Below are 72,089 nucleotides of genomic sequence, written 5' to 3' on the forward strand. Positions count from 1 at the left end.
ATGTATCATCAGTAAATAGTTTTGATGCTTAAAAAAGAGAAAAGAATGCAATATCTGCTAGAAAAGAAGTACATCAAAGAGTTGTCAGAATAAAAAGGGGTGAAAGGAGTATAACCTGATCAACATATATTTAGAAATAGGTTCCAAAAATGCTCCAATTGTACTAAGTAAAATTTTAACTTGACTTCGTGAGATCAAAAAGAGAGAGAGAGAGACACACATCAAATCCAGTCTGCACCTTTCGCCTGAGATAAAATATTTCCCAAAGTTCACTTTTGAAATACTTTCTTAATTCTACTCCTGCCCTCAACACCTTCTGCATATTTTTATTCTTTTTGGTCTTACTGAAGCCACACAGTTTTCTTCAAGAGGACACAACTCAGAACACAAAGAGAAACCATGAAATCTCCTCCCAGGGTTGGCCTAAACTCTCCTCCTTTACTAAGGAGATGTTATTTCCAAATCTGGGAGGCAAGGGTAAATCAATTTCAGGGCTGGCTCAGTCCTGGCCTCTCCTGGGCACAGCAGAAGTGATAATAAACTATGTTGAATCACAGTGGTTTTATGATGAAGATGATTAGTCATAGAAGATCGGCTTGACCATCAGCTCCATTTTGTAATACTGCAAAATAGGCTGGATATTCAATGGGCCAATCCTAAACTTCTGAGCCTCCTTGTCAGTATAGACTTCCCTGATGGCTCAGTGGTGAAGAATCCACCGGCAATGCAGCAGCCACAGGAGACCCGGGTTCCATCCCTGGGTCAGGAATATCCCCTGGAGCAGGAAATGGCAACCCACTCTAGCATTCTTGCCCGGGAGGAGACAGAGGAGCCTGGTGGGCTCTAGTCCATGGGGTCGCTAAAGAACTGACATGACTTAGCGACTAAACAGCAACTGTGTAGACGAGTACACTGCCTAGCACTCCTAGGAGGTTCTTTACTCCATTTTCAGGGACCATCAGGGCTGTCTGGGAAGGGTGGCTCAGCTAATGTCCACAGTGAAAGTGAAGTCGCTCAGTCGTGTCCAACTCTTTGCGACCCCATGGACTGTAGCCTACCAGGCTCCTCAGTCCATGGAATTTTCCAGGCAAGAGTACTGGAGTGGGTTGCCATTTCCTTCTCCAGGGGATCTTCCCAACCCAGGGATGGAACCCAGGTCTCCCGCACTGCAGGCAGACGCTTTACTGTCTGAGCCACCAGGGAAGCCAGTAGACATGTCCAAATTTCTAAAGCAAAAAGTAAAGGAAGAATCTTTTATTCCACTTTTTTTCTTTCTCAGACAGGCCTCCAATCACAGGCTCTGGGACCATTTAGCTTTTGCAGGCACAAACTTTCCTGCAGCACCAAGCCCAGGCAGGACCAGCTTCCTCACCACAGATGCTCCCTGAATTCCATCCTCATCCACATCACCAAAGGGCACGAGGGATGTGGCTGCCTGACCTAGCCCCTTGATTGATTACACACAGTGTTTTCATTTCAGACTTCCCTGCTCCACCCTCCTTCACACACCAACAGAAGCATGGCTTTCTCTGCCTTTCCTCTCTTTTATAGAAACTGATAGTTCATGGTCAGAAGCTCAGAATACATCAGTGTGGAGCAAAACACATTAGATTTTGAAAAGTGTGAACTATTTGAACAATTAAATAGCTTAAAAGACAAGCCTTCAAATGTCCTCAGAAGAGATGTGTAAGCACAATTTTCTCCTAAAATGCAAACCCAGAGAACTAAATATGGGCTGGAAAGCATTTTGTTTTTAATGAACTTTTCTAAAAATCCTCTCAATAAGAGTGATCTTTCACTGACCCCTTGTCAACTGGAAGAAACAATTATTTTGGTCATCAAAAGAGTCATTTTTACCAATGAACTGTCATTATCAATCAATCTAAGGTTCTCTGCATATCCCTGCACTAAATACAAAAATGAACAGGAGTATAAATCTGTAAGTGAATAAATTTTCTGCACACCAATCCCCGCAGGCCATGTGTTTATAAGTCAACAGCTTAAAATGAAAACATCTGATGAAGGTAATACACCTGTTAAAGGAGCATAAAATTCCAAACCCAAAGGTAAAATATAAAGATTATAAAGCCTCTTAAAGGAGCCATCAAAGCAAACTATTAAATGAATACATCTGCTCTGTGCTAGAGTCTAGTTTATAAGTGCCACTCAAAATAAAAGAGATTTAGGACAAACATTTCATGAAAGAATGTGAAAGCAGTGAAGGGATCATCTTTTGAGGATGATGAGAGAAAATGGAATGGATTCTGTTAAAAAGAAGAATTGACCTAAACTCAGTCCCAGGCTCAAATGAAAGGCTTTATGAGTCTAGCTTTCACTGGAAGAGGTGAGACATGAGAGGACAGAGACAGATCGTTTTTATGTCCTACTTTATACTTTGATTTTAGTCAAAGAGTTAGTTGCTCAGTCGTGTTCAACTCTTTGTGACCGCATGGACTGTAGCCCCCGAGGCTCCTTTGTCCATGGCATTCTCCAGGCAAGAATACTGGAGTGGGTAGCCATTCCCTTCTCCAGGGGATCTTCCTGACCCAGAGATCAAATCTGTGTCTCCTACATTGCAAGCAGATTCTTTACTATCTGAGTCACCAGGGAAGCCCACTATGATTTCAGTCTACAGGCAAAAAAGAAAAAAAAATCAGTTAAATGCTTAAAGTTACCTGTCATAAAACATGGTACTTAAGAAAAATACTAAAATATATATACATATATTTACAGTCAAGGAAATTAAGGTAGTGTCTATACAGCTTTAAACCCAACATGTTACCAAAGAAGTATAAAAACAGAGGAGTACTAGTTGGTCAAGACTGTGTGTCTACAGGACCCTCTATGATTTGCTTGTAGCCATACTGTATTTTCTGGGTTCTCTGCCTTTCCAAATGCAGTTTCTCAGTGTCCCATCTCTATAATATTGGTGTTCCCTATAAACTCTGTTCTTAGCCCACTCTGCTTGCTCTTCTCACTCTTCCTTAGAGGATGTAATTGCCTTTTAAGGTTTCAGCTATCATCACTACAATAATGATTCCCATATCCATGTCTCCAGCCCACAGTGCCCGCTCTCACCCTCTGAGTCAACTGGCTACCAACAACCGATGTTCTGAAAGTCCAGAGAAACTGTATGTAAACTGTATCTTCACATACTTCCTCCAACCCAGCTGCTTCTCTGTCTATACTTTTTGTATCACTGGGAAAGTAGTAGCAAGATCCACCCAAACTAGAAAGAGTCATCGCTTTTCATTCCTCATGACTCCAAACCCAGCTCTTATTTTCCATTTCACTCCCAGTGGGCTAGTTCAGGCCCTCATCAACCTCACCCCAGCGATCTTTCTACGACACAACTCTGGACACACCCACCTTGTTGTACCTCATTTCAGGGCCTCCCTGTTGATCAAAAAGGAGCTCTTGAAAATGGTGGGGAGGTCTTCTCTGAATTGGCCTTGACCATGCCTCCAGCCTGACTTCTTATCAATCCCTGCTGCCGCTGCTAAGTTGCTTCAGTCATGTCTGACTCTGTGCGACCCCATGGATGGCAGCCCACCAGGCTCCCCCGTCCCTGGGATTCTCCAGGCAAGAACACTGGAGTGGGTTGCCATTTCCTTTTCCAATGCATGAAAGTAAAAAGTGAAAGTGAAGTCGCTCAGTCGTGCCCGACTCTTACCTGCTCCCAATCTCCAAAAGAATATTCTTTCTCATGCCTTTGTTCAAGCACTACCCAAAGTCCCTTTCTGGGCCTTCTTCCATTTCTCACATCTCTAAAAATCAGTTAAGATGTCAGCTTGGCCGAGAGATCTTGCTGACACCTTGAGGCTAGGTTAGGTCCTTCTGCTCAGGACTCCTGGCCTGGTATACTCATCTGGTACAGCATCTGGCATATTATAATCATTGGTTTATATACTTGTTTCTCCCAGTAGACAATGAGCTCACTGATGACAAAGGGACTCTGACCCATCTCTGTATCCACCACACACAAACAATTATTCAAGATCTCTCACAAAAATGCATATACACCCATAGCCTACACACAGATATTTTAAAGATACTATCATTATGTCAGAAAAATAAGAATTTCATATGTTTACTTCTCATCGCTTTAGAAAAGGTTTATGGTTTCTTTCGTGGTGTTTGTTTTGTTTTGCAGTTAGAGAAGAGAGTAATTCGACCTGGTTCACCTTTTCTTGAATTAAATTTGGACATGAGCTTTGCCAAAATATCTAATAGCAATAAAAATAAATGATATTTCTTGCTTTGCACTTACCATGTTGAAACACTTTCCGAGGTGCTGTAGATGTCTAAACTAATTTATCCTTCCTGTAGCCTTAGGCAGTCTGGGGTCTAGGTATTACTATTCTCCTCATCTACACACAGGAAAAATAAAGAATTGGGAATAGCTCATCCAAAATCACACCAATCAGAAGGGATGGAATTTGAGGCAGCCCAGAATCTTCAACTGTGTGCTACACTGCCCTCAGTCAAAATGCAGTTCACAATGATTGATTTCTACATCATGGAAATAAATGGTGCTATGCCTCAAAAATGTTCACAGACATAACAGCTTATATGGAAATGGACACCAACTAATCAGAATATATTCTAGAGGGCCCTGCTATAACAATTAATCCTTTGGTTCCTGGATCATGAGGCAACCAAGGGATTATAAGAACCGAAGCCAAGGTAACAGGGAGCTGGCCATTCAGAGGGCTTAGGCAGCAACTATTTACCCACGAGCACATCACTGTCTTGACAACTGACACTGCCATAACATCAGCTGGATATCAACCCTGATCTGATTCATCAGAAGAAAGGTAACAGGAAAAAGTGGCCCATTCTCGAGTTTCACAGTTCACCCTTCTGGCCTGGTATACTCATCTGCTACAGCACCTAGCATATAAGGATACATAGCTGTCCTTGTAAGCAGCCACCACTGAGTAGAATTTCCTTAATGGGGAAAATCCACAATTTCTGGTGGGCAGAAGAACAGAGGGAGCAAAATTATTCTGGGCTTCTAAGTTCTTCGTCTTCTTTTTTTTGTATCTCCAGGCCCTAGAAGAATGTTTGGCACAAAACAGACACTCAATAAGTATTGTTAAATAAGTGAATAAGTAACTCACCAAAACTGGATTAAAGGTTAGGTCACATGGGGAGGGACACGGAGCACCAACCTATAAAGGATGCTAAAGCACTGCTGGGGACAAAGTGAGACAGAGGGCAGCCCTGGATGTGGTAGAAGGAAAGCTTTGATAAGGTGCTAGAGACGGATGAATGAAACTCCCTATCCTGTGTTTGCGTCATAATAGACGCTCCTTAAAACACCATCTAAGGATGGGGGGCCAGGGAACCACAGACACGGTGTACAGGTGAATGGCACATGCAAGTTGGAGCCAGAGCTGAACTGCTTGGAGCAATAGGCTGAGGCTGATGCTGCCTCGAGGGCCTCCCACTCGCTCTGTCACTGTACCAGAAGCGGTCTTGTTCCCTTCACAGTAACAAAGAGGGAACATTTTTGGATGTCAGTGACCAAGGCAGAAGCAGGCACTGTACTGGGGGGCGGGGGCGGGGGCAAGTGTGGCGTTCATGGGAACGTGCAGAGAGGACTTTTGAATTGCTTGACCCTCAGTAGGAAGACTGAAGTGGCCCCAAGGTTGAAATCATCCTGGAAATGTCAACATTTTAAGTCTGTGTTCAAAGCTTTCTGCCTTCTGTTGCCAAGTATGCAACAATGACAATAACAAGAATAATAACTAGACTAACACCTGTCATCTTTCATTGAGCACTCATTGTGCCCTAGGCTAAGTCTGTCTAAGCCTCTTTTCATTAAATCTTTTTAACAACCCAATAAGGAAGGTACTATTATTATTTCATTTTATAGCTGAATGTTAACAGGGCCTGAACTCACAAAGGAAATCCTCAAAACATGGCTGTTTTCCAACATCTCCTAAAGCTCTGAGATCCCACTGTTTGTCCCTCCAGGGTATCCCACTGAACTTGGTTATATGTTTGCACCCAGGACAAGATTCAGATGATGTCATCCAAATTTTGATCCAAACACTCTGTTTTATTTACTTTTAAGTCCCCAACAAGATTTGAAATTTCTTTTCACTCAAACATAAAGATCATTTACACTGTTTCACTTCACTTCAATCAGAGCAAAATCCTTCTCAGCCACATGAGCGGCTGTGAATTTAAAAAAAAAAAAAATTATTGAAGTATGGTTGATTTACAATGTTGTGTAAACTTCTACTATACTGCAAAGTGACTCAGTTATAAACACATATACATTTTTGAAATATATTCTTTTCCATTATGTTTTATCCCAGGATGTTGAATGTAGTTACCTATGCTATGCAATAGGACCTTGCTGTTTACCCATTGTATATGTAATAGTTTGCACCTATTAAGAGTGGCTGTGAATTTGATTTTTGGCATGGCAGCCGTCATGCAGCTGCGACCATTGTGCCCTTCTGTGGACACTCGGGGCAGCATATAAATAATAAATCATAGAGTTCCTTATGTTTGCTTTGCCCCCTCCAAGACACCAATCATATCGCAGGGAGGAACGCCTTCTCAATGCTGACATTTAGTTGCGACGCTGAAGGACTATTTCTCTAGCTAGGACTTCAATGCGGTTCTCTAATATCTTAAAGATCAACCTTAGCAACAACAACGACAAAGGCATAGAATTTTATCAGTACAAGGTGTAAGGAAAGAAAGGTTTTGAAATATGAACAACCATCACCATTGATTTTTTTTAAAACTGAAAGAGCACGTACCACTCAAGCTATAGGGACAAAAATAAATTGCTACTGAGGGGCCATCCACGTGGGAACCAGGAGGACCCTCTGAGGTCCAGGGGAAATTTTTGTTTCTTCCCCACGCCCCAGACTCTCAAGGGGACAAACTCTCATGGGAAAGTGATCCTGGAAGGAATGGGTTAATACAAGCGGCACGAGTGCCCTCTGTGATGCCTTAAATAATTGTCACATGGCCCCTATAATCTGTCCCTGCTGTCAGCACTGGGTTAGTCATAATAATATCAGATAAGAGCTGTTCAAAGTGACACACTAACCAACATGAGAGCCACATGACTTTCTGGCGTGGCTACTGCCCTTCAGCTGAACTTTGGCTTAGAACGAAAGACTCCCAGAGGTGGCCCTGCACATGCTGCCCGCTGCCCAGAGTGTCAGATGGCATTTTCCGTTGCTAGGGCCTGTGTTACTTCCCGGGCCATGAGGGGCAGCCGGGGCTCAGTTACAGGGAGTCGCTGGCTCACCCCACCCCTGGGGCCAGGGAAAGGGAACTGCGTGTGGCTGGGCAGCCGCTCCTGCCTCCAGAGCCTGGGCTGGGACTCCCTGTCCCCGCCACACTTGATTAGTTTTGCAAATGTGTGTGTCGCACGTTGTGCCAAGCAATGCAGCGGGGAAACTCGGACCCCCAAAGGGAGTTTGTCCTGGGAGAGGTGGAGAAGGAATGCGGCTCTTGGCTAAGAGGATGCCAAGGCAAGGGCAGGAAAGGAAGGCAGGGAAAAAAAAGGAAAGTGGTCACCTCTGGGTGCAAGGTTATTACAGACTGACTGGTTTATTCATGCTTTTTGGCTGCTACTCTCTCCCCTTCCTTTGGTTTTTTGTTTTTTTTTTTTTTTTTTTTGCTTCTAGTATGTTTTAGATTTTTAATTTGTAAAGTCAAGTGATTTTTCTTTTTTCCAAGGAGAATAAAGAAAGCAAAGAATACTGGAAAAGAGGAAGAAAGGAAGGTGACCCATTCATTCCCTGATTCATTCACAAAGCATAGAGCAGAAAGGAAGGGAGAAAGGAGGTCATCTGACGTTGGACTTGAGAACATTTATTGGCTGTGTGCCTCTGGCATACTTACCTAACATCTCTTTCTAAGTGTTGTTATCCTTAGCAGCAAAATGAAATAATAATACCTAATTTATCCTATGGTTGTAAGGGTAAAAAGAGGTGATCCATGCTAAGTGGCTTATATGTGGTAGGTGCTAGATAAACAGTAGCTACTGGAAAGGCACAGAAGCAGTGGGCATCTTTGGAGTCAGAGATACCCAGGCCCATATTTTGGTTCCACCACTTACTAGCATGTGAAATCAGTGAGTGATTTTACCTCTACAAGCCTCAGTCTTCTTATCTATAAAATGGGATTACTCAACAGGCAGAGTTACTGAAAGAAATTATGGAAGTCATGTTTAGCACTCAGCACAAAGCCAGGTCCATAGAGGGTATTCGGCACACAGTGTGGTGGTGGTGATGGATAGGTAGCGGGCAGAGAGAGAGCAAATTCAGCCACTGATTCACCAAATGGAAATCTAAGAAGTACAAGCAAAGGAAAAATTATAGAAAGGTGTAGGGGATATGTGACAAAAAAATCAAGGGTAAAAATCAATAAAGATTGAAAGGTTTCTAAAAGGACACAAGTACATGAAGAAACAGAGAAAGTCCCGAATGGGATTAATCCTACTTCTTTAGCTGGAAATTACCTAGCTTACGCTGCTTCTGCCTTCAGGGAGGTAATGTTATTCTTCCCATTTTATAGACTGAAGGTCAGAGAAATGTAATGACTTTTCTAGGGTCACATAGCTAGTAAGTAGCATAAGTGGGCCTAACCTGGAGATAGAGCCCCAACTATGCTCTTTTAGAAAAGACAGGTGGGTAAGGAAATGCATAGCAAAGATTCCATGTAAGCAGAGAATGCTAGGCTTCCCTGGTGGTTCAGATAGAAAAGAATACAATGCAGGAAATACACCTGCAACGCAGGAAACCCAGGTTCAATCTCTGGGCGGGGAAGATCCCCTGGAGGAGGAAATGGCAACCCACTCCAATAATTTTGCTTGAAGAATTCTACGGAAAGAGAAGCCTGGCGAGCTACAGTCCATGGGGTCACAAAGAGTCCGGACACAACTTAGCGACTAAACCACCAGAAGAGAAACATGAGCAACTAAAGAAAAAGTAATAAATGGTATTGGGCAAAAGTTCCTGTTTACATCAAGGGAGATGGAATAGAAAATAGGTGTTTTTTGTTTTTTTTTTTTAAATAACAGTGTTTTGACAAGATGAAAAATTAAAAATGAGACATAAAAACTATATTTAATAGAAATACAACTTATTAGAGATAAATCAAGGAAGCTAGAAATTCCTTGGAAGTAGAAAGAATTCCAGTGGAAAGAAGGAAAGCTATACCCCTCCTGCTACTGTACCCACATCTGATTATTCAGCATGCTACATGTACTAAGATTGCCTGACAAAAGCCACAGTGATTTGCCCTGAAAAAAGGAAAGCCAACACATGGAGTCTAGGAATCCTCATCTTGCTGCTCCTAGACTGTTAACACCGGGTGCTTCTGGAAGAAAGAGCAACTTGTATTGACCAGGTGGGCACAGTCCTCCTTACAAGTGGTAGGTCTAAGGGAATAAAAATCAGAAGACCTACTCCCAGCCCCTGCAAAAAAAAAAAGGTGGGGGGGGGGGGGTGTGAAGCCCAGCAGAAAGGAATGCAGCTGCCTGGAGTCTCTCCCCAATTATTCTGAGGCCAAAATGTCTGAAAGCTACGAGTCCTTTTTTTAAGTGGGGGCCATTCTCTTTCCAGAAGCCAGGGGGTGCACTAGAGCAGAAAACAGCCACAGATGATAAAGTCTGCCTCTTGCTTTTGCCACTCGAGTCAGGCAGACTTGGGCCTGTCCCTGAAGCTCACCACTTCCATTTTTCTTCCCTTATATGTGAAAAGAAATTTTCAGGGTTGTTTCAAGGATTAAATGAGATAGAACAGATACATGTGGCACACTATACGTTATTACTACTATAACTTTTCCTTTGCTTCCAGGAGCATGTGTTTGCAACTTCCCCACCACACAAAAGGATGGCCTGTGGAGTGGACTAACTCATCTGCTAACCCCACACTGGCTGGGGGCTTATGAAGCTTAAGTAAGAGAAACTAATATAAAAATGGATAACACAGAATGGGAGAGAAAGAAACACAATCCAATACTAAGGAGAACAGTTTACTGACCCAGTATACTCTGAGGCACTAGAAAGCATTTTATTCCAGAGAACTTTTTGGCTATCATCTGAAGTTCAGGAGTGCCAGCCTTCCCTATGCCATGTGCATAAATCATTGCCACCCATTTAATAATAATCATAAGAGCTTACTCTTATAGGGCTTTAGTTCACGAGGCACTTTCACTTACATTTCTTAATCATTCACATAAGGCTAGGGACTGGCAGCTGCTGACCACTCATTTGCCAAGGGTGGGAAAAGCAAGTGTTTCTTTAGTTATGTAAAGGTAAGCAGCAATTCCTTCTGGGAAAGATGTAATATATCCTGTGTGATCTAACAAGACACCTTCCAATATCCCTTTCTGTGTAGACCTATCCACTGGAGAGAGGTGAACAAATTGTGGTGGGGATAAGGAGACTCCTGAGTAAAGAAACTGGACGGTCTCATTTAATGTTTGTTATTGGAATTTCATTATTAGCATGAGGCAGTCTCAATTCAGGTCCCAGAGAGAACCCACAGGAAGGTGACATGGGGAAGAATGGATCTGGTGGAGACTGGAAATCCACCCAGAGCCTCTGCTACTGTGTCTTGGAATAATGCTCTGAGGAACACTAACCTAGAATGTGCTGAAAGAACCTGGCAAGCTGGAGCCCAAGCAGGGGACATCACTGGGTCTGCATGGAGATTTACAGCAGCAAAGCCCCCTTCAGAGCAGTGGACCAGCCTTCACTGAGCAGTGCAGGACCACCATTCAACAGCAACACTGTGGTAGCAACAAATAGCAACAGAAGTACCAGTGCTAACAGAAAGCATGGCATCCACTTGTCCCGATACCCTGACATTTAAAGAATTAAAGAAAAAAAAAAAAGGCTGGATCCTCTAAACTAAATAGAACCCTTAGATCTCTGGAACAATTAGGATTGTGATAATGAGACAATGGAGAGACTTCAGGAAGGCAATTTCAACTTCCTGCAACAATGGCACCTGAGATGCTCTGTTGATTAATAACAAGAAGAAACATAACTAGGTAGCCACCCTAGTGAAGCCCACCTTCTCGGTTATGTTTACAGCAAATATTGGTTGAGCAGTAACTCTGGGCCAGACACTATAATATAGGCAGGAAAGTTTGTCTTAGTCTCAATTTATAGATGAAGAAACTGAGGCTCATTTAGCTTAAGTGGCTTTCTAGACCCCAGGTCTAGGAAATGAAGGAGTCAGTTTTCCCTTTTCGTAGCAGATAATTCTAGGTAAATAAGAAACAACGTGTCTCCTCTGGGACAGAGGTGGAATATCCCATCAGACACTGTGGAACTGTCTCTGCAGGTGAGGCTGCATCATTTTCACAAAGGTTCCTTGTCTTTTCCACTCCCCTGCATGTACTTGGGCAGAAACCAAACTCGAGGTTCTGCTCACATGCTTGCGGTTTGGCTCCCAGCTAGGGATCACATTCTCTGCTTCACGGGCAAAGCCAAGGATTCTTCTTGCAAAATACTACCGGTGTCCTGGTACCACCTCCTGAAAGGGCTGTCTACAGTACCCATGTGCCTGGGAGGTGGGGTGAGCAGGCTCAAGCCCTGGCAGCCAGCACATCCAGCAAGAAAAAATTACACATCCTCTTTCCCCCAGTAAGTTTCCTAAGGGTCATAGATTTGACCATTGATAAAGACAACACACATTCAAGAAATCCCTCAGGTGAAATTAAAGAGAAACAACACTGCTAATTTCTAATACACCAGTTTGGGCCACTTTCTTCCTGCTTATACATTTGGCAGAGGAAGAGCAGAAAATCATGTATTTCTGGCTCACAGGTCATTTTCCTAGCTGTAGCATCATAACGAAAATGTTAGTAGAGTCCAATTTTTATATGAGAGCCACTTATGATACAACTCAAATGGGTGCCATTTACACAGAATACAGTGTTGAATGGTGCCCCCAGAGGTGTGTAATATGATTGTTTCTACAAAGTACTTTCCTTATGCCAGATACCAACGTGATTTACACGTAGCATCTCATTTTAATATAACGACAAACCATGTGGTAGGCAATAGCATTTGCTTTGTAGACCAGGAAACAAATGAGTATTGGAAGTTTAAATGATTTGCTCATGGTAACATAACTAGGAAGTTTCAGAAGCAGAATTCAGCTTCAGGACTACCTGAGTCTAAAGCTCGTGTTGTTAATCATTTCACTATCCTAGCTGACGCTGTAGTACCACATTTACACGTGGACCTTTAAGAAAGAATTACAAAGGTGGTTAGTATCTAAATGTTAACCTTGTATATAAGCAGACTTCTATATTTTCAACATGACAGATGGATTAAATTTTCTCATACTTTTAGCACGTAAGAAGTTTTTATTAGTACGTTTTTTTTTAATTTAGTGAGTATTAAGTATTGCCTATTCATTCACACTCACATCCAGAAAAAAAAAAAATTAACTGATTCCATTTAAAATAAGCCAGTATCATCACAAAGCCTTTAGATGTAACTGATCTATCAGTATGATTTCGAGAGCTAATAACCAAAGCTAGACCATACCGAGTACCCACTATGTATTAGGTTCAGTTCTAAGCCATTTCCATAGCACGTCTCATCCCCAAGACATCCCTATAATGTAAGTACTACCGTTAGGCCTACTTTACACAGATATTTGAAGGAAGCAGAATATAAACTGAGCGGTTGGGCTCTGGGTTTTACTCTATTGGTGCAAAGAACTGAAGGATAGAGATTATAAGACATGGAAAGCAGCAGATGGAACCAAGAAGGGTAATCACATAAAAACAAGAAATCAGATCCCAGAACAGGGTAAAGTACTGACTCCTGCACGTTCTAGACATCAAAAGCATAGACTTCTAGATAATGCCCAAGAGTGAAGAGGCACTTTCTATGCAAAATCACTGAAACCAGAGACCAACAGGCGTACCATGAGGGTAGCAGCCACGGAGAAAAACCACAAGTTTCATAATCTACAGAATGACATAACTCTTCCAATAATATCTCTTTTGCATTAGAAAAGAGGAGAAAAGGCAGGAAAAACTACAAGATTGCAAAATGCCCAGTTAGCATCCACTGATTTACCCCACTTTCCCTTCCTCTATGGTAGCTTTACAAGTCAAATTCATCTTTCGTTTATTTGGGTAATCTTTCTCTCACCAACATAGGGAGCTCAAGCAATGTATGATGATGCGTGCAAAAGTGCTGTTGATCCCATTCTGAACTATGAAATGGAGTCCAAAAGTTCCACCATTTCTGCCCAAAGTTAAAGACTGGCACTAAGCCAGAGGTAGAGGTCATAAATGGTTCTCAGTTCCCAGCTCACAACTGTTTTCTTTTGACTGAAACAAACACACAAAAAGTTAACCCACATGTAAATTCTACTGACTCTCTTCATCGTTTCCCCTATTAAACTGAATTTCTGTCGGTCCTCAATAGGTGTACTTCTTCCAGAAAGGGGAGAGGATGCTGCCAACTGTCTAATCATTGAGCATAAATCCACTTGTGGGGTGCTCATTATCCCATTTTGTACCGTGCAGGTCTGAACTGGTTAATATATTTCCACCAGAGACAGAAATGATCCCTCTGTCTCTCTCCCCATGAGGAAGAAGAGAGCCATATGTGGTAGTATTTTCTGCCTCATCATCACAGCCCATTCAATGATACAATTTCTCATTATTTAGGATCAGTCCCTTTTCACAGCATCCCAAAGGGACATGCCTCAACAAACATCCTGTTCATCTCAACAGAACTCAGCAAAATCAGAAAAACAACATATGCAAGCACAGGTGGGTTTGGTGGTAGGTCCAGAGAACTTGTCTAGTGCTGAGACCCATGGGAGGCTTGGAGTGGCCAAAATGGATCCTATGAGGTCTAGAGTAGAGGCTCCAGAGAATTTAAAAAAAAAACAAAACTGAACTAAGTAGAGGAGTTGCCCAGAGAAAATCAGCAAAAAAAAAAAAAAAAGGTTTCTGCTAAATATAGTTTCTAGTCCTTGCCATGGGTTTAATTTTAGCACCTTTGAGTATCCTGAGTAAGAATTGTTGCAGAGAAAGTCTGAGGAACCATGGAAAGTCCCTGTTTGGAAGGGAGAGGCACCAAGTGACACTTTGTTATTTAAAAGGAAAAATGCACATCTTTTCCTGGTCCAGCAACTTTCCAGGTCATTCATTTATTCATTCTTTCATTAAATTATTGCACACTTAGTACCTGTCATACATTATGCTAGGCAGTCACTGGAGGATACAATGACAAATAAGAGATGCCTTTGAGGAGCTTACATTAGAGTCAGAAAAAGAGACTCTGAAAGACTGATGAAAACGCATCATGGTAAGGAAGCAGAGAAGAGAAAAAGGGTGACAAGGAAGGCCTCCTTGAAGATGTGATGTAAAGCGAAATGTGAACCATGAAGGCAAGAACAAGAGGTGAAGAAGTACACTCAGAGAGTGGTAATGGCATGACCCCTTTCATTAGGTAGGAACACACACACACACACCGCAAAAGCCAGAGGAGTGAGGAGAGACAGTGACTGAACCTTCCTTCCAGCCCTCTAGGACATTACTTCCATGTTGAAGAAGAGCTGTGAGGAGACAGTGTGTCTGCTGCCCAGCAAAGGTCGGGCCTGGGCAGCTGGAAGGCATCCCCTGTGGCTGCCCCGCTGGGTGCCCCCTTGGAGTCAGGGAGAAGCCTTCACAGCTGCTCCTGTTCAGAGGCTCATCTAGGCTATTTTGGGCTGGACGGGGTCCATGGTGATGACTGCCTGACCAGGGCAGCTCACTCAGTGTTAACGCTTTTTAACATTCTGTTTTCCTTGTCATTTAGCTCTGAACCATACAATTACTCAAATAAGGAGAAAAAAAGGAAGAAGAACATGAGTACATCTTATTTTTAGTATTCAAATCAATGGTGGTGATGTCCTCTGCATTTCAATAGGAATTTTGCATATCAAAATCCCCCAAAATAAAACATAGTAAACATATTAAAATCCATAATGACATTTTTCCTGTGCTGTTTCAAAATGTTTGTTTGTTTTGAAATACCAAAATGGCTCAGCCCAAATTAAAGACTAATTCATCGACAGATGGGCAAAAATAATGTATAAATGCAATGAGCATCCTCACCTTATTGCCCCCTAGGTCAAAGAATAATTTAAAAAATAACAACAATTACAAAACATCAACACACTCTTCTAAAGAATTCAGAGAACATTTCAAAGATTATCATGGTCACAGGATTCTACAGTGTTAGGAACGCTCAGAGATTTTGCGGGTATTTGTGTGAACATTCTCTGGGAAATGAATTTCTAGCCCATTTGATTATTAAAGAGGGTAAACATTAGAGGGTAGCTCACTAAGAAATGCCACAAACCTAGGAGTTAGAGACAGCCTCACTTCAATGCTGACAACAGCTACCATTTAATCAACTATGTGCAGATAATAATGCTGAGAACTTTACATACAATACCATTATTTAACCCTCACCATTACTCTAGAGAAGTAGGTATGATCTAAGTTTTACCTATGAGAACACCGAGGCTAAGGAACACAAAACTTTTAAGAGAGAAAACATAATAAGAACCTTCAAAATCTGATTTTTTTTAAAAGCATGTTACCTCTTAACAAGGAAAAAAATCATTCTCATTAATTTAAGCTATCTCTTCTCATATTCCCATTGCTTAAAAGTGGTCAGAATCTGTATATAATTAACTGTATAGATTTTAAAATATATTTTAATCCTTTTACATCCCTGAAATCTTCTGTGGAACCCTGAGTTTTCAGGCATTCCCTCACTGGTCTAAATTTCTAAAGTATAATCAGCAATTTACCAGAACCTATAAAAACTTGTGGGTCTCTCTCTTCCATCAATTAATTTACCAAATATGTATTAAGGGCCTTCTCTTGCCTATGACTCACAGAGATGAAAGAATACCATTCCTGCCTTCAGAAACTCAAGAGACATGTAATAAACAGTTGCAGCAATGTAACGAATTCCATCTTGTAACAGAGAACTATAGAAGGTACTACATGGAACATAGCAGAGAAAGTGCCAACTCTTCCATTAACTCGAGGATACTTCCAGAAGGAGGTGATATTTCATTTAAGTCTTAAAAGCTGAGTTGGAATTTCTCAGGTGATCTCAACAGGCAATTGTCAGAGGAGAGCGGGCAGGTTGAAGCACATTCTAGATTTCCATTTGAGAATATGCTATGGTTCCCGCTGTCATGTTAAAAACAAATAAAAAACAACTAATTTTCACTGACTCTACATGCTTGTGATAATATAAAATGAATAGTTAACTATATGGTCAGTAGTAACAGAAAGCATGAAACCAGATGACATCAACAAAATTAATCCATGAGATGTTTTAATCTCACTAGTTCAAGTGTCTATGTGTGTGTTTTTGTTCCTGGTTTTGCTTTTTGTTTTGTATTTAGTTCATGAAACTAAATACATGAACTATATACATGTCTTGTATTGTAGGCATTCTGACAAACTAGACCTGGGCCTCACAAAGAAATCACCCTATAAAATCCAGTTCTAATTTGCCAGGATCCTTCTTGATGGCTTTCTGCTCAAAGCCCAGCATAAGATTACTCCGCTCCACACTCCAGAACACAACTCAGCTCCACAGGAAATAGATGTTACATCTGTAAAGCCCAGATGTAAAGTAGTGTCTCCAAACTGTAGGTTAAAATGTAACTTTGTTTAGAATGCTTTATGAAATTAATGTTTGTTATACAGGGACTTTGGTAAACATAGAACTCTGAATCACTGAAAATAATTTTGTAATGCCTTATATCTAAAATGGATTAACCAATCAATACAACTTTGCAAGAGAGAAAGTAAAAATAACTTGTAGATTAGAATGTGCTATCCATCAGACTAGATCAGACAGGCCACTGATATAAACAAAGAATTTCAGGATTTTCTTCTAAATGGAAATAATGGCCCTTGAACCTCATTCCCGAAGGGACAAACTCCACACAGAAAATATTTAAACTCCATTTCACATATACCCATTTTAGAAAGGAGAATGGCTCTGGGGAAGGATTTCCAAGTCACAGGGCACTGGAGTTGCTTTTTGGGGGCAGGAATTATGATGTAAGACCATTCTAGCTTTATGGGGCCATGGACAGTCCTAGGGCACAGTGGGCTTTGTACCCATTGATTCTTCCAGGTATTATTTCCCTGGATACATGTTGGCCATTATCACTAAAAAATAACTCCCTGCATGAACCAAAGCCACCACACTGACCACTGCTACAATTACATTATGAAGAATTTTTTCTACAATCCCTTTCCATCGTCTCCTGCTTACCTGTTCTACTAAGAATGATTTTAACTGGACTTGGAGATTTGTTTCAGAGGATGGCCAGAGCTCTTTGTCCTCTGTACTTAAAGCTAGGCAAAGAGTTTAGCTCAACCAGCTACCCAGGAATACCATAGAATATGAGCAGACACAATCTTTCTACTGCAGAAGATGATGGATTGCCAAAAAGTAAAAGCAAATGAAGAGGAAGAAAAGACGACAAAGGAGGAGAAGGGGGAAGGACGAGGTAGGGGAGGAGAGGAAGGAGGCGAAGGAAGAAAGAAGGAAGAGGAGGAGGTGGGCAGGAAGAGAAGGGAGTGGGAGGAGGAAGAGCCAGAGAGAGGAAGGAGGGGGGAGAGGGAGGGGGAGGAAGATGAAGCGGAAAAGGAGAAACGAGAAGGAACAGAGGAAGGCGCAGAAGTACAGCCTCATAGATTTTTGACCTTAATGAAACAGTTTCCAAATTTCACCTCTTGTCCTACTGATCCAAGTGTTTTCTAAAACGGAACCATCAAAGGCACAGTTCTCCTTGGGATAAACAAGGAACTGATGAGCAGCGAGGCAGAAAAGTAATTGAATTCACTGAAGAACAGCTGAAAATGTCCCTCTAAGAAAGGAACCCATATCCATTTTTAGATTTTGATTGTCTCTAAATGATTTCCAATTTCTTATCACTCTGCCCAGTCAGATTTCACAGAATCGGTAGATTTTGCTATTAATAATCTCAGAACTTTTTTCCTCTGGCCCCCAATCTAAATGTAGTACATTAAGATCATCGCAAATAAGTTTAGGACAAAAAATCTCAGTCCTCTGAAACACCCACATTACTGTTATTTGTTTAAAATGCACTTCCACACTTACTGAATCTGTGCAGTTCTGTTTTCACCATATCCCATTGTGCTCATCCACTTAGTATTAGTAAATTGGTCCCTTTGGGAATCTAAACTTAGGCGCACGTAACACTACATCTTGGAATTCATAATTCTTTCATAATCACTTCCCATTTGGCATCTGTGAACTCACAAAGGCAGATTTCCTCAGTGAAGAACTGTTCAGAGTCTGATATTTACATAAACAATTTCTGTTTGGAGTGTAAGTTTCTTTCATGCACCAATAATCTCTCCATCTATGTAGGTCTCTAAATTTCATGTTAAATAAATTTTAGCACTGCAGAAATACTTCAAGCAATCTTCACCACTTTTTTCAACATGAAAAGTCATGTAGACAATCTAAACAGGAAATAAAATAAATATAAGCACATTTTGAATTGGAGGTATTATTTGAGTTGCAGGAAAAAATTGAGCTTTTTTTTTTAATGTTACCTCCATTCCTAGACTAAAATATCCTGTGGAGTGGGAACTATCTACCTATCCAGAACATGGTCCAGCAAATACCCACTGAATTAACATTTTATTCCCTTGCAAAACAAAAGAATGATGATGATTTCTCAGTCAAAATAGGACTTTGATTTTATATCTTTCTTTTAATTGTACACCCTCTATATGCTTAAATTTTCTGCTTATCAAATCATCAGTGATTAAAAGCAGTAATAGACATACTTTCTATGGTTTGGTAAAAATAGCGCTCACCAGTGTAAATTGGTATTCCCTTTCTATAAAGTTAATTCACCACCAAAATTTAAAATCTTTTTAAAAATACCTACTCTCTGACCCAAATTTATTTAGAAAAGGGTTTTTCTAAAGAATATAATTTGAGGAGTTCCAGGATAATCATAAGATATTCTTGCGGCATTGCTTTAAAATTTGATACAAATGGGAACAGTTCCATGTCTATCAATAGGGCACCGGGGAAATCAGTGGTGGAACATCCACGTAGTGTGACAATGCAACCATACTCTCCACTCAAGGAAATGGAACTTAACTCCCCATTCCTTCAGTGCAGGCTTTACATACTGACTTGTTTCTAAAAGTACAATCTGGAATGCAGGGTAGGGAGTAATTTTATAGCGGAGAAACCGCACACACAGACCTTAGCCAAGTGATCCAGGCTAACTTCATCATAATTCATGTGGATAGCATGTACTCTGGACATGATGTATTGAGGATGGCGTTCACTTCTGTGGGGTTCTCCCGAAATCCATAACCCCAGTCTAACCACAAGAGAAGCATCGGTTGAGGCACATTCTATAAAAGTTCTGGCCAATAACTCCTCAAATTTCATAAGGGCATCAAAAAAGCAAGGGAAGTCTGAGAAATTGCCACAACCCAGAGAAGCCCAAGGATACATGACAAGAAAGTGTGATATGGGCTCCTGGATGGGTTCCTGGAGCAGAAGAAGGATGTTATGGAAAGACTAATGAAATCTTATTAAAGTATAGAGCTCAGTTAGCAGCAATGTACCAAGATGAGTTCATTGGTTGTGGCAAGTGTGCCACAGTCATATGACAGCAAATTAGGTGAAAATGGTTAAAGGTGTATGACAATGTTCTATACTATCTTTACAAATTTTCCCATAAACTCAAAAGTATTCTAAAATAAAAGAGATTATTTGAAACAATACAGTCATGAGCAATGAAGATAAATAAATGTGTACACCACTTCCAGATTAAATTAGGTATTGTCCTATGCCCCCACCGTACCCTGAACTTCTCCCATCATACAGCATAGATCACATGGTTTCGATTTTTCAATTATCTCTCTCCTACTTCATGAGAGCAGAGACTATTTCTATTCCATGCAAAATTCTCCTAACATTATGTATGATACATACCAGGAACTTAGTAAATAAATGACAGGATTATTATGTTGTCAAGTAAAAACTAATAATAGTAAATTACAAAGTACTATGTGTAGCACTCAGGAACTTCCCTGGTGGCTCAGATGGTAAGGCATCTGCCTACAATGCGGGAGACCTGGGTTCAATCCCTGGGTCAGGAAGATCCCCTGGAGAAGGAAATGGCACCCCACTCCAGTACTCCTGCATGGAAAATCCCATGGACGGAGGAGCCTGGTAGGCTACAGTCCATGGGGTCTCAGAGTCGGACACGACTGAACAACTTCACTTTATGTATAGCACACACTATCACGTATTAGCTATCCAATCTTGGGCAAGACATTTCAGAGCTCTGAGCTTCAGTTTCTCCATCCTTAAAACAAAGGTGATCATCACTCATAATCCATAGGCTTGTTCTGAGGATTCAAGGGTTAATATGTATAAAATACATTGTTCCCTCCTCCCAGTTCTCTTTGTCTCTCTATCACCCAGCTAGAGCAATTGAAATATATACATATTAGAAGTTACATACCCTAAAGTGAACAATGTTTGCCACTTTAAGACATGTATTTCCAATTTATTTTTGATTAACTCTATTCATAATTTTAGATAAGGGAAATATATCACACTTGTTAAAAATAAGAAGAAGGAAAACAAGGAAATATACATACACACACACCAATGAGACGTAGCAAAGATATACAGAACATCGTTCTCCCCTCCAAATAATTTACAATCTAACTGAAGAGGCAAGGGACAAAACCACTGCTGAAAAGTTGGAGAACCACTCTGCAATATGAAAGCTATATGAAAGATGCCTTAGAATAATCTCTGATGAGCAGGCAAGTGGCCAGAACGAGCCATCATTAGGCCAGAACTTGAGAGAAAAGGAAAAGGATGAGGCTATGAGATGCCACCTGGGGACAGGGTGGCAGAGATCGTGGTCCCAGCAGGAAGGACAGCGTAAGAGCAGGCACAGTTGGGGAAGCTCAGGTATGGGAAGCACGCAGCCTGCCTTGTGTAACTTTACATTCATCCAGCTTTTTTAATTGTACCTCAAGTCCCCAAGTTTGTTTTTATAAGAACTCCTGATTAATCAAGCCGTCATCAAGTCTTCCTAATCCGCTCAGGTTACAAAGAAAGAGGAACAAAAGACCAAAAGAAGCCTAACCTGATTTCTTAATTTACTTTTCCATGCCAGTGACGCTCGCGTCGGGATGGTCAACCTCATGTGACCTGCGGATGTGAGTCACAAAGGTTGAAGAGGAAGAGCCGGCACCACCCAGAACAGCTGGAAGCGGACACAGAGCGCCAGGCGCTCCCTCCCTCCTTCCGGCGGGGGCCGGGGGGAGTTGACTCCCCCTATCATAACTCGGCTGGAGGTAGCTTCAGCATGCCAGGCTCCCAGTGAAAAGAAGTGGGAAGCTAATCTCCCTTCATTACTTGACAAGCCCATCATGGGTACCTAGTCTCCCATTGCTCTCAGAAAAGAGTACCCATTTTGTCTACCAGGAGAACTTATAGACTTTTAAAAATAGATTTTGCCACACAATCGTGCCGGCAAATGCTGACTTGCAGTCTGGGAGCTATCTCTTCGTCAGGCCCAGCAAGATGAAAGCAGGTTCTATTTTCATCGTGAGAGAGCTGCATGGTGGGGGCACAAAGGCGAAATTCACTTTTCATCTCCATCAGGCAGAGCCCCTCACCAACCAAAGTGGGGCTGGCTCCCACAGTCGCCAGAACACCGTGCCCGGGGGCGCGGCGGCTTCTGCGGGCAGAATGGGCGTCGTGAGGCCACAAATCCAGGACGGCAGGGGTTCCCAGCGCCCAGCTCAAGCTCAAAGTACAGAAAAATTCTCTCCGTCTGGCGCGCCAGCCACTTGACAGTAGAATAGTATCAGTAGCAGGAGCAGCAAAGGTTCAGTGCAACTCAGACACACCAGAGCGAAAAGAGGACACGGATAAAGCCCCTCCAAAAGCGTAGGGGATTAGTTCTTTCTCTGGTCTTTTTGGTTTTCTCCCCCCAGGGCTGATTGTGCCCTTCAAGCTTCAAGTCTGAGAGTAGTTTCAGTATATTTCTTTCCTGGTGGGGAGGTTATTTTTTTTTTTTTAATATTAGGTATGTATGTATAGATAGATGGATTTTGCTCTTATTAACTGGTATTAGGTGGTATTTCTGAATATTCACATGGTACCTCCCATGTAAATATCTCCTTTCAACAGTCAAACTGAACCCAAGCAGCCCAGTTGTACACTCAGCCTCTGGCAGGTTAGTGCAAAATTAGATTTGTACTAATCAGCTTCTGGCTATTGAAGCATGTAATATACTAGATGTGACAATTCCCTGGTCTTACGATATCTACTTTTTCCCCTGGAGGTTCCCTGGTGCTGGCTAACTGGGAGCAATCACCTCTTTGAGACAGTTCAGTATAATGAAGGGTTAGGTTCAAACCTCATTAACAATGATGGCAACAGTCCTACTAGCACTAATATGGAAAATCCTGTGCCTACTATGTGTCAAACACAATACAAAATGCTTTGTGTGTGTGTGCCTAGTGGCTCAGGTGAGTCTGATTCTTTGCGACCCCATGGACTGTAGCCCGCCAGGCTTCTCTGTCCATCTGTCCATGGGGATTTTCGAGGCAAGAATACTAGAGTGGGTTACCATGCCCTCCTCCAGGGGATCTTCCAACCCAGGGATCGAACCCAGGTTTCCCGCATTGCAGGAGGATTCTTTACCGTCTGAACCACCAGGGACACCCACTGTACCACCTGGGAAGCCCTAAATGCTTTACATAAATCATCTCATTTTACCTTCAAAATGACCCTGTAAAGTAGATATAATTATTGTTGTTGCTGTTCAGTCGTTAAGTCATGTCTGAAGATATTATTATTATCACTGTTTAATAAATGGGGAAGTGGAGACTTAAAGACTTTGATCAGTCTGCATAGGGTCACACTGCTGTAATCAGTAGAGCTGGAATTTGTAATCAGTAGAGCTGGGCAGTGTCAACCCAGAGCCCACACTCTGGTCCACATCTCAGATCTTATCCACATCCTCCCCAGAGCTTCCTTACCACCCCTTAGTGCAGACAGGAAACAAAAGCCACTAAGTCAATACAGGGCCATCAGATTTCACAGACTTGAGATGTGGACACCAAACTCCTCTCCGGTCCAAAGAGCTGACATTCTCAGGCTCCTGGGTCCGACCATCATAAGCTGGGCATGTAGCAGCCTGTTAGAGCAGGCTGGTGGCTAGAAGCGACATAATTGCTGGTGTGGGAGGCAGAGGGTGGGCACAAGGGAAATTACATGTGTTTCTCTCTCCCCGCTGTGCTGGGCTCCATATTTGCTTCCTCTCCATCTCAGAAACTCAGCAGGAACTTGGGAGCCAAGCGGGGACAGGAGTGTCAGTTCTTCCTTGGTTATGACAAACCCTCGTGAACAGCCTTCTTATTTTGCCACTCAGCTTAAGTTTCCATTTGGGAGAGACCACTCTGTGTTCTCGTGCTTCCTGAATTCTTACTAGCCAAGAAGGCAGCCATACTCGTCTCTGTCTGAGAAACCTCTACTGTGGAACAATCACGATTCTTTTATTCTTGAATCCATTCATCTATTCACGGAATATTTACCGAGTACTACTCTGTCCCAGGGAATCATGTGACTGGGATAAATGATTAATAACACACTATGGCTAACTTCAAAGGGGTCAGCGTCAATTAGAGAATACAAAACTCTGGTCCCTTCCTTTAAAAATGCATATTACTACATTCTATAGAGTACAGCTGTCTCCGTGGGGAAGAGGGGAGGGGGAAGAAGGAGGCAAGAGGACAAGGTGATATTTATTAAGGAGCAGCTCCTGAGTGACAGTCCCTGTCCTAGGTGCTCTATGCACATCTAATTTACTCCTTTCCCCAGTTCTGAGATGCAGGTACCCAAACCCCTGTTTCATAGGCAACCGAGGTAAAGAGGGGTTCAAACACCTTTTCCCAAGACAATGAAGGCTTCACAGTTCCTGTCTGGGAGGTCCTGAGAGGCTGGAATCCTCTTCCCTAGTCAGACTAGGGAACTCTCCAGGGCTTGTCTCCAAGTTGCATTTGCAGAGCGAGTGTGGTGCCCTGACTTTTACAGATAGCACACATCCCAGTGTCTCCAGGTCAGTCCTGTCTTATGCCAGAGTCCCTGCATAATTATTAACGAACTCTTCACTTTTAAGTGTTCCATGTTGATGACAAATGACATGGGCATCCTATTTTCACTTCAACTTTATTCTTTCTTTTAAAGAGTGAGAAATGTGTTGCTTTTATTATTTATTATATGGCTACATGAGCTCTTCATTGCTGCATGCAGGCTTTCACGCTATGTGGCGAATGGGGGCTACTCTCTAGTTGTGGTGCGAGGGCCTCTCTTTGCAGTGGCCTCTACTGTTGCAGAACGCAGGCTCTAGGGCGCACAGGCTTCAGTACTTGCCACAGGTGGGCTCAGTGGTTGTGGCACATGGGCTTAGCTACCCCTGGGCATGCAGAGTCTTAGTTCCTAGACCAGGGGTCTAATCCATGTCCCCTGCATTGGCAAGACGATTCTTAACCACTGGACCACACGTAAAGTTCCTCAACTTTATTCTTATTTGAATTGACTTGGAAAAGACTGGTGGAAATTGTTGGAATTAAACCTTCTCTTTCCCAAGCCAGCCCATTGGAGCACCCAAAGGCTTATGACCAACCTGAGTGGGATTCTTCCCCAAATCATGAGACTCCAAATCCGGCAGTGCAGTCTTCCCCCCCAGCACACTTGCTTCCTATGAGAATCACAGTGAGAGATGAACATAGAACCTAAATTCTAAACCACATTACTCTAATGACCTAAACTAGTTTTTCCTTTCATATTTCAAGTCATAAAGCAGACAGATTGCTGACTGGCATAGAATCAGTTCAATGAAGCTCATTTCTGAATTAACTGCCTATTATTAGGAGGTCAGAATAAAAATCAACTAACAGACTGATCAGGAACTCAAGGAGCCAACATACAAACATAGACTAAGTACAGCGTCACTTATCCCACAGAAAGTCAACACAAGGTCTAATTTGTCAGCCACATATGGAATGATGTGCACCAAAGAACCAAAGATGACATTGTGACGCTTGCCACCACCGGCTCTCTCTGTACTGGGCTGTTCCATTATGGAAGTCCCAAAGCACCGAGCTAAGCACTAAATTACGCACAGGTAGTGGCTGGATATAGGCTGCCAGCCGGCTTTCAGCAACATCCCCCATATGGCTAGGAACACTTGTGCCAGTTAATTAGCACTGGCATTAATCGAGAGAAGGAACATTGACCAGGACATCGAGGTTATCCTTAGACTATTTAAATATGTCATGTGATCATTCGTTCCATCTGTTATCAACATACCTCACACTTAATCCAGTAAATAAACTCCCTACCATTTTAAGCAAATGGATTCCATTTTGCCAGGCCTCTTTAGTCTTTGCAAATCTCGGGATGTTTTTCTCCCTAGAATCTATCCTGTGAAGTGTCACAATATCCTGATGTGAATTCAAGGACAAGAGCCACCCCGCCCCCATCTGTGAAACCCTGGGGAAGGATCCATAAAGGGTGGGGGAATAAAATCAACCACATGCCATCACTCACTCAAATGCATATATTTCACTTTGCAGCTACCCTACAAATCTGCCTTGTTTTCTTTCCATGCTCACAATTCTGCTGAAAGCACACAGAAAATAAAGCCCATTATTCAAATGAATTTCACCATGCACTAAAAATGTGACTGAGTTTAGAGGGAAACCCATTTTAAAAGTGCTCTCCTCTGAAATAGATGATGCCTAGCAAGGTATAAAACACTCAGGTACTTAGAAAAGCAGATAGAAAATAGTCCAACCCCGAACACTTCATTGGCAAATTGACTCATCATATGTATAGACCCAAAGTAGATTTCCAGTCCACTTCCTAGGAAGGTACAGAGCCCATGCATTTTTAGGAACACTGACAAACATCTTCCCTGAGAAACTTATCTTTAAGAGTATGTTTCCTTGCCCTAAGTTATATATTCAGTATATCATTAGTCTCAATCATTTATCTATCTTTTTCAAAGTCTTCATTACTCTCCAACACTACCTCCAAAGTCAATTCTCATTAAATTGCTTAAAATGTACATCATTTGCCCAGTGCACAATATGGCTTTTTGGAAGAGGCCAAAACCTCCTCAGAAGTATATAAGTATTGAGTATTGGTCAGATGAAAGTAAAAATAATGTCTGATCATGATGGGTTTCAGTTCTGAGATGGAATAATGAATAGAAAGCACTGGAGCTGACTGAGGGAGATCAGGGTTCAAATCCTGCTGCTTCCAGAATGCGGATCTTGGGGAAATTACTTGACCTCTCCTGGGTAACAAATGACCATAAGATCCATATTCTCTCCATATAACAGAGTGGGCATGAGACCCGTGTGATAATGGGTATTGTCATTGCCCCCTTACTCACTGTGGACTTGGCATAGAGTGGTCATCAGCTTAGTTGCCTTCTCTGCTGTTTCATCTAAAAGGTATTACCTAATCTGCAATGTAGACTTAAGAAAAAGTATAGCTAACTCTTTCAGGTAGCTCAGTGTGATGGAGCAGACACTTACTGGTCTAATTTTACCCCAAGCACAGGGAAAATCCAAAAGTCATCTCAGGAGCCAATTAATCAGAGAGAGATAATTAAATGTTACACATTGGACTAAGTTTTAACTAGGACACGAGAGCTACCTTGAGGATTAAGTAGTGTTTCTTGCTTTGGGGAAAATGAAATCTGTACAATTATACAATTGTTCAGCTCAACCAATACTTACTGATGATCTGCTTCATGCCAGATCCTACACACTCTGGGTACAGGTAGGAATCAGACCCTTTCCCTGACTTGGAAGGGCGTGTGGTCCAGGAGGCAAAGTCAAGCACACAGATATGATGTGATATATGCTATGTAAATGATGTCACAGAGGTACACAGAGAATTGGGGGTGGTTTCTTGTAAGGATGCCAGGTCTGAATTAAGATGAGTAAGAGATAGGTGAGTGACTCGAAACAGGAAGGGATGTCAGGCAGAGGGAAGAGCGCCGACAGGCCCTGCATGGAACTCTTCTGGGGAGCAAGATGCCTTTGTACTGGGAAATCAATATGAAAGAGAAGGCCCGCGATGTGAGGCTAGGGAGGATGACAGAACAGATAACCTAACAAGAGGAGAAATAGTGCCACATGACACCAAAGGATTCTCTAGTTTAACATCCAACATCACAGTTTTTCTTAAAATGAAGATCAAAACAGACAAGCAAAATGCATTCCCATTGTAAAACCCAGATTTACAACAGATTCCAAAGAAGACATCTATTACCCAAATAAGGAAGAGCGGGATACATACAAAGATGGAGACAGTAGTCTCAGGCATGCTGAAAAGCTGACTTCCTTTGACTGAAGCTCACCCAAACAAGCAAAACAACAATGGGAAAAAACAAAAACAAAAAATCTACCTTGAAGTTTAGAAGGAAAAACCCCAAACTTAGCAATCCCGCTGTAACGTCCTCCATTTATTGATTAGCGTAATTGGCAGTCCCTCAGTCTAGAACCCATTCATGAAAAATAAATTCTCTCCCCCTCATCCTACCAGAAAGGCCTTTATCTCCAAGACAACACTTCAGGAGGCTAACATTCCTACCCATTCATCAATGATACATGTAAATATTTGAACAGTTATTAATGAAAGCTCAGGGTGAAAGGTAGTTGCTCATCTGGAAAGTGTCTGTAGATTGAATAACTCTGTTTATCACTCACAGTCATTTCCTCCCCATCACAATTTACCACGAGGGTCACTTTGGCCTGTGGTTGTTCTATGTGTTCTGTTACTTGTTTTAACCAAGTCTCTTGTACAAACTGAAGTGTGCAGTACAACTTTAAACATTATGTTGCACATTATTCTTCACAGAATCTTCCATAAGAAACCCCCTTCCCCATACATTTGTAGGCTCACAGTGGTCTCTAAAAGAGAATCTAACACATGAAATTGTATATTTAAAATATCGGAATTAAAAAGCAGGACACAAGTTTGATTTTATTTTTCACAATTTTCCTGGTTCTTCTGCAACCCCTCCCTCACCCCAATCCATTCTGCATCCCTCTCTGCTCAACTCGACATCTCAGGATGCCCATGTTCATATAGCTTCACCTGGGCTTTTAATCTGCTTACTTCATGTTGGATTCAGCCAATGGAAAGTGTCATCAGGAAACTAGAAAAGGGGATGAGAGAGGATTCAAGGTATTTCTCACTTCCTCCCTGTCCTGGGCTGCATTCTTAGAAGCAGCCATGTCTCTTTACAACTCCACTTCCTCTGAAGTGGCCCCCCGATCGATTAACCCCACGATTCCACTTCTCTCAGGTAACACTTGGTACTCTCCTTATCCTTGGCCCAAGGCATATCCAGGTTTTGTTATTACTCAGTCGTGTCCAACTCTTTGCAACCCCATGGACTACAGCACACCAGGCTTCCCTGTCCTTCACTGTCTTTCAGAGCTTGCTCAAACTCATGTCCAGTAAGTCGGTGATGCCATCCAATCATCTTGTCTCTGTCGTCCCCTTTTCCTCCTGCCGTCAGTCTTTCCCACAGTCAGAGTCTTTTCTAATAAGTCAGCTCTTTGCTTCATATCCAGGTTTTACAAAGCCCAAAACTTGTAAAATTAAACCTGTAAATTGTATTTTAAAATATATGACCATGAGAACATATCACTGACTCCTCTCGGGGCCTTGGAAGGAATCTATGTAATGAGTAACCTTGAAGCTTAAACTTGGTTTGTGTTGTGGTAGTTGCTCAGCTGTGTCTGACTCTTTGCGACCCCATGGACTATAGACTGCCAGGCTTTTCTGTCCATGGGATTCTCCAGGCATGACTGCTGGAGTGGATAGCCATTCTCTTCTCCAGGGATGCTTCAACCCCTGGGAAACCATCCAGGAGTTGAACCTGAGTCTCCTGCATTGCAGGTGGATTCTTTATCATCTGAGTCACTAGGAAGGCCGATGGCAAGTACCTTCTCTGCTGAAGACTTCCTGCTTTGGCCAGTCTCATGGTGCCCCCAACATACCTGTTTGTTCTCTTTATAAGATCATGCCTCTATAAGGAAGCCCTTCATTAAAGTTTCTTTGTATACACAATCTGTGTTGATTCCGAGTCCTGCAAAAATCCTTGCCCATAAGCTAAGTCTAACGTACTATGTAAAGATATGACAGACAGCCTTGCTTTCTTTCTTTTCTGCTACCCCCTGAGAGACATGAAAGTTTCCTATATCTTAGTCTAAACTTTGAGTTTTTCTTTCTAAAATCAGTAGAGAAAAAACTGGAAGGAAATTCTTTACTCTCTTACAAGCTTCTCCAAGCAGGTCACAAGCTAAACGCCTTGGGTCTATCCTCACTAGATGCATAAAAGAAATATTATGGCACCTTTCCAAAAATATGTTTGGTCAACTATGATTTTTAGCAGCTGTAATTGCAGTGCAGCTACCCAGCATTTTTCTTCCTGCTCCTTTTGAATAAGCATCTTAGTAACCACCCAAAACAAAGCATTATGATGTTACAGAAACAGAAAGAAAAACTTTATTATGGAATCATGTTGGTTTGACTCTAACCATAACCATATGGGCTTCCCTGTGGCTCAGACAGTAAAGAATCTACCTGCAGTGAAGGGGACTTTGGTTCAATCCCTGGTTTGGAAAGATCTCCTGAAGAAGGGAATGGACACCCATTCTAGTATTCTTGCCTGGAGAATCCCACAGAGGAGCCTGGTGGGCTACAGTCCATGGGGTCACAAAGAGTGGGACACAACTGAGCAACTAACACACATACATACACTATTCTGCAGGTATTTGATGCGAATGTTTGAATGATTAGCCTCTTTCTTTTATGGTAATATCTGGGGTCCGCATCATTAGGTTATAAAGCAAAAGCCCCAGTGAAGTAGCAAGGGTTTCAGTTCCCTGAATATCTAAAGTCCACTCAGATTAAGCCTGCAATAATGCTTTGCAATCCTGTTGTTTCTTTTTAATTTTCAGAACTATGGCTTTCCTAATGCCCCTAGACTGAATACTCAGTAGCAAAAGGAAGGGTGACCATTTTACAATTGATTCAAGTCATCAAACAACTTCACCTTCCAAAGTTAGAAACTCTAAGAGCTATGTGCCAAGAAGAAACTACAAGGCTACATTGTCCCATGTGGAAATATCCAATGGTATTCCAGTCACTTCATATGATAAATGTGCTTCAAATTAGACAACACATCCATTGTTAGCAATGTTTCATAAGACTGCACTGTCCAGTAAGAAATAGTCAGTTGAATTTCCTTTGAAATATGGCTACTTTCCCTACATATCATCGCTTATCCAACTAATTCCCTACAGTAAGTTTTTGTTTTTGTTTTTTAACTCTTTATAGCAACTTTGCAACTAAGTGTTTAGATTGCTTAACTTGCTCAACCAAGCTGAAATTTCCATGATCAAATGTTTACTGCCTTAGTGTTTCCAGTATAGAAAAGACAGAAACAAGAGGATGAGATCTTCATAGCAAGTTCACTATCCTAAATGTAGTACTGAAAATAAGCACGTTTATTTTTTTCACTAGCAGTTTAGTAACGCTAGTTATGGGACTATCCAGGTTTACATATTGCAAATTTACTAATTAGTAAATTGCATGTTTATTAATATGTTAGTAAACAAGTACACATTTGTTTTAGACAATAGTCATTTTAAAGGCTTTTTGGATACTTCTGTACTATCTGTAATTTAAATGTAATAGATATTCTTTTATATTTAAAAGAACTCGAGAATTTTTTCATGCTGTTTTCAACCTAAGATCTTTTAAAAAGAGCTCACATTTAAATTTTTAATTTGAAGAAGTTTAAATAAAAGTTTGAAATATTCTCAACAATTGTATACACATAATTTTGGCATAATTCTTGTAGAGACCAACTAGAAATATAAATGTTGATTAACAAAGCAAATTAAGATGGAGAATAAGAATATAAATAGAAAGCATATATGTATCTATCTCTACAAAGCTGTGAAGAAATAGATTGTTTCACATTAAGAGGCAATATTCTGTTCTTTTTTACTTGTCATAATTATAACATGTTAGAAATCTCTGAGTTGGTTTCTCTATTTCCTAACCGCTACAGGCTGTGCTAAGAGAAGATATTTACAATAATTGAAGATCAAAGAAAATTATCTGATACTTAACACCACGGCCCAATCTTATATGCACAACCAGGAAATAGCTGCACATAAATCCTCAGTTTTGCTGTTGTCTTGCTCTTTACACTAAGCATCCCCGGATATCACTATTTGCTAGAAGAGATATCAGAGAGAAGTTAATAAGAAAAGGCCAAGGTAAAACGGCAGGAACATTCCATTTTTCTTGAAACAGTATCTTTCTTTTGAGGAAAAGTTATACTTCAATTGAGGAGATAACCAAAATGTTTATCTACCTTCAATTTAAGTTCAAATCAAGGTCCACGTATTAAATACCAGCATGGTTATTTGCAGCATTCCCTCAAAATGGGGGAAAAAACCCAAGGCAATGATTTTCTTTTATTGATGCTTTTCAAATGTATTCAAAATACCCCCATGCTTCTGTTACTATTAATAAATGTTAATTCTTTACCCTAGAAAACCTCTGGAAATACATACAGCATCTGCCCAGAATATAAAGCAACATTGATTTATGCCTTGAATGTAGAGTTACAATGAATAACAAACAAATTCATTATGATGGCATAAAAATATCAAAATAAATTACTCCCTAGTATCTATACCACATTGTAGGTTATTAGTTATTAATATCATTATTCATGACAGGTTTAACTACTGATGTAAAGGAGTAATTTTCTTTATTACTACACATTCCTCTAAAATCGGTTAGTTGACAGGGTAGAAATCTAGGTAACTTAGAGTGAATGTTCAAAAAAGCAACAGTGTTAGATGTGCCAGAAAAGAAATCTGCATGGTGTAGGGTTCAGTAAAAGCCCTGGGGTGTACCTTGGTCATTTACTAATATTTTTCAGTTCAGTTCAGTTCAGTCGCTCAGTCGTGTCCAACTCTTTGCGACCCCATGAATCGCAGCACGCCAGGCCTCCCTGTCCATCACCAACTCCCGGAGGTCACTCAGACTCACGTCCATCGAGTCAGTGATGCCATTCAGCCATCTCATCCTCTGTCGTCCCCTTCTCCTCCTGCCCCCAATCCCTCCCAGCATCAGAGTCTTTTCCAATGAGTCAACTCTTCGCATGAGGTGGCCAAAGTACTGGAGTTTCAGCTTTAGCATCATTCCTTCCAAAGAAATCCCAGGGCTGATCTCCTTCAGAATGGACTGGTTGGATCTCCTTGCAGTCCAAGGGACTCTCAAGAGTCTTCTCCAACACCACAGCTCAAAAGCATCAATTCTTCGGTGCTCAGCCTTCTTTATAGTCCAACTCTCACATCCATACATGACCACAGGAAAAACCATAGCCTTGACTAGACAGACCTTAGTCGGCAAAGTAATGTCTCTGATTTTGAATATATTATGTAGGTTGGTCATAACTTTTCTTCCAAGGAGTAAGCGTCTTTTAATTTCATGGCTGCACTCACCATCTGCAGTGATTTTGGAGCCCCCAAAAATAAAGTCTGACACTGTTTCCACTGTTTCCCCATCTATTTCCCATGAAGTGATGGGACTGGATGCCATGATCTTCATTTTCTGAATGTTGAGATTTAAGCCAACTTTTTCACTCTCCTCTTTCACTTTTATCAAGAGGCTTTTTAGTTCCTCTTCACTAATATTTTTACTGAGTAATCATTGCTGATATGTACTGAGCACTTCTATGTGTTAACCTTTGGGGTAAGTACAATAGGTATCATTCCTATTTATTCTTATGATTTTGCAAGGTAGAAATTATATCTTCATTTTACAAGCGGAAAGAAAAAAAAACAGAACAGATATTTTAAATAACTTGGTTGTTGCTCAGTCTCTAATTCATATCTGACTTTTTTGCCACCCCGTGGACTATAGCCCTCCAGGCTCCTCTGTCTATGGGATTTCCCAGGCAAGAATACTGGAGTGGGAGGCCATTTCCTTCTCCAGGGGGTCTTCCCAACCCAGGGATTGAACTCGAGTCTCTTCTTTACCGCTGAGCCACCAGGGACGCCCTAGGACCGGAACTTAGGTATTCCTAACTCCCAAGTTCTTTCTCTAGATCAGAAATCAGGAAACTTTTTGTTAAGAGCCTCATTCATTATGATGAATGAGGTAAATTCATTAAGGTAAATATTTTTGGCTTACAGGGTCGTGCCTTCTCTGTGGCAACTACTCAACTCTACAGTTCTAGAGCAAAAGCAATAATTGACAATATGTCAGGATTGAATATGGCTGTGTTCCAGTAAAACTTTAGTTAAGGACACTGAAATTTGAATTTCATATAATTTTTATGTCATGATATATTTTTCTTCCTTTTCTCCGACCATTGTAAAAATATAAAAGGCATTCAACAGATGAATGGATGAAAAAGATGTAGCATATATATATGTGCGTGTATACATATATATAATAGACTATTCATAATCGAACATTACTCAGCCATTAAAAAAAGAATGAAATAATGCCGTTTGAAGCAACATGCATGGACCTAGAGATGATCAAACTAAGTGAAGTAAGTCAGACAGAGAAACAAAAATATGTTACATTTATATGTAGAATTGAAAAAATAGTACAAATGAACTTATTTACCAAACAGAAACAGATGCACAGACATAGGAAACAAACATAAGGAAAGGGAAGGAGAGATAAATTGGGAGTGGGGGATTAATGGATACACACTATCATATATAAAATAAATAAATAACAAAGATTTACCATATAGCACATGGAACTATATTTAATATCCTATAATAGAAAAAGAAATTAATAAGAATATATATGTATGGATATAACTGAATCAATTTGCTGTACACCTGAAACTAACCTACTATTGTAAATCAACTATACTCCAAAAAAAATTCTTAGCTCTCAAGCTAAAAACAAAAATAGAAAGTTGGATTAGGTCAAAGGGCTGTAGTGTGCAAAACCTGCTCTGTTCTAGTAGTTTTCTACCTTAATGTACACTCATATTACCTGGGGACATGGTTCAGTGCAGTTTTGATTCAGGAGCTGTGGGGTGAGGTCTGGAAATTCTGAATTTCTATCCTACTCCCAGGTGGTGCTAGTCCACGGACCACCACGCTCTGAAGAACAAAGCTCTGCCCTATAATGCTCTCCTAAGCAATCTCTAAAGATGCTAATTTTCCCACACTCAGAGTTTTGGTTAGTGACCCCAGTGAAGCACACAGTTGTCCAGGCTGGGAAGATTCGAGCCCCACCCCCATCCTTATTGTTCCATATCTGATTTATCTTTCTAGAGGCTCTGCCTCCTCTTTACCCCAACACCACTGGCAATCATACCTTCTAGACAGGTCTCCAGTCTTCAGTCCCTTCTCGAACTGAAATCTCTTTTCTATTTGGCAATCTGGAACTTCTTTCTTTTAAAAATAAAACCCAAATTTTGTTGTTTAATTGCTAAGTCTTGTGTAACTCTTTTTGGGATCCGATCAACTGTAGCCTGCCAGGCTCCCCTGTCCATGTGATTTCCCAGGCAAGATTACTGGAGTGGGTTGTCATTTCCTCCTCCAAGGGATCTTCCCGACCTAGGGGTCAAACCACGTCTCCTGTGTTGTAGGAGAATTCTTTACCACTGAGCCACCAGGGAAATCCAAAACCCAAATAGTTCCCTACCTAACTCACAGTCATCCCAGTTGTGGTCCAATGCATACAGAATAAGATTCAAACACTGTTTTCACAGTCTCACCTAACCCACCTTACCAATTTTGTCTTGTCTGGCACCATTTCCTAATAATAATCAAGACAATAGTAGCCCCAAACTTATGTGAAGCTCTTGTCATGTAGAAGGTACAAATGTATTTCTTTTAACCTTTGCTCCAGACTACTGTATGAAGTAAGTTCTATTATTTCTATTTTTACAGATGAGGAAGCTAAGATGTAGATCTCAAGGTGCCCAAAATTATAAAGCTCATAACCAATACATATAAAGCCAGAATTTGAACCCAGGCTTTCTGACTCAAGCCCACAGCACAACCATTAAGGTGTGCATGTGTGCTCAGGTGCTTCAGTCGTGTCTGACTCTCTGCAACCCTATGGACTGTAGCCTGCCTGGCTCCTCTATGCATGGGATTCTCCAGGCAAGAATACTGGGGTGGGTTGCCATGCCCTCCTCCAGGGGATCTTCCCGACCTAGGGATTGAACCCGAGTCTCCAGCATCTCCTGCATTACAGATGGATTCTTTACCCTCTGAGCCACTTGGGAAGCCAACCAACCACGAAGGTGTATTCTTCCCCAGAGTCATTTCAAGCATTCATCCCACTGCACCGCTTGGGTCCGTGACGCACGCCACATCTTTGTAGGGGCTCTTCCCTGCCTACAACCTCCTTTACTGCCACTGTCACTTGTCCCCTCCTCTCTCTGCACTCAACTCACATGTCACCCCCTCTTAAAGTCTCCTTTGCCTCCCTCCATTCCAACAGCACAGATATGACCACAGAGTCATTATTTAACCTCTGTCAATTTCCCCTGGCAGCACTGATTTCCCTTAAGGGAGGGGAGGGGTTCTGTTTTTGTGTTTTTTTTGGTACCAACATCAGTTAATACCATGCTTGATAAGTAGTAAGTGTTTAATAAATATTTGACCGATGGACAAGAGGACTGAGGAATAAATGAATGGGTAGGAGTTCAACTTAACAAATCACTCTTAGCCAATTATCTGTATAAAGAAGGGAATGAATTAGAAGAGTTCTGAATCACTTTCATCGAGACCAATCATATATTCATTCATTCATTCTACACCTTTATTTAGTGTCTTCAGCCTGCTGGGTGCAATGCTAGTTCCTGGCCATACAATAGCGGGAAGAGGGAAATCCTTGCCAAAACTGAAGGAGCACACTTTTAGACAGATATACACAGAACAAAAAAGACTGCTGTTTACAGGTGTGATTTATAACTGTATTAATCAACTTGTATGTGGACAATGTCCATGGGATTTCCCAGGCAAGAACACTGGAGTGTGTTGCCATTTCCTTCTCCAGTAGATCTTCCTGACCCAGGGATCAAACCTGTGTCTCATGCATTGGCAGGTGGATAGAAGGACATTTGAGGTTAGGTTAGGTTGATTATACTGTCCATTTGGAGCCTCAAAACTGTAGTAGTTTTCAAACTGTAGTAGTCTTGCATTTGATGTATTTAGTTGCTAGCAACCCATTCTTGAGTGTGCATTCAAATAATGACACTGAAAATAAGAAAAGTAAAGCGATATGAAACAACAACTTTCTGCGGCTTAAGAAACAGCTATCTTGTGGAGAAATGGAAAGTTATACTTGTTGAATTGCATATGAAAAGCACAAATGATTCAAGTTCACTCTATTCAAGTTTAAATTAAGTTCCAAGTATTGGATTATTTTAACAGTAATCATTATTTTGCTTACTTTTCATTTTACTTACTGGTCATTTTTACTGCACATAGAACTGTAGTTACAATAGAAAAAGAAGTATTATTATTGAAAAAAGTATATATAACCTGACATCCTTATAAAATTTTCATAAAACTACAGCAAGATAAACTTGTAAATTAGTATATGGAGATTTTAAATAGCTGATAACTTGACTTTGGACCAACCACAAATTCATACAAAAATAGATATGAATGCAGGGGCCTAAACATAGTTTTCAATTTGTAACTCAGAATTTTCTTTACCCTGTTGAACATTCTGCTTTACTTTAAGTATCTGTATCAACTGTAATTGGTATCAACTGTAATCACTCTGACAATTCATTTAACCTTAATGGTATCAATTTTGCTCAAGTATAGTGAGTTTTCAAATAAATGATCTTATGTAGATATAAATATCTATATTTGTGACTGTAGCTCATTGCCCTTTCTGTAAGCAAATATAGAAATATAAAATATTTTTCTTATAGAAATATATTTTCTTAACATGGTTAATGGGAAACAGGTAACATAAAATGAAGGGTTTGTACTTGCAATATCTAGTAAAATTACTCCTAGAAAGTGCTTAAGTGTGTTTGTAAAATGAGATCATCTTTAGCATAGTCTTAGACATAAAATAAAAACAGGTTAATATGCTTTTCCCACTAAGAGAGGCTAGAAAATGTTTGTAGAGATACACCCAAACAGAATCCTAGTTGCTTTAATTTCTTAAAGAGTGTTAGTATTATTTATCCTCAAAGGGTCCATTAATACTGACAGAAGGAGAAGAATTTGGAAGATATCCTAGAACTTCAGTATGCAAATAAATGACTTTAGCTAGTACCCTTGATTTACAAAAAAATTAAATACATGAAGTCTTTAGCACTCTATGTTCAGTCCTGCTCCAAGAGCAAGGTGTTCAGCATTGGAGAGGAGTCTCCCCTTTACTGTCTCATCAGGGAGTGAATACTTTGATTGAGGGGAAGCATTGCCCACCATATGGCCCTCTTCAATGGAGTCAACATGAGGAGGGGCTCTCTGCTGACACAGAACTAAGCAGAAAACAAAGTGAACACCTGGTCAGATAAAAATCCATCAGGATATTTGAATCGGCTGCCCAGTCTCCAAATTATTTGCAGGCAGCAAGTCCAGGGTAAAATGAAATGTGCCCCTCTTGCATATTTCAGTAATTATTCTGGTGTTAGAATGTGCATGACATACCCTTGAATGACAAAACCCTTCTCAACTGGCCAGTATGATTTTTCATCCTACAGAAGGTGGTGATATGAGGGAACAGTTTAAGAGATTAGAAATTTAGACCCCTCCCCCTCTGCCATTTCTTCAGTGGGACTTCTTCAGCTGGTCTCTCTATCTTCAGGCCAGCCCAGTGTGGCTCTGGAGAATACCACACCCCCAGCTTCCTCTCGACTCTTTGGAAAGATTACCAACAGTGGCCGAGGCGATGCTCAATGCTCACTGCCCTTTTAAGCCCTCAGGTGGCTGGGAGGCCTGGGGCTCCCCTATGAAAGTAGGAAGAGGAGAGTGCATGTGACAGGCCCATCTCTCTCCTCCTTGGCTCTCTGATCAGCACGTCTTTGTCCTTCTTATTTATAGAGCAGAACTTCTATATCAGCTGGGAAGGCGATGGCAGCAGAAGATTTCCAATCATTGGATGCACAAGTAAAAAGCTGCTTATCGGGGAGTGCACCCGGCCATAGTGAGCTCAGCAAGCTCCTGTAATGAGTGCCCAAGAGCAGAGGGGAAACCTTGAGTCTGTAAAAAAAAGCAACTCAGCCTCTAAGCTTGGGCAGCCTGGGCAAGTGCTCAAAATGGCGATTTCAAGGCCAGACTAATGAGCTAATAAATTATAGTCACTTCACACGCAACATGGTATGATTTTTCCTGCTGAGCTGAATCAGGTAGCAATCTAGGCTAACCTTTAAACACTGATTTGAAATCTCCCAATAACATAGCCCGATAGATTTAGCCTCGATTTTAGATATGAAGGCCTAAATTTCCATCCTTTTGTGTCAGAAATATCTCTAGAGAGGAAGCGATTTTGTCACCCAGGGACATTTGGCAATACTGAGAGTCCTTTTTAGTTTGACGCCAAGGGGGTGGGGTTGGCTTCTGGCATCTAATACATAGAGATGAAGAATGTTGCTCAACATCCTACAGCATGACAATGCCCCTCTCCATAAAAAGAATTATATAGCCTAAAATGTCAATAGTACTGAGGTAGTATTAAGAAATCCTTCTCTGTGGAATACATCTGGTGGTCCAGTGGGTAAGACACTGCCTTCCGCCTCAGAGGTTGCGGGTTCGATCCCTAGTCAGGGAGCTAGGACACCAAATGCCTCACAGCCAAAAAAACAAAACATTAAAAAATATATTGTAACAAAAGTCAATAAAGACTTTTTAAAAATCCTTCTCTAGAGGGTACAAAACTAGGGAAACCACAGCTAGTCTGACCAACAGGAGTGAACTGGCAAAATCTGGCTCCTAATTTGAGAAGCAGGACTGAGCAAAACCTACAACTCCACTAGCATTCCACTGAGCAAGCCTGGGTAAAATCCTCTAAGAAGTCCTGTTGGGCAGGCACTTGTCCTGTGAAAATGACTAAATGGAAAGAGGAGTAAAATGATCATTATTTCCAGCAGAGAGCCCCATCATCTTGAGTGGTGTGACGTGTCCTGCAGATGGGGAAGTTTTAACGAGCATGCCCAATTAGCTCTATTGCCTCCACCTAGGGTGAAAGCCATCACCTTGCTTCAGTGCCTGAGGCTTCAAGCTCCCGTCAATCTGCCTCAACTCATAACAAAATTAAGTATCACTAAAGTAAGTCATTCTACTTTCTCTGGGAACCCGATGGACTAGTGGGCTTATAAGTACACACGGCAGAACAATAGTAGTTAGATTATCTATCAGCTTTGATCACTGAGTGCTCTCACTTCCAGGTATCAAGGAAATAATCTATGAAGAGTTGCTACAATTTATGTTTCTATGTTTCAATTTAGCTAGGTCTTCATGTTGGTGGAAAAGGCAAAAAAAAAAAAAAGACTAAAAGGATGTGCCTGTGTAGTTTTTCCAGACAGTTCTTTAAAAAATAATCACAGGTCTAGGCAGCTAATAACAATGTCAAGAACGGGGCAGTTGCACCATTTTACTATTATCATCTCATAGCAATGCTATCTCTTCAGAAAAGATCTGCCACCATAGCAGAAGCTCTGATGACAGAATAATGATTTAGATTTAATTTCCCTCTGAGTAAAATTTCATCAAACTTGAAAGAGGGTCAGCATATCCTAACTCAAGTCCCAGGGCAGGGCAGTTCCACTCGTGGAGGACTTCAAGAATGTGGCTAAAGTATGTGACACGATTTAGTCCTTTGCTTCCATAAAAACCATACAGTACTTAGAAATCCTACTGGAGATATCAGCCATCTCCCTTACTGACCCTTCCTATAAAAGGCTAGCACACTTGTGGGTAATTTCAGCATAAATCCAGTTCCTAGAACAACAACCAGGCTGGCTGATGAGGCCACATGGCTCCCCACCCTCCCGTGTCACCTGTTACCGCATTATAACCACATGGAACAAGAACTGGCCCTTTTCACTATGATGATTGGGATAGGTGTTGAGTGGCCACACTCCCTGCCTATCACAAGCACCCCTGTGCTGGTCATGCAGTGATGAGATGCCCATCACAGAGGACTTTCCTGAAATCTCCCTTTTCCCCATATGGTGACACCAGCCCTAAAGATGTCCAAGTGAATACTCTAACTAATAGGCTGTTTTGAGGGCGACAGACAAAGAAATGGGCGTGAGGATCATGACCAATAAAAATAATGAGCATTTGCACTGTTAGATGCCATTTCCAACTCAATCAAACCCTCTGGTTAGTCAGAAAAGAGCTAGGAAAAAATCAAACAGCAAATCTGCTGAGAAGGCCACGTGGATCCACCTTCCACAACGCCTTGTCTCTCTCTCTCTTTTCTTGAATAGCACCAAGAAGAAAGCAGAAGAACCAGGGTTGGGGGACACTTTCTCTTCCACACAAAACTTTGTAGGACTGAAAATTGTGAATATCCATTTGGCAAAATTATCAAATTCTGTTGTACATTGTGGGTGAAAGCAAAGCATGGCTAAAAGGGACCGAACCTAGGTTTGTCACCTAAGCACAGCATGTTAGGACCATGACAACCTCTGGCCCAACGCTTTCATTTCAAAGAGGAGAAAACCGAAGCTCAGAGAGGGTGGATGATTCACTTCAAACAATCCTCCAGTGAGAACACCAGGAAGCAAAACCTTCACCTACGTCATGTTGTGTCTCCTCATTGCTCTACTATTTCAGATCCATTGCTTAGAGCAGGGGTCCCCGACCTCCAGAATCCAACAGCTAATGATCTGAGGTGGAGCTGATGTAACAGTAATAGGAATAAGCCGCACAATAAATGTAATTCACTTGAATCCTCCAAAAACCAACCCTGCCACTAGTCTGAGGAAAAACTGTCTCCCATAAAACCTGTTGCTGGTGCCAAAAAGGTTGGGCACTGCTGGCTTAGAAGATCTTTCTAGAGTCTACCATCTCTGAGCTCAGGACCATCCCAGACAAGTGACTAAGCATCTAAGCAATAGACGCTTCTCAACTCCCAAATCCAAACTGGGTGTTGGAACTTGGGGTTGGCTCTTCCTAGCCAGGAAGATATTTGTCTGACTCTGAGCAATCCCAGATGTCAATACAAGACTCTTGTTTGCCCAGAGCTACTAAACTTGGTTGGACCTGAGAGTGTAGATCCTGCTGGGCACCTACACATAGAGATTATAACCTTCACTAAAGCCCAAATAGAGGAGGTGATAAAGGCAGTTGCCATTAGTCTGCCTTTTACCTCTTCCATTTCAATTGTCTCTTGCTCTTTCCTGAACCCACAGGAAAGCTGCACAGCAAGAAACACTAAAAGAAGGGAGGCCTCTTAAGCTCCAGGGACCTGAGCTCCTAGCTGCAAATTTCCTTTCATTCAAAAGCACACTCTCCACCTTTTTTCTCAGCACAACACTTAGCATGCCCACGAGGGGAGGAAAGTGTTTCTCACCAGGACTAAGCTGTAAGGTATATTTGAAAATTGAGATTTTTGAATTGCAATTGGCATCTCTCGGTGCCTTTCAGATGGGGGCCATCTAACTGCAAAGTGACATTTTGTGATTGGGACTTGGTGGAGACCCAGTGAAAAACTACAATCAGTTTCTAAAACACAGGCTCAAGAAACTGGGACCTAGCGTTAAACCTAGACAATCTTTCATGATTGTTCGTCAAAGGAAAATAGCAAGAGACATTCATTTCTCAAATTATTCTCCCTCGCTAGCCTCTCTTATTGCTATTACCACATCCGATATCATTCTTTACCTGCTGTGGAAACCCTTTGTGAGCAAAATACCATTGACAATCTTTACTTTCAAATCCATTCACTCCCGGCAAGAAGCAATCCTGGATGAACTTTCGGAGTGCCCAGTTCAGTTAATGTGTGACCTTTGCTTGATCTAATTTACTTGTCTCTTTTATCCACATATGATTTATATTACATGTGTATTTCAGTAATGCCTTTGTCTTTCAGCACCTGTAAGCCCTTAATATTCATTAAGCCTCAAGTCCATTTGAAATAAGAGATGTCATCCCTTTGTAGAGATGGAGAAACTCTGGAAGGATTGCAGGCCCACATGGAGGCAGTCCTGACTCAAGCCCTCGAGGGAGATCAATACATTTCTCAACCCTCTCCATGCAGCTTAACTGTCCATCAATGTGTGGCCATAATATTAAGTCCCTACTAACCACATAATTGCATTTATGAACTTTGGCAGTCCTGCATTCACTCCTGGGTGCTCTTGGAAAGTTGGCCAAAGAAATGGAAAATAAGGGTATCACAGCATGTCTAGAATGAGGAAGGGCCAGCCATGGAGGAAATATTGAAGTTTTCGATGCCTTAATCTTTTTGAAACAAATATTCCTTACAACATGGTCAAGCAACTGTGGCGAAGTCATTAGTGGGAAGTGAAGGTGAAGGCCAGGGGGCCAGTTAGGATGTCTTTGTAGGGTGAATCTAGAGATCACAGTGGCTAAGGGCACAAGTTTTGACATTAGTCAGTCATGGGTTGTAATGCTGGCTTTGTTACTCACCAGATATGTGGGCTATTTACTTCCTTTTTTGAAGAAACTCATTTTTCTTGTCTGTTAAACAGGACTAATGAAAGTCCCCTATATGCTGTGGAGATTCTATAAAATAAATCACTCTGGACCATATTCAGTGCAAGAAATGTTCAGTTATAATTGCAAAAACTGCAATAACGCTCACCTCTGCTGGGCTCTCTTCTGTTACTCATTAAATCTTCCAACTGAAGAGGCAGATATTAGACTTTGCCTCCATTTTGCAGGTGGAGAAACTAAGGGACAGAGATTTGTAACCGAAGTTATGGAGCCACGATTCAAACCACAGACTCAGGAAAGCAGAAGCTGTGCTGCTCGTTACTCCTCTAATAATAGCCATTCCTGACTACTAAGGCCATCGGTTTGGAATGGACACATTGCAGACTGGGTGCCTGGAAGGGTGTTTGGGTGAGAAGGGAAGGGATAATCCAGACCGGTTCCCTGGGGTTTCGACCTGAGCGCTGGTCCCCTGTATCTCTCACAGTGGTGGGTGGTAGGTGGTGGGGATTCAGAAAGAAGAGTGAGTCTGATACATCTGTAGAACATTCAGATATAAATGGTAAATAGGTGGCTGCATACACTGATGAGGAGCTCAAGACAGAAATTCAGTTCAGTCGCTCAGTCATGTCCGACTCTTTGCCACCCCATGAACTGCAGCATGCCAGGCCTCCCTGTCCATCACCAACTCCTGGAGTTCACTCAGACTCACGTCCATTGAGTCAGTGATGCCATCCAGCCATCTCATCCTCGGTCGTCCCCTTCTCCTCCTGCCCCCAATCCCTCCCAGCATCAGAGTCTTTTCCAGTGAGTCAGCTCTTCACATGAGGTGGCCAAAGTACTGGAGTTTCAGCTTTAGCATCAGTCCTTCCAATGAACACCCAAGACTGATCTCCTTTAAGACGGACTGGTTGGATCTCCTTGCAGTCCAAGGGACTCTCAGGAGTCTTCTCCAATACCACAGTTCAAAAGCATCAATTCCTCAGCGCTCAGCTTTCTTCACAGTCCAACTCTCACATCCATACACGACCACTGGAAAAACTATAGCTTTGACTAGACGGACCTTTGTTGGCAAAGTAATATCTTTGCTCTTCAATATACTACCTAGGTTGGTCATAACTTTCCTTCCAAGGAGTAAGCATCTTTTAATTTCATGGCTGCAGTCACCATCTGCAGTGATTTTAGAGCCCCCAAAATAAAGTCTGACACCGTTTCCACTGTTTCCCCATTTATTTCCCATGAAGTGATGGGACAATATGCCATGATCTTCGTTTTCTGAATGTTGAGCTCCAAGCCAACTTTTTCACTCTCCTCTTTCACTTTCATCAAGAGGCTTTTTAGTTCCTCTTCACTTTCTGCCATAGGGTTGGTGACTGGTTCAAAATAGGAAAAGGAGTATGTCAAGGCTGTATATTGTCACCCTCCTTATTTAACTTATATGCAGAGTACTTCACGAGAAACACTGGGCTGGAAGAAGCACAAGCTGGAATCAAGATTGCCGGGAAAAATATCAATAACCTCAGATATGCAGATGACACCACCCTTACAGCAGAAAGTGAAGAGACAGAAATTAGGGTGGGTTTTATAAATTTGGCAGTCATCAGAATATACAAGGAATTTAAGTATAGATGGATTTGTACCATGCTAGCTCATTTCCTGGTGGGAGTGGGGGGAAACTCACATCACAAGCTAGGGGGAGATCAGCTGGTTCACCCCTCTCTCCATCTCTGTTAAGTACTCATCTGTTCTTCATCTGAAAGATTACCACTTCCATGAAACTCTACCACGCACTCTAGTTGTGCTGTGTCTGGCACATAGAGGGTGCTAAATAAATGCTTGTGGGCCATGAATGCATTTAAAATTTAGTGAAAGCTTAACAGATAAATTCTAGTCGGCCTCCAAATTTCTTCCGGCTTCACCTTTTAGTCACTGTACCTCAGTGCAGAAATACAGAATCAACTTTCCACCTCTATAAAATTAAGAAAATAGAGCTAGTGGGATTTAAATGAGATTATAAATGGAAGGTGCTTAGGACATAGCAAGTATCCAATACTCGTTAGCAATTAACTGCCAGCTTCTCAGCTCAATGACTGATGAGCCCCTCTGTGGAGGGTTTTAGAAAGCCCTGGCTTTGCTTGGACTGCCTATGTGCCCCTTATAGACCCAGGGGTCCGGGTTCCCAACCTATTCCTCTAACTCCCGTCCTGCAGGATTTATAGCTGGACTGTGACAACTAATTTTGGCATTGTAATGCCTCCTGTCATCTTCCATAAATTTGACATAAATAAATCACAAAATACCCTTTTTATATCGCTTTTTATCTTGCCACGCTCCTTGTTTCTTTTGGAAACAGTTTTTATGGCAAATGCACAGTGTAAATCCACCCAGCAATAAAGCATGCCAAACAAGCGTGTAGAGCAGGCACCTGAGAGGAAATTACCCGCCATTTGCAGTGCTCCACACAATTACCAGCAGGATGTTGTGGAGTGGGCCTGTTCACCGCGCCATGCTGCCTTCCTCATGCACAATTTACACAGCCGCAGTGTAAGCAACACTGTCACACCACAGGGAGGGGACCCATGTGTCCACGTCTTCGTGCTGGCCTCCTCTGCGGCAATGTGAAGTCTCAACTTTACATACCATCTCCCCTGCCTGTTTCCCTGAGGAAGTCGTTTCTCCAACAGCAGCATCATCCGATAGAACTTACCACAATGATGGAAATGTTCTCTCTTGATACATTTGCCATCCAATATGGTCACCACTAGTCCTGTGCGGCTATTGCACACTTGACATGTGAGTCAGTCCTGAGACAGAGGAACTAGATTTTTCAATTTGAGTGTAATCAATTTAAGTCTAAAAAGCCACAGGGGGCTAGAGGCTACAACCTTATAGAGACTGCTTGATGTGTCTTCTTTTTCAAATATCTTGTTCCACACTTCTTCAATTTCAAATGCCAGCAATCATAGTAAATATGTACTGAGTCCCTTCTCATTTGTCCATTCTGCTTTCCTTCTGACACTGACCCTATGGGGCAGTTATTACAATCTACATCATTTAAATGAGGTCCCTAAAGTTGAGAAGCTTCCCAGGTGGAACTTGTGGTAAAGAACCTGCCTGCCAGTGCAGAGGACGTAAGAGTCACGGGTTCGATCCCTGGGTCAGGACGATCTCCTGGAGGAGGGCACGGCAACCCACTCCAGTATTCTTGCCTAGAGAATCCCATGGACAGAGGAGCCTGGCAGACTACACGTCCATGGGGTTGCAATGAGTGGGACACGACTGCAACGACCTCACACACATGCACGCCTGAAGTTGGGAGAGTTTAAGTGACAACTCTGAAGTCTCTCAACTAACAAGTGAAGGGGCAGAGACAGGAAGCCAGATCTGTCTGTCAAAGCTTTGCTGCTCTCACAGTGGTGCTCACACTAGGCATTCTGGCTTCAGGTTATTATACCTCATCATTAGGACAACCTTTGCATGAATTTGGTAGCACTGCAGGGTTCATATTGAACACCTAGTTCTGCAAAGCTCTCTATCTAGGGATGGCAAGAGCTAGCTTCTCATCACACCTTACTGCCCACTAGCTGCTGGTGTGAGGACATGCAGTTTCGGACACATCTCTTCATCTGTGTGTCCAGGCTGGTTGTTGCCTCGTAGGTTTGTTGGGAGCACATGTGAGATCCATGGGAAGATGTGTGAAAGAGTAAACGTGCTGCTCAGATATAAGATCTTGTGATTAAAAGAAACCCTGATGAATCCTACCACACCCTACTTATTTCCTGCCTAAGTTACCACAAAATCCATGTGCAATATCATTACCCACATAGATATTTACTGAACACCCCTAAAAGCCTACACTCTGTGCAGCAAAATTAAAGGAATGCATCCTGTGGCCTTTTCATGATACCAAAATAAAGCAAGGACTATCCACAGCAAAAAGCCCACCCCACCAGGCACTGATTATTAAATTGTTAATTTCTATGTCCCACCTTTTGAAGATGATTCTGGGAACAACGTATTGAATTTTTAATTTGCAGATTATCGACCAAATTGGCTGCAATGGCTCTGAGCAATGGGGCCTGCAAGTCAGTTGGGCAGGTAAAGCAGATGCATAGAGAAAACAGTGGTGGCAAGCTATGGTGAGATTCTTTACCGTCGAACCACCAGAGAAGCCCCATAAATGCGGGGGGGGGGGGGGGCAGCTACTTTGTTCTTGGCGTGATAATCATCATTCTCACTAAACTGGCCACTGGACTGTCATCTCCTATCAGATCTAGTGCCCTCTCTTTCCTCTGGCCACAGTGCTGATCCCACCACCCCAGCAAGCCCCGTCAGATCACTGGAGACCTCACCTTCACCAGCAGTACTTTCAGCTCAGTTTTTCTTCTCCATTCATTCACCACTCATTCTCTTATATAAGCAGTCATTTTTTTTTTTGGATATACCTTATTTCTGCAACTAGATCATAAAAACTTATTCCTAATAATAAATGACTTTATTGAAGTAAAAGTTACTGAGACTTTGCATTTGCCCAAACCTGTGTAGCTGGCAAGGGGCTTCCCTGATAGCTCAAATGGTAAAGAATCAGCCCACAATGCAGGAGACCAATTCAACTCCTAGTTCGGGAAGATCTGCTGGAAAAGGGAAAGGCTACCCACCAGTATTCTGGCCTGGAGAATTCCATGGACTGAATAGTCCATGGGGTTGCAAAGAGTCAGACACAACTGAGTGACTTTCATTTGTAGCTGGCAAAGGGCTTCTACCAGAGGGATTGTTACAGATTTTGGCAGAACAATCCCCTCAGTTAGTAGGGCAACTGTCAAGATCCTCAATTTACGGAGGAGAGTGCTGTCTTTGGAGAAGACAAGCACTGGGAGGGGTCTCAAGCAACACAGCTGCTTCATGGTTGAGCTGATAGGAGGGTTCAAACCCAATGTTGTTGTCATTGTTCAGTTGCTAATTCATGTCTTTGTGACCCTATGGACTGCAGCACACCAGCCCCCCTGTCCTTCACTATCTCTGGAGTTTGCTCAAACTCTGTCCAGGCTCCTCTGTCCATGGAATTTTCCAGGTGAAAATACCAGAGTGGGTTGCCATTTCCTCCTCCAGGGGATCTTCCTGACCCAGGGATCGAACCTGAGTCTTCTGTGTCTCCTGCATTGGTAGGCTTCTTTACTACTGAACCCCTGGGGAAGCCCTCAAACCTTATAGCCAAGATTAGATCCTTAATAAACGTTTGCTGAGAGTCTTGATTAAATGGCTGGCATACAATGAGTGCTTATCGGATATGTTCTAAAAATGTTATATGTATGAAGTACATTAACCTTAAAATCATCACATGAGGCATTTGTGCTTTATTATGGACAACAAAACTGAGACAAAGGAGTGTTAAGCAGTCTGCCTGCACTCACCGGTTAAGTGATGTAGCTGTGATCCACACGGAGGCCCAGCCTACAGTGTATTCACAGCCCTTAGGCACACTGCCTCTCCTGATGACAAAACTTTTTTATACTTGTCAAGAATCCTCCAGTGTTGGGAAGAACACAATAAATACTGAAGAGGCTCAATGAGTATTTATCTTTCAAAAGTTTACTCTCTGGCAGGAAGTAAAAGTTTCTTGAAATTTGGAAACCTTCAATTGTTTCTTTCTTTCAAATTCTCCTAAAGGTCGTGGCTGTCGATGAGTCAGTTTTCTCTACTATCTCTTTATATGCAGTCCCAGTCCTAGACTGGGGACATTCTGTTATTTTCTTTCTTTCTGTCACAGGGTCACCTATCAGACCCACCCACACTGACACTTGCAGACATATGCCTGCCTCCAGAGCAGCCTCTCAGCATAAATCACACATCTCAGCAGGAGGTACCTTCAATACCACTTGCTCAAAATAGCCCATTATGTCCCTCAATTTTTTTCCTGGGGTAGGTAAGGACTTCCCTTGAGTTCCCTTTTTCTTTTTCCACAGAGATGAGAAAACAATTCTTCTTAACCTTTCGAAAGCAAACAACAGCAAAACCATGCCACAAGATAAAGATAGATGCTAACTTTGTGAATATCCTGTAGGGTTGTTTCGGGTGGACTGTCCCACTTCTCAGTGACCAAGCAATGTGGACTCAGGAACATTTAGACAGACATCTTATTTTACTAGACAGCCTTTCAACAGCTGGGTCTAAGAATTCCTACATCAGTCTGCAGCCAACTGGAGGAAAAGCTTGAGTGCAACAAATTCCAACTCATCATTTGATAAGTTAGGAAACCAAATGATACACCTAACCCTTACCCCACTGCTGCAAAGGGCTAAAGGTGCTCCCATTGCAAACTCCTCGGACTTTGCTACTGGAGCTGAGGTCAAATGGGTTAATGCTGGGCCCTGAGGTCAGATGAACCTTGCAAATGGAATTGCAACCCCGTTATTTTGCAGCTTAGCAGAAAGCAAGCTGTTAGCCACATGTCCTGGCCTAGCCCCTCCAATTTTTCAAATCGTGATCTGGATGCTTGGCTGCTTATGTCTGGGATAGGCACAGTAACGTGTACTTACACAAGGGTGTAGGTGACCACGGGGAAGCACCACCTGGAGACTCAGTGCAATTAGCAAGCACGAATTCGACTCTCAGGGAATAGCAGATACAATTCGTGGAGTCATATGCTACAGCCTTTGCCTAGGTCAGTTTATTTTCCTGAGTGTTTACCAATCCACAAAAAATGTGTTACCTGCAGCTGAGAGACCATAGGTCACTACCTAATGTACGTCCTTTCTTCCTGCCTCAGTGGAAAGAATAGCAGGTTGATACCTATTTGGACTACAGTCAGTGACTATCCCCCACTCCAGTACTCTTGCCTGGAAAATCCCATGGACGGAGGAGCCTGGTAGGCTGTAGTTCATGGGATCACCAAGAGTCGGACACGACTGACCGACTTCCCTTTCACTTTTCACTTCCATGCATTGGAGAAGGAAATGGCAACCCACTCCAGTGTTCTTGCCTGGAGAATCCCAGGGACGGGGGAGCCTGGTGGGCTGCCGTCTACAGGGTCACACAGAGTAGGACACGACGGAAGTGACTTAGCAGCAGTGACTATCATTTTGGTTAAAGGTCAAAAGGCTTTTATACCCCAGATTTTTTTTCCTTTGTAATTTTTCTGAAATAAGAAAAGTGGTATCACTTCTGTCTAGTTCCTAGTATCTGTCTCATGATACATACCACCTTGATTTGCAGCATAGTAAAGCCACATTGTCTGTTAAAATATTAAGACACTTCCATGCCGGCTACTTGGGTGCCACCATGATCACCCTATGACATGATGCAAACTTCCTTGCATGCAACAGCTAAGAAGGGAGCACCCTAGCACAGCACAGTGGGAGGGGACACTCCACCATCCCTCTTGGGGCTGGACCTGGGTCTATTTTGATTGGTCATTTCCCTAGTTGTTGTGGTTATCTATTCCGAACATCATCCTAGAATATATGCAATAATAAATGCAAGAATCTTTACAGATTTTTGGAAGGTTCTAAGGTTCCACATACATTTAAGATAATATTATAATAATAACTCATGTAACCAATATGGTTGGGGCATAGTATGTTCATAATTGCCTAATTTCCCATTTACTTGAGGTTAATGCACTTCTGCAGGGGAATTGCCTAAAGCAAAGGGCTTTCCTCAAATGATATAGGGACCTCTCTTGGACTTGTTTTTCAGACATTTGACTTAAGTGATCAAGCTTTTCCTTAATTCATATTTTTAGCAGAAAAGAGCACTTTTGCAACAAAGGCAACACCTGTCATCTGGACCATCATATATACTCAGAAGCAGCATGCTAAGCCTACTGTGTTGCTTATCTCCAATGACGGTGGTTAAGCAAGATGGAAGAGAGAAATTTTATTCCCTCCAAATGACACAGGGACAAAGGCATAGACATTTAAAGAAATAAAGTAAAATTTGAAATGTAAAACGTCAGAGGTGGTGCTTAAAAATAATGAAACTGTAAGAAGTTAAACACAATCAGGTTTAAAGAGATAATGATAAAAATGAAAATCTGAAATCTCTTGCCAGTAGAGTAAACCTAGCCTAGGAAGATGAATCCAATATTTCCTGCAAATAAACAGAACTTTCTAAAAATAGGAAGCACAGATGTGAGAGCCAGAAAGTTTCAGGGGCTCATAGGTAGTGATGGTCAAAGTATGACTTTTTGTGACTCTGTGAAATTACAGATCCCCACAGGTAGCTGGGATTTTATTAAACTGACAGACTACATATTAACATACCCCTGATGAAATATACATGTGTTCACTTTTCAGACATAATCTGTATGAAAGTGCTTGGTGAAGCACTAAACCAGTGTATCTTCGAGCGGATTCCAAAGAATCAAAGACCTGTTAGATACTTAGTGAAAAATCAAACTACTATTTTACACCATTTCTCTCATATATTCACAATGCTCATGAATCTATTAAAGGCTCTGCAAAGTCCTGCAATATTTTTTCTTCAATGTTTTTCTCTTTCTTTAATCAGTATTTCCCAAGTTTATCTGAGCAGAGAAACCACTTTTATTTGTCACAATTTGGGGGATGTTATAAGAGAAAAACATGAGGAATTATCATTTTGCTGCTGAAAAATTTTTGAAGCAAATTTTCTGTGCACATCTTCTAGTGTCTGACCCCAAGTGTCCTCATAGGCACCCTCTCAGCCTTCATTTGTGACTTCTTACCTGTACCAGTGATAGTCTGAGAGTCTTTCAGCTACTGCTTAAGTGAAGATGAACTCCATTATTATTCAATGGCGGTGATTCTACCTATGGTCAATTCCCTAAAGGATCAGATAAATTCTCCCACTGTGGTCTTCCTGGGCTCAGGATACTGGCAAGCAAGCTCCCCTAATTGCTTCTCTCCCCCTCACTTCCTACCCTGCATTTTTGTTACTGGCAAGTGCTAGCAGGAAGGGGCAGTCCTGTGGCTGAAGGAGGAAAGAAAATTTAGAGCAAGTGCCTTCTTTTAAGGAGAGCAGCCTTAGCAAAAAATGTTACAAATTAGCTACAATATCAGGTTCTCATTCTTTCCTGATTTCCTCAGGTACGGACACTTGGCTCTCCAAAGGCTTTCAAACTTTATTTTCCTTTCTTTGATTATACTGGTGGAAAGATGGCATTCTAAAAGAAATGCATCATAAAATTTATATTTGGGCAGTCTTATCAGCATTGGACATACATAATCTTTCCTTGCAAAGTTTGCTATGAAATTGCACACAAATTTGTTTCTAAAAAGAGACAGAGACAGAGGGAGGAAACCCTCTATGTTTTTATGGTGTTTGATGTCTATTTATATGTTTCTTAAAGATAAAGCATTTATTCTATGGATGATTTGAATTTTATGCATCTCTTCTTTTTGCTTTAACGGAAGTGAATTCTTATTGCATAGCCAAATTTTACACTCAATTTATTCTGCAGAGTAACTCTCTTCCTCCAGATGGGACCATAAACCAGTAGAAAGAAGTTTTTTTTAAGTGTTCCTAATTGAATATATGGGATCTACTTCTGAAACGAAATCAAAAGCTCTGGGAAAAGCATAGAACATTATTGGTGAAGGACACTAATATTCATAAAACAAAATAACAAAATTGGTGCTGGGTTGGATTAGTAATAAGGATGGGTGGGTACCTTTTAAGGCACTGCATCGCCAAGTAATAGAAAGGGGAGCAAATGGTAGGATGCAGAGGAGGAAAGGCTGGCTTATGGGCTAAAAGGACACCTCCAGCTTCTTTGAAAGCTATTGGAGATCAAAGATTAGGGCTTCCAATGGCCTGGAAGATGAAAAGGAGATGAATAACTACAAAGCCATGAAGATCAAGTCTAAGCAATAGATAGATCGAGAGGGAAAAACTAGTTGTATCAGGGCCACTATTTATTGAAGAATGCTTAAGAATGTGTGTGTATCTCCCCACAAAACACCTGTGATAACATTGTATGTAAACAGAACAGACAACTGCCAGGGGACTCAAGGTAATACGATAGCAATAATAGTACCACTTCATATTATTTGTTGGGTCCTTACTATGTTCCAGGAAACTGTGCTAAAGCCTTTGCTTGTATGATTAAATTCTCATGGTAACCTTTGAGGCTGAAACTTTTTCTATAGAGGTCATAGTCACATGAAAGGTGCTAAATAAATACTCATTGAATTAATTGACATTAGCTTTATAAGGCATTCCTGCGGCTCAGCAGTGAAGAATCCACCTGCATGCAGGAGACCCAGCAGACACAGGTTTGATTCCTTGATCAGAAAGATCCCCTGGAGGAGGGCACGGCAATCCACGCCAGTATTCTCGCCTCGAGAATCCCTTGGACAGAGGAGCCTGGTGGGCTACAGCCCATATGGTTGCCAAGAGTCAGACATGACTGATGTGTCTTAGCACTAAAGCACGATGTGGTTCCCATTATTTTTCCTCTTTTGCGCAAGAGAAAATTAAGTCTAGGTGAGCCTTGAAGAGGTGAGGGAACCATGCAGCTAGTAGTTGCAGAGGCTGGGTTGCAGCCAAGACTGTCTGTGTCTGTCTTTTATTTAGGGGAAACTGCCTAAATTGGGACAGAGAGAAACTTTCCTCACAAGGTTATAAGGGATGGGATCTCAGGATCTGGAGTCATGGTTGTAGGAACAGTGTAAAATCAGGAGAGAGGAAAGAGCATAGTTAAAGGACAAAGAGCCACCTAGTCTGATTTTGAGGTCCACTATATCTAACTGGTGGAGAAGGCAATGGCAACCCACTCCAGTACTCTTTCCTGGAAAATCCCATGGGCGGAGGAGCCTGGTGGGCTGCAGTCCATGGGGTCGCACAGAGTCAGACACGACTGAAGCAACTTAGCAGCAGCAGCATACCTAACTGTGAATCCTTAACCTCCTTGCTGGCCTCATTTTCTTTATCTGTAAACTGGGCAAATTGAAATCTATCATATTCAGTTGTGAAAGTTTGAAGTTACATAGACAAAGTGGTATTTAAGTGTTCAAAATTTTGATAAACATAATTTTTTATTATGTGTAATAAAAACAGTGGGCTTCCCTGGTGGCTCAATGGTAAAGAATCCACCTGCTGATACAGGAGACACGGAGTCGATCCTTGGGTCAGGAAATCCCCTGGAGTAGGAAGTGGCAACCCACGCCAGTATTCTTGCCTGGGAAATCCCATGGACAGAGGGGCCTGGTGGGCCACAGTCCATGGGGTCACAAAGAGTCAGACATGATTTACCAATTGAACAATAACAACAAAAATAAAAACAGTAAGCTCAGCTGCCTGGAGTTTGTTGGGTGGCATTTCATTGTATTACCATGTGTAAATAAGAACCACTTGGGCCCCAGGTTTCTTCATCAATCTCATGTGCTGAGTTGAATCATGAAAGGTTTCTATGGTGTCTTCCCGATCTCACCTGTGCTATTTGCTCCTAACAGTGTGCATGTGTGCTTACTCTCAGTCATGGCAACTCTTTGGGGCCCCATGAACTGTAGCCTGCCAGGCTCCTCTTTATCCTGGCAAGAACACGGGAGTGGGTTGGTTGCCATTTCCTACTCCAGGCATCACAGTTAACAGTGCAGGTGCTAGAGCCAGCCTTCCAAGTTCAAATTCTTGCTCAGCCACTTAAAAGTTGTGCAATCTTGTGCACAGCACTTAAGCTTCTAAGGGCCTTCATTTCTAATTTCTGATATGCCAACAATGACATAATGGTCTGTTTCCATAATAGTAACACATGAATAATCATAGTGACTACTGAATATGGTTATTGCGAGGATCCAATTAATGTGATCAATGATGATGGTTGTCACAAAGATGATAATAGTCCTTTATTAGACAGTTTTTGGAGTTTGAAATTTTCAGTATACACATACATCAGGTTTGATTAAGCAGACAGTGAAAGTTGCTCAGTCATATCCAATTCTTTGCAATCCCATGGACTATACAGTCCATGGAATTCTCCAGGCCAGAATACTGCAAGTTGGTAGCCTTTCTCTTTTCCAGGGGATCTTCCCAATCCAGGGATGGAACCTAGGTCTCCCACATTGCAGGTGGATTCTTTACCAGCTGAGCCACAAGGGAAGCCCTAATTAAGCAGATACAAGACATCAAAAAAACAAACAACAAAAAAAATGAAGGACAAAATGTAGAATGAATGAACAAAAGGGCAAGTAAACTTTGATGTGGGGTGGGAAAGAAGAGCTAAGTAGCTTTTACTTAGTCATTAAAAAAAGAAGGTTCCTAAAATATAATGGTTCTGTTAAATCCCCCACTTACAATAATTGGGTTTGGGACCCTGAAGAAAAGGATGCTTGGTCTCCAGAGTAAAGTGGAAAAGTGGGCTATTATTAATAAAAGAAGAGTGTAAGTGGAGGTTGAGTTGTTAACTCCTTTACAATTTTTTTTTTCTCTCTTGGATGTGAGAGATACAACATTCGCTCACAAAAAATAATCTAAGATATATTTCATATAATGGTCTAAATGGACCATTTATCCAGACAGCCTTTATGGTAGCTATTATATTCTGAATTGTGTCTCCTTAAAACTTACATGTTAAGGTCCTAACACTCAGGATGAGTGTATCTGAAGCTAGAGTCTTTAAGGTATAACTAAGGTTAAAGGAAACCATAAGGGTAGGGCTCTAATCTGATAGTACGGATGCCCTTTTGAGAGGAGGAGGAAACACCAGAAATGAGTAGAAACAGAGAAAGACCCCGTGAAGACAGAGGGAGAAGGCGGCCACCTAGAAGCCAAGAAGAACAGCCTCAGAAGAAGACCATCCTGCTGGCATCTTGATCTTGGACTTCCAGCCTCCAAAACCAAGAGGAAGTAAATTTCTGTTGGTTCAGTCAGTCAGTCTGTGGTACCATGACTGACTGTGGTCCCTCCGGCAGCCAGAGTGATGTAACACAGCAGCAGTGAGAACTTGTAAGCTTAGAAGAGTTCCTCTGGGGCTGGTGCACTGGGATGACCCAGAGAGATGGTATGGGGAGGGAGGTGGGAGGGGGGCTCAGGATTGGGAACACGTGTACACCCGTGGTGGATTCATGTTGATGTATGGCAAAACCAATACAGTAGTGTAAAGTAAAATTTAGAAAAAAGAGAGAGAGAGAGAACAGAAGAGTTCCTCTGCACAAGTGCTGAAGAAAAGGAAAGCTAGAAGGAATTATATACGGAAAAGGGGAAACAGGGGGAAGAGGGAGATGTATAGGAGGAAAAGAGCGATGTTTCTTGGTATCTACTCTGGACCACAATATAAAATCTTCACTGCTGAAAAATCTTCCACGACCCTCTACCAAGGATGGAGTTTGCCTCTCTACAGCACTCAGTCCCACAAGAATTGCTGTCTGGATCCTGCCTTTTTCTGCACATGTGCTAAAACCATGAGGCTCTCTCACCCAGTAGCTTCCCTGGCTGTTGCCTTCACTGAAATTGAGCCCAAAGCAAAATGATATTTTAAATAACATCACCTCTTCCCTAAAGAGAAGAATAAAATGGAAGCGTAGCTTTCTGGAAACTTGTCCTGGCTTTGAGAAATAAGCAAAGCTCTCCACCTTGCATATGGCTGCGAAGAGTGAAAAATTAAAGATAGAAATGGATAGCAGTGAGATAAATACAAATATGGAAAAGAAAAGCATTTTTCACTTGCATTCCACTTGTAGCATCATCACCCCTTCTCTTCTGAATTTAAAGGCTAACATGGTATCTGTTTAAAAATAATACAAAGTAAGTGTATTTTGCGGAGAAGGCAATGGCACCCCACTCCAGTTCTCCTGCCTGGAAAATCCCATGGATGATGGAGGAGCCTGGAAGGCTGCAGTCCATGGGGTTGCTGAGGGTCGGACAAAACTGAGTGACTTCACTTTCACTTTTCACTTTCATGCATTGGAGAAGAAAATGGCAACCCACTCCAGTGTTCTTGCCTGGAGAATCCCAGGGACAGGGGAGCCTGGTGGGCTGCCGTCTATGGGGTCGCACAGAGTCGGACATGACTGAAGTAACTTAGCAGCAGCAGCAAGTGTATTTTGAGATGTCTATATTATAAGCCTCCTGGTATACTTTTTATCACAATTTATATTTGTCTTATCTGTTCACAGATTATGAGTACCAAGCTAAGTTTAAAAAACTACTAGTACATTGTATAACAGGGCAGAGAATCACATTAAAATGACAGTAATTTCAGTTGGCATTTATAGAAGGTCTCCATTCAGATATGAGTGCCATTGTTAGCCCCTTATCCTCAGCCTCTAAGCATCCAATTTGCAACCAGTTTTGCTTACAACCAGCTACAGAAGCGACCAGCATTACTCTGAACCCACTCCAAACTGACAGGGGAGAACCATTTGAAAGGAAATCATGTATTCAATAGTAAAATACTTGCCTGTTAAGGTCACCTAACCATCCTACTTGATTCTGTTTGAATTTGCTGGCTAGAGACTACTTTAATTCATTTTATAGCAGAACAGTTAGATTATGCCCCATTTATTATAAACATTTGCTTTGCATAGAAGATTTGCAATGTTTTATTAATCCATCACATAGTCTTTCTAAAAATATGATGAACGAGGTAGCATAAAATGTCATTCTTTATACACTTTAGGTGGTTTGGCAATTAATGTGTTGAGCCTCGCAGCTCTTCTGAATCAAAGGCTGATTTCTGATATGGATCCATCTTGCCCGCATCATCTATGGAATTACAAAACATATGATAAATCCAAGCATTTGACAGTGTTATTTCCATCAGGTTATAACCCTATTTGATAAACTTAAATCAGCAGCAAAACTATACCAGATTAACGAAAACCATAAGAAAGTACATCATGCCATTTAATTTCTGGGGAATTACAGCTAAGATACATTCTAAAACATTTAGAACAAATGGGGCAAGCTTTTTAGAAGTATATTTTATTTAAAGTGACTAGAAAAAAAAAATACCCACAGGATTGTATGTTCACCACATCATGTCCAAGAAGCTGAAACAGGAACAAAATAAAATGCAATGTGTTTTTGCTGATGAACAAAAGCTGCTTCAATTATGAAAGAGTAAACTGATAATAGAATCCTGGAGACAAAGAAGTAATGTGAACACATGGCTCACCACATACTGCATGCACACCAAGGAAACAAGTTACACCTTATTGCACATAGAAAGAGGTAAGAAAAAGAGGGGGAAAAGAGACAGAAAATTGAGAGAGAAATACAAGCTTCACGCTTAGCCCACGTTAGTCAAAGAATAATTTCACGTCTAGAAATGGTTTAACCCAATAATGTAGCAAAAATTCTGGCTTATATGTAATTATTGAAGAATCCTATCACCATCTTATTTGTAAGAAGATAAAACTGTCATATTCAGATGCTGACCTTTTACCATGCAGTATGAAACCATTAATAAAAATTTTATTTTAACACCAACAAGCCCAAAATGCTTTAAAATATCAATTTTAAAGGATACTTTCTCCTGTATCCTTTATTATAAATGTTACACAGACAAAGGCAGAAACCAAAAATCAATTTTTAATATATTTCTTCCTACCACAGGGCATGAGAAACATTAACGGTTTCTGCATCTACATGGTTACAATTATTAGCTTTGCTTTTCCAACGCAGTGCTCATAAAGTATGCTCCGCTTATGACTAGGGGGATGGGCACTATAAGGTTTTTCTGGATGTAAGTTAATAAGCAATAATCCAAGATCTTGAGTCATGCCATTACTTGCTTCCCCCATCCAGCATCCTGATATTTACATGATCACTTACACGGAAGCCGCAGAACAACTTAAAACTTAATGATCCCAATTCACAGCCCTGCAGGGGGGAGAAGAAGCTGCTGTAAACCTATTGAGGGATGTTATCATGGGTCCCTGCGGTACAGGGAGGGAAAATAACCACTCAGATGGTTTTGTTTCACCTCTTCTCGGAGGGACTCAGATGTGCTTTATACCTCTTCACTTTGTGTCCAATGTGCTTTGAGCCGTTGCTGAGGACAGGTGCAGTAGACACCTCCTCTTTCATCTATACCTAGTGCCTGACCTCTCTAGAGACCCACTTCTCTCTCTGTGGGTGGTCTCTGCAACTGTTAGCCAGGGTACATAAGGCTTTCTCCTAGCCATGGGATAAGCACAGCCCACTGAAAAGACTGCTTTTCTAGTGTCTAGTATTCCTAGTGTCTAGGGCTTCAGGAATGCTCTGGTGCCTACTTTATTGAAACCTGGTTCTTCAGGTTTTCCTCCGATTCAGTAACCTACACCATAGCCTTTCACCTCTGTTTTAGTTAATTCAGCCAGCATCCTTTCCTGTGGCTTGAATTCAAACTACCTGCCAGAAGAAAGGGAAGATCAACAACTTGGTTTTTCTGTTCCTTCAAACTCATGTTTAGTGATGCCATTTATCCACTCAAATATTTTCAGTAGCTCCCTTCCCTATGGTTTAAAATCCTCATTCCTCTGCAAAGCCTTCAAGGCTCTTGTCAACTGGTTTCACCCTGTCTATCCAAGCTTAACTCCCACTCCACAGGACGAGAAATCTATGCAAATCATATGAATTCTTCCTTGCTTACTGCTTTATCCTGAGTGTATATTATGTTCTCTTGGTCGTTCCATTTAACAAGTCTCCCAATCTTTATCAGCAATGATGCTTAGCTGGAAACTGAACCCATATGTGCCAGTTTTAGCTGAAAAGAGAAATTATCAAAGGATGTACTCCCCAGAAACTCCAATAGCATTAGGCCAAAGGCTAAGCCATCAAGAGCAGTGATCATATTACATCCCTGGCCTGCTCAACGGGGAACCAAGGCAGTTGAGGAAGGCCACAGACTTTCCACCATCCAGAAACAGGCTGACATAGGGGGCAATGATTCTCCTCGTTGCTACTTCTGATAGTGGGTGCCATGTGGAGGCTACTTCTCAAAATTTGTTTCCAAGCTAAAATCTGAGTGCAGAACCTCAATGATATGCCTGCACCATAGAAAGGTCCCTGGGAAGAAGTTTCTGTCTTCCGCCTTCAGGGAGGCACAAATGTGTAGGGTGATGGGAGACCTTGAACTTGACAAGCATCTGCTATATTAGCCCTTATGGGCCTACCTCTGCCTTAAGACCTTCTTTAAGCTTTTAAAATGTAACATTCCCCCCATGACTCTGAACTCCTTTTAACCTACTATCTACATCTCCAATATTCAGCTTGATTAAACACATGTAAACGACATTATGATTTGCAAAGCATTTCCATGTATATCATCTCTTGTGATCTTCCCAACACTCTGTCACTTGGGTTTCCCTAGCATTCTCCTTTTATAGATGAGGCAGGGGAGTGTTGGTCAAGTTGAATGACTTGCCTGATTTCCTACTTAAGATGCACTCTTCACGTTATTCTAGGAAACACTTCGTGAGGGCAGAAGTCAGGAACTCGTGTTTCCCTTGGTATCTGTTTTCTCAAATCACTGAGCTCATATCTAGAAAAGCATAAATCACACAACATGTGTGTTCTCCTTTTTTTAGAACTTAGAGCAAAGTTAGACAGCACATTAATCATGGGACATCACATTCCCAAGAAAGTGGAGGAGAAATGCTTCTAGGATACCATTGCTGCAGAAATCCCCCTCTAAGTGTCTTATAGGCATGCAAGCCAATTGGGCAGCTTGAGGAAAATTAGGTGTGAGCTGGAAAAGGAGTATTTTGAGGAAAGAGGGATCAGTATCAGCCAAAGAGAATGGGTCAGGAGGAAGGAGAGAGTTTCATACACAAAATCAGAGATGACAAACCCAAACACTTCAGAGGGAAGACAACAACCAGACATCAAGGATCCAAATGTAGAAATGTCACAAGATTTTTAAGCTTTGTAGTTTTTCCTTGTGTGTTATTAATATTATTCCATGTTTGTTTTGGTCTTACCAAAAAAAAAGTTTCACATTTTTTTTCTTTGTACAAGCAAAAGAGCTTGTACAACAAAAGGGCCCCGAGGCAAGAAACAAAATGCAAGACCAAAATAGAGGCCCAGAATTAATCAGACACAAAGCAAGATGTCCTGACTCAGCTGCATCAAGGAAGGCTTCCTAGGTGACACTAGTGGTAAAGAGCCTTCCTGCCAATGCAGGACACATAAGAGATGTGATTGGTCCCTGGGTCAGGATGATCCTGCAGGAGGGCATGGCAACCCACTCCAGTATTCTTGCCTGGAGACTCCCATGGACAGAGGAGCCTTGGTGGGCTATGGTCCACAGGATCGCAAAGAACATGACTGAAGCGACTTAGCATGCACGCACACATCAAGAAAGTAACACGTTTCCATCTCATTTCTCTTCAGACATTGAAAGCGTATCCACCATCACCCATAAGCAAGAGATTTCTGAGAAACGTCTTGGAATATACCCTCTGTCCCCAGTATGGGTTTTTATATTTGTCAGGATACAGATGTGCTGCCAAGACAAAGATACTCAAGATAACAGTGGTTTAAAAAGGAAAAATTTCACACAATAATACAAATAACATGTAGTCCTCATGAAATTCTAGGTCCACTTCAGCTACTCAGCCTGAATGGTAGGTACTTGGTCATCCTCAACACTTTGCTTTCAACTCTTGATCTAGAGAGCTATCCCAGCTCTTGCCATCATGACAGCATTCTAGTCAGTGAGAAAAGGAATAAATAATGTCCTAGACATGCTCCTTCTCTTTATGGGCAGGCCTGGAAGTTGAAAACATCATGCTCACTTATATCCCTTCAACCATGACCATACCCCATTACAAAAAAGACAAGAAAATGTGGTCTGTGGCCAGGTAGCCAAGAACTCAGCTAGAACTTGGAGCTGCTGCACTAAGGGAAAGAAGAAAAGATGGATGGCAAGGGTCACACAGAAGTGTTTGCTAAAAAGGCTAGAGATAAAAGACCTAGGCCAAAATCCTGGTGCCATCACTGACCAGATACTTATTCTGTGACCATCACTGACCAGATACTTATTCTGAAATAAGATGCTTCTTCTGAAATAAGTTACTTATTCTGGATAAGCTTTGGTTGCCATATCTATAAAGTGAGCATAAAAACACTATATAGAAGAGTAATGAAGATTCAGTGCAATAATGTATGTAAAGTACTTGATTTCATAGAATTGTCAGTTGATAATTTACAGTCATTATTATTGTATTGCCACTATTTATTAAGATTTTGTAAAGTGTTGTTATGATATTTTTAATTCCCTCTACCAGGGAGTATTATTCTCCTTACATTTCTTCTTTTTTAGTTTATTATTATTATTTTAATTATCAAAGATTATAATTGTACAATATTGAGAAGCCTAGGACAAAATACAATAATCGGGGGACAATTTTTGTATCGTTATTATTTTTAACCAGAGTTGGTAAACTGAGGGCCAAATTCATAAATTAAGTTTTATTGGAGCACATCTGTGCCCGATTACTTATGTATTATCTATGGTTTTTCAAACTACGAGCATAGAGTTGAGAAATTGAGACAAAACTGTGGTCCGCAAAGCGTAAAATATTTATTCTCTAGTCTTTTTAAGAAAACGTTTGCTAGCCCATGACCTATAAAGTGAAACAAATCTTACTTTCTCTGACTCGCATAAGTTCTGTTTCTTCAGTTGCAGATAAGTCATGATACATACTTCATCGCATCATTTCAAAAATAAAAGAAATTTTGAGAAACACCTAGCACAGTGCCAAGAACCTTTAGCCCCATTTTATTTTCCATGATGGATAGTCACCACTGGTCCCACAAGAACACTATTAAATGCATACAAGCCATCATGTGAAAAAAACAAGTGTCACACTTTGGGGTGCTCATATATTAAACTTAAGAAGTGAAGTCGCTCAGTCGTGTCTGACTCTTTGCGACCCCATGGACTGTAACCTATCAGGCTCCTCTGTCCATGGGATTTTCCAGGCAATAGCACTGGAGTGGATTGCCATTTCCTTCTCCAGCAGATCTTCCCGACCTAGGAATTGAACCAGGTCTCCCGCATTGTAGACAGACGCTTTACCATCTGAGCCATTAGGTTCCTTTAAAACGGGCTTCTCAGGTCCTACTGGTGGTAAAAAGAAAAAAAAACAAGAAAACAAAAAACCCTGCCAATGCAGGAGATGTAAGAGATGCTGGTTTGATCCCTGGGTCAGGAAGATCCCCTGGAGGAGGACAAGGCAACCCACTCCAGTATTCTTGCCTGGAGAGTCCCATGGACAGTGGAGCCTGGTGGGCTATGGTCCATAGAGTCACATAGAGTTGGACATGACCAAAGTGACTTAGCACGCATGCGTGCAATGCTCTTACAATAAGGAAGATTCTTAACGGGACCCTCCCACTCCCTCCGTGGCTGCTTACACACCACCAGCCAGCTCCTCTCACTCTCTGCCCTCGAACCATGCTACCTTTCTTAAGTTTCTTAAATTGCCCATATTCCTCCTCCTTTTCTATCTAGCTGAAATTCTTTCACTTTTTTCAATTGCATGTTTCTATTAGTGAAAATGCTTTAGCACCCATGAATATTCAATCATTTACAAATTGTATGTACACATAGTATACATACATGTAGGCAAGGACACACATATATATGTGCACATATTTATACAAATGATATATGCATGATCTTCTCTAAAATGACAAAAACAGAAATGTGAAAGGCTAGATACAAAGTTCTGACAGAGTTAATATTGAAGTTTTTCCCACACTCCCAGGACAGGAAATCCTCTCCCCAGCTCCTACCCTGCGCTCATTTCACTGCAGGCCTCATCTCGAAGGTCACTTTCACAGAGAACCCTTCACACCATGAGGTACTTGTTTGCTCTTATAACTCTTCTTACCGCTCCTTCAAGGTACTTAACACAGCTTCAACTACATGCTCATTTGCAATTATTCAATTAACGTCCTTCTCCCTCTTGCCCTGCCGGCCCCACCGACACCAGTTCTAACATCTACTTAAATGTCTATTCTGCCCTCTTGTGAGAGTTGAGATCATGTCTATTTTATTTACCACACATCTTTATCCTTTGTACTTTGACACAATTGTGTAGATCTGATTAAATATTGATTAAACCAATACATAAGCCATTCTATAGAAGAAATGGATGCTTTAAAACAAAGCCTTAGAAAAGATAAATTAGAAATTAAGAAATGTCTTATCAAGAAGGTTGCTGACAAGATAAAGCCAGGTGAATAATAACATATCGTTTTCTGGGGCACCTTCATTTCTCAAAAAGCCTTTTCTACCTGTAATCATATAAGATGATCCCAATACTTCTCCAAGTAGATGAGGTCAGGAATTTTCATTCCCATTTTACAGATGAAGGGACTGAAAGAGAGTTAGAATGATTTTCCCAAAGCCAGATATTTGGTGGCAGAAAAAGAATTTGAAACCAAGTCCCCACCCCGACCCTGACCACACAGCCCACTGTCAGGCAGGAGTAGTGAGGGGCCCAGGCAGTGGGAGCCCAGGTTCCCGATGCCTAGGCTCCTGCCTAATGCTCTTGGGAAGGTATGAGTTACAGCTATCAGAAGAACCCCCTATGCTGCTGCTGCTGCTAAGTCGCTTCAGTCATGTCCGACTCTGTGTGACCCCATAGAGGCAGCCCACCAGGCTCCCCCATCCCTGAGATTCTCCAGACAAGAACACTGGAGTGGGTTGCCATTTCCTTCTCCAATGCATGAAAGTGAAAAGTGAAAGTGAAGTCGCTCAGTCGTGTCTGACTCTTCACGACCCCATGGACTGCAGCCCACCAGGCTCCTCCATCCATGGGATTTTTCAGGCAAGAGTACTGGAATAGGGTGCCATCGCCTTCTCCGGAAACCCCTATATGTAATGTCATATAACATTGACAAACATTACAGAGTGGCCAGAGGTCAGAAATGAAAATAATTAAAGCTCTGGGAATGAAAATGGAAGGATGGCAGGGCTATGGTGAAAGTTTTGAGGACGGAAGCTAAGACTTGAGTTACTAACGGCTCACCTTCAAGTTCATCGATGTTTGTTAAATGAAGTGTGGGTAACCAGCTGCTCTCCGGTTCTGAAGACCACCAAAGAAATGGGAAATGATTCAGACTAGATGAAGACACACTCTCCATTTACTACCCAAATGACTGAGTGAGCAAAATGAATGTCAGACCGTAGAAGACACCGTGAGTATGGCATCTTATTTCTTGATGATGAGGGCTGAGTGGGCTCCCCACCTAACATCTGATGGGAAGTCAGTAGAAGAGGCAAGTTGTGATGGTTCTTGCTGACCAGCACCATGCAATGCTCAGAGGTGGTGGTTGCTAGGCACAAAGCTGGAAAAGCTAAGAAAATTAGATACATCCCCACAATTTTTCCTGTTGATCACTCCTGAACTGCACACTGATGCTTAGTGTTTTTGACAGCAAATATTTTGGCTAAACAGGTAGGAAGAAGAAGTGAACACACATCTAGTAATTATGGTGATTTTGACTAGTCGTCTACCCAGGAGGTATTTTCAAAATTGAGAAAGAATTTTAACAAACTAAATATAAAATCACACACAAATCATAATGTTCAAGGGATTATAGAAAGAATAGAGGAAATTTAAATGTTTCTACTTTATTGTCAAATTAATGAACAACCATAAAATAGAATGGTCTTATTGGGACTGTTTCTCATGAGGGCCAATCTTGCCAAAAGCATGTTATATATCACCCAGCAACCAACTTTTCAAATGAGGAAATGAGGGTAGAAAATAGTAAACGAGCTTGTAGGCAGTGGTCAAGCAATCAGAAGACCTGCCCTCCAGCCTCAGTTCTGAGACTACACCTCAAGCAAACAGCGAAGGATCCATCCAGCCTTGTGACCGCGGGCAGTAACCTTTCATCTCTCCAGACCTCAGTTTCTTGTTTGTAAAATTAGAAGACACTGTCGAAGGCCTACTCCAGTTCTAAAACAACTCTCTAGTTTTAAATCTCTGAAGAGCTATTAAAAGTAACCTATCCATTAAAGGCCTTCTTGGTATCAATCTGAATACTAGAGAATTTCTAGTAAACATTTGGAAAAGTGAAGTGTTCACTGGAATGCATCTCAGTATTAATTGAAATGCCTTAAGGCAGAGTTAAAAAGTCTAAAATATTTACATACACTTAATCGAGATTAGCTAGAGAAAAATAAGAAGAAGATTTTCCCTTACTTTGGTTCATGGCATTTTCATCAATTAAACTTAAATGCAGTGACATTTTGACTCAAGTTCTCAAATTAAAATGATTTATATATGACTCCAGGTAACATTCAGTTAAAAGAAATAAGGCTCTACTTGGAAGAGTAACAGGGCAATATTTAAAAGGGGGACACAGCTCTGCCTGGCTTCTCAATACATTCAGAGCAACTGAATTTCCCTACAGGAGGCAGGGCAACTTGCAAGAAAGCATACAGAAAAACACACTGCATCAGGCATTTGATAATCATGATCTCTTTTCATTGTTTCAGTCTCACAATTATGGCAGTATCAGCTACATTTTACAGATGATGAAGTTGAGAAAAGTCAAGTGCTCCCTGGGTCATGTAACATCCAACAAAAACAAATTCAGCCATGCCAGTTTTATCTATCCTAGGGTACAATCATAAACGAGACATCTATGAGCCTCTATGCTATCTTAATGACATGTTCAAAGCGGGAATTAGAAAGAAACACACAAAATATTTAGCTGTATACCAAACACCATCAAGAATATTATTTCTCTTTCTTATCTTCAAACCAAAATAACTTGGCAATTCTCCATTCAGTTCAGTTCAGTCACTCAGTAGTGTCTGACTCTTTCCGACCCCATGGACTGCAGCACGCCAGGCCTCCCTTTCCATCACCTGTCCAACTCCTAGAATCCACCCAAACCCATGTCCATTGAGTTGGTGATGCCATCCAACCATCTCATCCTCTGTTGTCCCCTTCTCCTCCTGTCCTCAGTCTTTCCCAGCATCAGGGTCTTTTCCAATGAGTCTTCACTCTTCCCATCAGGTGGCCAAAGTATTGGAGTTTCAGCTTCAGGATCAGTCCTTCCAATGAACACTCAGGACTGATCTACTTTAGGATGGACTGGTTGGATCTCCTTGCAGTCCAAGGGATTCTCAAGAGTCTTCTCCAATACCACAGTTCAAAAGCATCAATTCTTTGGCACTCAGTTTTCTTTATAGTCCAACTCTCACATTCATACATTATCACTGGAGAAACCATAGCCTTGACTAAACGGACCTTTGTTGACAAAGTAATGTCTCTGCTTTGTAATATGCTATCTAGGTTGGTCATAACTTTCCTTCCAAGGAATAAGTGTCTTTTAATTTCATGGCTGCAATCACCATCTGCAGCGAGTTTGGAGCCCCCAAAAATAAAGTCTGACACACATCTATTTCCCATGAAGTGATGGGACCAGATGCCATGACCTTAGTTTTCTGAATGTTGAGCTTTAAGCCAACTTTTTCACTCTCCTCTTTCATTTTCATCAAGGGTCTCTTTAGTTCCTCTTCACTTTCTGCCATAAGGGTGATGTCCTCTGCATATCTGAGGTTATTGATATTTCAATTCTCCATTATAACTTGTTAAAGAATATATCATTAGTAATTCTACTACCAAGAACATAGAGCTGGTTGTAAAGTTAAACCCAAGGTACAAGTCCACTTCCAACTCTCAAATCCCATCACATTTCTAATGGTACACATTATAGATATTTGATGGGTGCAAAATGGAATCTTCCTTACAGTAGCCCATGGGCAGAAACACCAAACCCAAGGCACAGAATCACAAACTCACTTATGCAAAGCAATGTTAAGAAATGAGTTTGTCCACTTCCTTCCTTTTCAAGAAGACCAACATCTAAGTGACAGAAAACATTTACCTGATTCCCTCCTCACCTAAGGGGGCTTCTCTGGTGGCTCAGTGGTTAAAAAAAAAATCCACCCACCAATGCAGGAGGTGGGGGTTTCATCCCTGGGTCAGGAAGATCCACTGGAGAAGGAAATGGCAACCCATTCCAGTATTCTTGCCTGAAGAATCCCAGGGACAGAGGAGCCTGGTGGACTATAGTCCATGGGGTCACAAAAGGACACAACTTAGTGACAAAATGTGGAGAAGGCAATGGCACCCCTCTCCAGTACTCTTGCCTGGAAAATCCCATGGACGGAGGAGCCTGGTGGGCTGCAGTCCATGGGGTCACCAAGAGTCAGACACGACTGAACGACTTGACTTTCACTTTTCACTTTCATGCATTGGAGAGGGAGATGGCAACCCACTCCAGTATTCTTGCCTGGAGAATCCCAGGGACGGGGGAGCCTGGTTGGCTGCCGTCTATGGAGTTGCACAGAGTCGGACACAACTGAAGCGACTTAGCAGCAGCAGCAGCAGTGACTAAATGACAACTCTACACCTAAAGGACCGAGGGAAGTGATTTCATTTCAGCAGGATTCCTTTCACTATAGACTCTAACCTTTGCCTTCTTATTAACAGTCATACTAGCCCTCACTCCTCACCGTTCTGCACTCCCAAATACCTTGCAGTCTTCAAGGTCTACTTTTGGTCCCTAAGCCCATCAAGGCACCCCCAACCCACAACCCCCGGAGCCCTCCCAGATGCGCGTGATCCCTCTGCCCAGACTCCCCCATACTCCTCTTGCACTGTCCACCTAGCTCTCCTCGTATAGGTATCAGTGTGTCATCACCTCCTGGAAGCATTTCCCAACCCCCACCTAGGCACCACTATGCCCCTGAGGTGCCTCTTCTATATGGCTCTAGAGCATCACACTTCTAAGTGATAACCACATGTTTTTAACTGATTTCCCTTCTCCCCAACTATAGGCCCCAGAGAGTAGAACCTTATTTTGTTTATCATGGTATTCACGACTCCCAGTTCAACACTAATGTCTTACAGGTTATCTATAAATACTTGCTAAAAGAATGAGAATGAATAGCTCTAGTGTTCAATACTGTTGGGAATACTCCAGTGCAAAAACCGTCCTCAAATAAACAAACCTTTGAAAGATAAACTTCGTTAAAAATTTAGGGTACTGAAGATCAATAACTTTTCTTGCTCTCTTGCATTTTTAGAATATATTTGTGCTTTGTATTAGAAACTATCCCAATAGTATATATGGGTTTACTGCTTTTCACAGAGAAAATTACATATAGTATGTCCACATAAATATGTATATACATACATATTCTTTGTATATATAATAGATATTATATATAACACACATAAAGAGTTCTAACCATGAAATAATTTACAGCATAAGTTTATGTATTTATGTATGTGTATGTATATAAAATTAGTATATAAAATGGATGTACTAACTCCTTGATCTCTAGGGAACAAATCCTACATTTAAAACATTCCCGATACAGACACAGTTACATAGAAAATCAAGGTGGGAAAGGTTGCCAGCAAGCGTGTATTTGTCAAAGTGTCTCTAATGGTCCCATCATTATAAGATCTAATAATTCTAAACTTTCAGATTAATGGCTTTAGGCTTTGGGGTGGAGTTTTCTTTTAATAATGCACATTTCAATCCTCGGTTAACAAGAGGTCATGTCAATAATTAATGGTTTCTGTAGCAGTTCAACACTACATCACTTCCTTGACAGATTTTTTTTTTTTTTTCAGATGTAGGCTTTGTCTTTATAACTAAGTACAAGCGGGAAAGGGAAAAGGGAGGCATGGCACGAGATCGCACAGGGGGATTTACACGATTAACTTGTACCCTAACGTGTTCTTACATATTGTCCCATTCGACAAGTATAAAAATCCTGCAAGGAAATTAGAGTGACAGAAAGAGGGACAGATAAGAAAAAAGTGGATACTATTCTTTTACTCTATTATGTTTCTCGTTTACTGAGCTATAACTGATGACTGACTTACAATATTGTGTTAGTTTCAGGTGTACAGCTTCAGATTTCTTTTCACCATAGGTTATTACCAGGTATTGCATATAGTTCCGTGTGTGTGTTCTTAGTCACTCAGTCATGTCCGACTCTTCGCAGCCCCATGGACGGTAACCTGCCAGGTTCCTCTGTCCATGGAGTTCTCCAGGCAAGAATGCCGGAGTGGGTAGCATTTCCCTCCTCCAGGGGATCTTCCTGACCCAGGGATTGAACCCCTATCTGCTTCATAGGCCGACAGATTCTTTACTACAGAGCCATAAGGAACAGAGAAGACTTTGGCACAATTGTAATCAATTCCTGTAATTGAGGGGAATAAAGCATGGCTGCCTGACAAAGTAAAAACCAGGGCTGTAGGAGAGAGAAAGAAGCATCACCATTTGATACAGAAATTGACATCTGTTGCTAAAACTGCTCCCAGAAATGCTAAAATAAAATAAAAGTAGCTAAACATCTCACCCAGTGAGAGTTTGGCAGCTGCAATCAAAGAATCCTCATAAGCCAGAGACTTGTTAAAATTTAGTTTTCAATCCATGCCATTTAGACTGAGAAATAGAAGAGCTCTCCAGAATCATGCTGTTGACCTGGAAGGACATCCCTTCCCAAGCCCAGTCCCCAAGGTTGGCCACAAACAGTTGGGTGACTCCATTCGCTGGAAATCGAAGCCATTTCTCCAGGGTCAAGGCCAACTGACAGATGGGGATGGCTGTTTTGAGGAATACAAGACAATAAAAGTTTTTTGAAACTAGAAACTATGTCTTCTCCACCCTGGAAACCCCAGGGTTGGATACAATACTGCTTGATAAATATTTGTTGAATGAACAAAACAACTGATTAACTTTGAACTAACAAAAATTAACCAGAGGAGAGAAGCTTCTGACCCTGAGAAAGTACGCAAAGGCAGGCAAAGCTGCTCTACCCTCAGGCTTGGGGCCTCCTCGACTCTGATCCCATCCCTGGAGCAGGTCCTTACCTCCAGAAAGACCTTCAAAGGGCATGTGAAAGGAGAAAATGATAGTGGGGAGGTGACATACTAAAGCCTACAAGGGTCAAATCCTGCTCTGGAAACCTTACCTACATCACCTGGGTTTATTACCCAGCAACCCTGCAGAGGCATTTTTAAAAGCCTCCTTTGGCCAATGAGAAACAGACTGGAAGAGCTTAAATTGGTTCCTCAAAACATCCCACAAACAAAAGAGCAGAATATGTCAGTACAGGTTTCTGAAACGCACTGCCACATTCTCTCCTCTATGCCCAGATGCTTCAGCAACTGGACTAGAAAAATAGTATAACTGAATCACTTTGCAGTACAGCAAAAATTAACACATCATTGTAAATCAACCATAATCCAATAAAATAATTTTTAATAAATAAAATAAAAAATTAACATGTAACAAAGGTCAGAAGCCAAGATATAAAGAAAAGGGAATGGAATAAAAGAAAAAAAATCAAGAAATCTCAGTCAAGGAATGCTACAAGAGCAAAGCACAAAATTGTTGGTGCTAACTCTCTTTACAGAGAAGGCAATGGCACCCCAATCCAGTGCTCTTGCCTGGAAAATCCCATGGACAAGGAGCCTCGTAGGCTGCAGTCCATGGGGTCGCGAAGAGTCGGACACAACTGAGCGACTTCACTTTCATGCATTGGAGAAGGAAATGGCAACCCACTCCAGTGTTCTTGCCTGGAGAATCCCAGGGACGGAGGAGCCTGGTAGGCTGCCGTCTATTGGGTCGCACAAGAGTCGGACACAACTGAAGTGACTTAGCAGCAACTCTCCTCAAACTGAGCAATTTTTCTCTCTCATACTAGACAAGATCTCAGTTCAACAGAATAAAAAGTTTTCCAGGCCCTGCATTTTTGAAAGACTTTACCATAGTATTCTTTTTATAACATGCACTGAACAACATAATAAATGATACTTGCATCAACAATTGCTTAATGAAATTTTCTCCCTTCTTTCAAGTTCTTAGGAAAGAAAATTCCAAACATATTTCCTTGTATCTGTTGCACGGAAGGGAGAATTCTCTTAGTAGTTCCATCGATACCACTGTGCTACTACAAAGGGCAGGAATACACATGATTGGATTACCACTATATTACCATTTCCATCAGGTAATATTATTACTATCATGTTTCATTCTTATTGTGTGCCACACATTGCTTTGCATACATTATTTCATTTAATCCATATAAAACCCTATATGGCTCCTGTTAAAATAACCAGGAAACTGAGGCCAAAATGTTATACAACTTGCTTACCAAGTTACACCTAGAAAACAGCACAGTTGGAATCTGAACTCAAGCCTGTTTGATGTTAAGGCCCTTCTTCCTAACTGCCCCTAAATGAAGGATGCCTGGCTTTGTGACTACTAATCGTACATTTTGACAAGCCGCATGT

The sequence above is a fragment of the Budorcas taxicolor genome, chromosome 6 (assembly GCF_023091745.1).
Source record: "Budorcas taxicolor isolate Tak-1 chromosome 6, Takin1.1, whole genome shotgun sequence".
Lineage (NCBI taxonomy): Eukaryota > Metazoa > Chordata > Mammalia > Artiodactyla > Bovidae > Budorcas > Budorcas taxicolor.